Below are 72089 nucleotides of genomic sequence, written 5' to 3'. Positions count from 1 at the left end.
CCGTGGACCTCCGGTCCGACGTTGGCACCAAACCCGGAGCAGCCATGCGCAAAGCCATGGCGGAGACAGAGCTCGGAGATGATGTGTTTGCAGAGGACCCTACAGTTAATGGTTAGAGATTACTTTCCTCAATCTTATGTTATTTTAATTTCTGCCATACTGAAATAAGCTTTCTAATAGCTAATTCATCATTCATTCAAGTGTTGAAATATAAAGGTAACACACTAGTCAAAAGTTTAAAAGTTAAGTTTTCTTAAAATGATTTTTTTTAAACGTTTTTGGATCTACATAATTCAATTAAGTACACCAGTTCAACATGATTGAATCAAATGTTCTTAAAATGAAATAAATGTTACACAAGCAACTAACAGAGGTCTTAAGGTGTACATTCATGCATGCTAAAAAATGATGTTGAATTAACATGTTTAAAATAAGTAAACTGGACAAGGTGTATTAATGTATTATTTTGTATGTCTGAGCTTCTAGACGGAATCCCATTCTTTCAAAATGAAAACATTGAGACGAGTTAAGCCAAAAAGTTCTTGTAAAATCAAAATGAAACATTTAGGTAACACTTTACAATATGGTTGTATTTGATAACAATTAGTTAATGCATGAACTAACTTAGTTCTAGTTAATTTCGGCATTTATTTAAAAAAACTTATAAAATAAGGTAGGCTAAGCGTTGTAACGGTTAAGATTAATTAGTTCACCATGAACAAACATGAATAACTGTATTGACATTAACTAACATTAACAAGAATTAAAACATCCTGAAAAACTGTATTGTTCATTGTTTGTTCATGTTAGTTCATTCTTTTACTAATGTTTACAAATACAACATGTAAAGTGTTACCAAAATTGAAAATGAGTGTAAAAAAACAATTTGGAAATTTTCGATGCCACTTTTTAACTGTTGAAATGTGAATAAAAACTTGGCAACAAGAAGCCAGCACACATGGAAACTCATTCAGTGTTGTTTTAAACATCCCATGTTTGAAAAATATACAGTATGAACCTGCTAATCAAGTTGTTCGGGGCTACCTAAAGGACAGATGTCCTCCAGTAACGGGGTTGAAGAACCATGCTTATATATATACATATTGTAAAAATTTTGGATACATATTTTTGCCATTCTTTCTACAGATTTACAAAAAGAAGCTGCTGATATGTTTGGTATGGAGGCTGCTTTATTTGTCCCCTCAGGAACGATGGGTAATCTGATTGCAGGTATGATGCCCGAAGCTATTAATAAAACATAGGGATAATATGGGCTTATAACACTATTGTCGCTCTCTTAGCTATGGTGCACTGCCGAGAAAGGGGAGATGAGATGATATTAGGTGACCTCTCTTATAGTCACATCTCTGAACAGGGTGGAAGTGCACAGGTATATGGAGTCATACATTTTTCCTTTAACTTCTGTCTCTTCTCAGAAAAGATTATTTTTTTCAGCATTATTGTAATCTTATATCAATTTTACTTTTCATGACACCATTGACAGTATTCTTCTGTGTGATGCATGTACATACCGTGTTGAACCTTGTTTTGTAACAAATAAAAGAAAATAGTCAGTGAGTTCATTTTCAAAAAGTTCATCAAGTTCAAAAGCGCTTGTAGTTGATGAATCGCTTGTTATCTGTAAATGTGGTCTTGTCTTGGTAGCTGGCAGGTATCCATTCTGTAACAGTGACTACACTAGCCGATGGCACCTTTGATCTAGACCAGGTGATCTCTAAGATCCAACACGGTTACCCAGACATACACTTCCCACGCTCTCGCCTGGTGTGTATTGAAAACACGCACAATATTCAGGGAGGCCGAGTCCTTCCACTCTCGTTCCTGCAGGAGGTTAGTGACCAGAACATTGTTTCATCAATTGTGTAAGAGATAAAAATCCTAAGTGTTGTAACAACCCTTTCTGGTTACATTTGGTGTCCACCAAAGTGTTATTTCCTGAGGCAAGCAGACTTGGGAGGGTTACTTTTTAAATTCTGTTACAGTTACAAATTACTTCATAAAAAAGCATTCAGTAACTTAAAGGATAATTCCGGTATTTAACACTTTGAGTCTCATTTCTGGTTTGTTTTGGATGAACTACAGTGATGGACACTGAAATTTTGACAATGGGTCGTGTCTTGACTTTTTGACTTGTTTAGAAGCGTCTCTTGACTGCTTCAGAATGGAAGTCAATGACCATACACAAACATGTCATTAAAACAACAACGTTCATTTTCAAAATTGTGCTACTCACCGAGTGGTTCGTGGTGGTCGGACTACTCATGTTAAATTAAAGTATAAACCAATGAAGTGAATCAGAGGCCTCATGCCCATTCAAACTGAGGAGGCACGTGCACCCTCGGTTTTTTGAGCCAAATGGATTTTGCATGCAACCTCAAAATCAAAGAAGCGTCCATTAATCTGTTACTTGTCTTTTAATCTGTTTAATATGCGCAATATTATCAATTCTGTGCTGCATCCTTGTCACTTTTCAGAGATTTTTGCTATTTTGATAGTGTTTTGATCATGTTACATTACTTTATTTTGGTGGCAGGCGTTGCAGTCAGCGCAGCCGCCATCAGTGTCTTAGCGCGCTCAAAGCTTTGCTGTTGCTGCTGCATTTGGCTATCTGAGGAATTAAAACGTGTAAGAAACGCCCACAACATTTCCAAACCCCAGTACGGTAATGTGCAGTTAACCTCCTCTGTGTAGAAAATGTATGGTTTAAAATGTGCCCGTATCGACGTTAAATTAGTAGAGACTTCTAGATTCAACGCCAAAGTTCGCCAGAGTTCACAGGGGTGCGGAATTACACATGGTCACATATGAGGTAAAATTTAATGCAAAAATCCGTTCCTTTTAATAATTGGTTACACTTTATTTTGATAGTCCACTTTAGACATGCTACTAACTATAAATAACTTTGCAACTACATTTCAACTAACTTTCAATAATTTGCAACTATACCTCAACTAACTGTCATTAGACTGTAATGTTTGGGGTTAGGGAAGAGGTTTGGGTTAGTGGAATAAGTTGACATGCACCTGCAAAGATGCTTATAGACAGTTGAATGTCTGTTGAGATATCATCCCAATAAAGTGTTAGTAGATATTAAGCAGACAGTTTACTAATTCTCTAAAGATTGGTAGTTGATAAGTAGTTGCAAAGTTACTTATAATTAGTAAAATGTCTAAAGTGGACTATCGAAATAAAGTGTTACCTAATAATTTTATCTAAACATATTTTTTTTAAATCATGATTGAACATTAAAATCAATCACGTGGCTATAGCTTATGTCATTTTTGTTGTTTATATACTTTATGGATTTAAAATTACATTAATTTTATAGGATAAAGCAGTTGTTGTGCAAAATGCATATAATGACACAATTAAACAAGACATTAAACAAACATAAATAAACAAAAATGCCATTTCAGATGTAAATATAATGTCAATATGTCATTATTCCGATTGAATAGTATTTGATATAAAAGTTAGTCAACACTTTTATTTTGGAGGTTTTTGCATGAATGCAGGGGCGCTCAGATTGTTAGAAATGTAAGTGCCATGGAAAAGACTGAAAGCTCTAATATTTCGTTTGATGTATTTTTTGTATCCTGATTACATAATCCCGTTACATGTAATCCATTACTCCCCAAACCTGGAGGCAAGCATATTTTTTCTCCAAACGATGAATGCAGCCTGAATCTGATGTTAAAAGCAGGATGTTACAGTAAATGCATTAAAAAACCTAATGTGGTGCTTTGGAGTGATTGTATTTTAAGAGAGAAATGCGTCTTCTGCCCCTAAGTACAGTGAAGTATTTTGATCAAAATGCTACAAAGCGTTTCAAGAAACCTATCACCAAGAGTTCTCCTAAATTCAGACCTAACTGAAAATTTATGTTTCTCTTACTGAAAGCTTCGCTCTGTGGCTGATAAGTTTGATCTGGCAGTGCATATGGATGGAGCGAGGTTAATGAATGCAGCCGTTGCTCAGGGTGTTCATCCCTCTGTTATACTACAACATTGCCACTCCGTCAGTGTCTCTCTGTCCAAGGTAAGTGATATTTTTATATATAATTACAAAGTCAGTGGTTATATATTTAATAACATTAACACCACTTACAACAAAGAACAAAATACAATAAGAATCCAATTAGCCACAATAAGTCACTGAATTGAATATCTCATATCTCTTTATTGAAAATAAATAAATATGGCTCTTCTAACTTAAAGACTTACAAAATGAGAATTGAACAATAGTGTAATAAACATAACTCTAGTCATTGTATGCTGCAGTAATGTATGTTACAAAATTGCTACAAAATTGCCCTTGTGAAAAAAAATGTCAGGCTCACCTTTAAGTACAATACAGAGTAGTTAGGTTTTGTGTGAAGTGCTTTTCCAGTAATTTCATGTCAAGGAAATTCTTCTGTAGTTCGGTTCATCATACTGAAGGGCTGGGAACCATGGTTGCTTTAAAGAGCACATATCATGCTATTTGAAAGGTTCAACAATCACTCCTTGGCCAATAAAGCTACACATTATTATGGAAAGAAAGTTGGACATACTACTACTCACTGAAACCTGGCAATCACCTAATGACTTTATGGAGCTTAACCTGCTGACTACTCCTCCCAGGTGAAAAATATTTCTATTAAAAATATACTTTAAAAAAGTGTACTAAGTATATTTTCTACATTTTGTAAAATTTTTGTCAAATCCAAGTATAGTTAAGTGTATTCAATTATGTATTCACTTCAAATTTAAATCTGTTTCACTATACTTTAAGTGTAGATGCGAAGTTCGTCACAACATGTATGTAGCCCGTCATGTGTGTGTGGTTCCTTTTTTCAAAATATGTGTTCTGCGCATCGAGAGATCCTGTGGGCATCACATGTCTTGTCAAAATAAATGCCTGCTGCAGACGCATCTAAAGCATTTATGGTAAAAGAGCCCCTCGCGTTTGCTAGATACTCGCATAATCTCATGCGTAATCAGAGTTTACTGTTAAGGGAGTGTCTAGCGTGTATTTTGTGAACGTGAGCGTCTCTTTTATCATAAACGGTTTTAGCGTGTGCAGCACTTATTTTGACAAAACACGTGATGCCCATGGTTTACATGATGCAATAAACACATATTTTGAAAATGCAAGCAACACACATGACACTCCGAACACTTATTTTGAATTTACGCCTCTTGAATGAGCAATCACAAGTCTGCCCCACCCCTCGCATGGATTTGTCCAAGCTGACCTGACAAATATCGCGTTAATTATTCATCGTTTTCCGCGTGTAGATCCAGAAAGGTGTTTTCAACCATGATAAGGAAATTCCTAAAGTAGTCATTTTGTTCTTATAACCCGTTGTGTTTAAAGTGAAATTATACTGAAGCTCTCCCCTACTCATTAAATACTCTTTAAATAAAGCACAACAAGTAGAAGCATACTTGTTATACTTCATGTACTTCAATCATATTTTTATGATTGAACATATAAATAAAGCCTCAAAAGGAAAAAGTTGCTCAACACTTATGTTAGCGGACCGGGCCCACAGCTTGGTAGTGAACACCCAAACATATGTGTTAGCTGAATGGACGAAGATTACAGCTAAAGCACTGCAGTTTGTAAACAAACGTATTGCTCTGGTCTTTCATCGTGACTCCAAGTAATAAGAACGGCAGTCTCCATTAATTTATAGACAATAAGCTACATATTTAGCATGCTCAACAGAACCAAAAACCAACAATCTGGTCCAAATAAACCATTCATGGTTAAACCACTTTACAGGTTAGAGATGCAGTCATCAGTGACTAAGCACAGCAAAGGGTGGGATTATACTGCTGTGGTATCTTGGACAAATATTGGAAGTGAAAAAATTAAGCCTTATAGGCTGACCATACATGCCATTTTACTAAAACACGTCCTGGACAGGATTTAGGGTGCATCTTCTAGACGTGGTATTTGTCAACCGCATACGTCATTGAGGTTCTTACATTCATAGTTTAATTCTTACCTTAAAATGTAAGGATTGCTTTTATTTTTAAATAATAAACCTCGATGACATATGAGGTGTTTCTCAATGTCAAGGAAGGATCATCGGAAGCCAGAATTTCGAGGATGCTACGTTATCAACATCTATCGAAGGACCGTTCCAATGTCGAGAATCCTCAGAATTTCAACCAAGGTCTGATTCCTTCGTTCGAAAAATATCCCATATACAGGAAAGGATGTATATGTAGCCTTCATGCTCTCAAATCACCCACAATCCTATGCGCGCAGACCTTTTCACTAGGGATGCACCAATACCACTTTTTTGGAATATGAGTACGAGTACTTGCATTTCAGTACTTGCCGATACCGATACCGAGTACTTAATAAAAAACATGATTTAAATTTACAGGTAACAGCTTTAGTCATATAATTTAACAAAAAAACAAGAGACTAGTGTTTCAGTTTGTTGTAAACTCTGCCTCTTTGGACAACACAAGAGGCATTAACCCTTTACATGCCGCTCAAACATAGACATTTCTCAGACCGTGGTATCGATTCCTGGTATCGGGGGACTTTTAACGAGTACGAGTACTTTAGAAAATGTGGTATCGAGGCCGATACCCGATACCAGTATCGGTATCGGTGCATCCCTACTTTTCACTGACGCAATTATAGAGGAGCCTCACATAGCCTCTGAAGGAATTGACTTGGAAGGACCAGTCCTGCCAAGGAAGTATCCTTGACATTGAGAAACACCTATGCAGTTGACCAATGCGACCTCCAGCGGACACACCCGAAATCCTGGCTGGGAAGCATCTGGGAAAAAATCGCACATATGGTCACCCTAAATTAAGCAGATTCCCTTTCACGAGAGAGAGAGAGAGAGCACAGCACACAGCGTCTTCTCGACATGATGTTATCCACACGGTTCATGTATTCGAGGTAGAGACTACGTAGAACGTAGGCAGGCATTGTAAGTCATCACATAGCAAATTTACGGAAAAGGGATTCAGACTCTTTTAGCGACTCTGAGTCAACTCTTTTTTTTTTTGCCAAGCAATAACTTTGGTTGCTGTGCACTTTCAGCTTTGCAGCTTTTGAAGACTGTGCACATTCACTTACAACTACTTGACATACTGCATGAAAGGTAATTTTATAATCCCCTAAGATTGGCACTTTAAGTAGCCAGGGGCAGACCAAGAGGGCATATGACTGACACATAAAGCAACTTATTATGTTTCGGTTTGTGCCCTGTCATGTTTAGGGGAGTGGAGATTTCCCCACAATAACAGATCGGTGTGCAACCATCCTTCACATATTTCTCTAAAGTTTATCAGACTTGGATTAGATCCTGCACGCCTGGAAACGTCTCCTAGAAATCTTTTGTAATTTAATCAATCAAAGGACAGCTTTGAATTTCCTGAAGTGTATAGTGTTCTGTATGCATCAGACGTTCACCCAACTGTCTGAGACTATAGGTTACATCAGTCATTCTGAACACAAGCACAAATCTCAGTTCCTCATCTCAGGGTCGAAAAACATTGTGTAGAGTTTCCCACTGGAGAGTAGTTTAAGTGATGGAGTCAATGATAAATGACCTTGTTGAAGTCAGCACTCAATACTTCACCTGAACACTGAAGGTGTGAAGTCTCACACATCCGTACAATCAAGACTTATTTTTAGTCATAGGACCAAACGTGTAATCTTTTTCTCTGATGACACCCGTGTAATCATACCTGGAATTTGAAACGATACCCCTCATTATCACCACACAAACATAGTCGATTGAAGAAAAACTAATCATTCCCAACCCTCAACAAAATCCTCAGAGAAGATGTCAATAGGCGTATTTCCATTTAAATATGGCGCTTGTTTGGATTGTGACAGAAAGAAGCTCGCTTTCTGAGCAGAGTATTCATCTTTCACTCTCTCGCTGAAACACATTAAATGTAATTGTGGTTTATAGACAAATATGAGTATCAAACTGTCATTATAGACGTTATGGGAAAGACTTATCAGACAGTCCATCACTACTCCAGTTATTCATGCTTGAATACTAATATGTATGTATGCATATACATATACATATACATATACATACATATATACACATATACACATATATACATACACATACACACACACATATATATATATATATATACACAGATACACACACACACACACACACACACACACACACACACACACACACACACACACATATATGTATGTATATATGTATGTATGTGTATGTGTGTGTATATATATGTATATGTATATGTATATGTGTATGTGTATGTATGTATGTATGTATGTATGTATTTGATATGAATTGCTCTTTGGCAGGGGCTGGGGGCACCTGTAGGCTCCATGCTTGGTGGGTCCAAAGATTTCATAGAGAGAGCAGATCGTGCCCGCAAGGCACTTGGAGGAGGAATGCGCAAAATGGGTATTTTAGCAGCAGCTGGTAGGATCGCCCTGTCGGACATGATTGGTAGACTGGAAGAGGACCACAGGAACGCCAGACGCTTTGCTGAAGGTGACAGAAACCCACAGAGTTCCTTAAACCTTCAACATTGCATTAACTGTCAATGTGATGCACAGCTCCATTAGTTAACCTGGATATGGAGAGCTTTTATTAAATATTCTTAGATTATAATAATTATGAGACAATTATATGGACAATATTAGGCATATAAAAGACTCTTTTGCCAATAGCTGCAAATTATTGAATTATCAATTCCATCAGGATTGTGTTAGTCATCTAATTACTCTTAATTTCTTTTGGCAATAATGTTATTGAAAACTGGTAATGTATTTTTAGCAACAAGAGCTGTGAATAAATCTCTCCCGTTTTCTCTCCCTTGTAGCGCTTATACAGTGCCACCCTCCTTTCTACCAGCTGGACCTCGCCACCGTGGAAACAAACATTGTGAGGTTTCATCTTCAGGACCAGCGGATGAGCCTACATGAGTTCTGTGAGCGTATGGCAAGGGTTGATGAGCAGGAGGTGAAGGCTTTGGGTCAGGGGATCCGGGTCCTGATGTTCCCATACATGAGAGATGCAGTCAGGGCTGTGTGGCATCTGGGTATCCGTGAGAAAGATACTGAACTGGCTATAGAGAAGGCCCGGTTTGTGGCTCAACAGCACATATACAAGTCTGTCAGGACAGCACGAATACAATAACTCTCATTGAATCAGTTTTTGTCAACAGTTTAGATCAGTTTGTAAAATGGTTTTGGGAGGGGGCTCAAACTCGGGTCGCCAAAAGTGCGTCATATGTTGGAGCACTGCCCACTATGCCATCAGTTTGTACATTTTTTAACTAAAAAATAAAACTTAAAAGTCTAATTCTCAGGTTTGCAAACCCAACAAGACAATTTAGTGTTTTAATGTTTTTCTTTTTACATTAAACTGTGCAATGATTGACTGAATCTGACCCTGTTTAATTCCATACATTGAAACCAGAATAGTCTAAAGAGTTAAAAAAGGAAAGCAAACAACCTGTGACCTTTTTTTAGGTTTATTATTTTCAAGTGTTATATAAGAGCTTCCCATAATGATGCGACAGAGACATTGTCATGACGACAAAGCAGTGATTGCATTCACTGCAATGGACATTGAAAGGGGACCAGGCGTCTAGTCATAACAATATACCTTTAAAACATTTGGGTGGATGTTTATTCGGTTGCCTATTTCACTGCATCCGTCCAATTACTGTATCTTTACAACTGAGTTATATTTCCATTGATGTGTTGTGAATCCTGAAATGTATGTGTTAATTGCATTACAAGACAGAAAGCATGTTCTTACACCATGTGTAAATGAAACCCAACACCAGCATGAGTGATATTTGGATTTGGACCATTTGGATTTACTGCCAATAAAGTTTTTGAGGGAAAAGTGCATTTATAATTTACTATACTGTAGTGTACGTATTTAACTTATGATCAGTTGACTGTATCAGTAACACTGTCATCTCATTAGGATTAATTTATTGTTTAACATGGTGCCGGAAAGCATGTTGCATGTTTTAAAAAGCAGCCTCAATGGATAACATATACATTTTATTAATTATGGAGGATGACTAAGCAACAGAAAGGCTTCAACAGAAATTGTGTATTGAGGTTCTAAGTACATTGATTGGAGTAAGCGCTCTCAAAAGGTAGTACAACCAAACACAATGTCTTGGTTTTTGGGGTTTGTTTGTAAAAACTAAAATGTCCTAATACAATTAAGGCCTAGTCCTGTAAACCCGGTCCGAGAAACTGCTCCAACGTGTTGAGCTAGCACAAATGTACATATCTCTGCTGAGAAACAATCTTTGTCAGCTTTACACAGGGTTGATATTGCATGCATTACATTCAGTTGCCAAGCACTTACACTACATACACCAACAGCTTCCAGATAAACACTTGGGATCAGCTCCATGTCACGCTGTACTCAAATGCTGCCGCTCTGTCTTTTGCCACTCAGTGAGCGTAACCACGGTTCCTGTCGCCGACGGTGACGTCATGTGCATACCGTCTATTACGAACGCGCTCATTAAAATAACAAAAGCAATATTGCGCCATTGACTTTAGCCCAGGTTTTAGTTGGTCAGTGGCGTAGTCTATTTTAGTTGGCTTAAAATAGCAACGCGCCAACAATGCGCCTGAACACACCAGAAGACCAGAACGCCCATGGGCGCAAAATTGGGCGCAAATGCATTTGCTATTTAAACGTGGGGATAAACGGGAAAATTATCATTGCGCCAGGTTAAAACTAGCCAAAGACATTTGCGTCACGCATTGTGCTGCTTTGCGCCGGGTGTATGATAGAGCCCAGAGTGGTGGTTTTAGCAACATCATTAATAACTGAATTGGTTGTACCGACCCACAGACAGATCAGTCAAACGTTTGGACACATGCCAGGATTCGTTTTTATGACCTTAAATGTTTGAAGGTGGTTTACTTTTATTACGTATCAATTATTCGGAGCCTCATAGGCTATACGAATTTTGCATATTGCCATTAAATTTCTAGAACTGGTTAGGTCCCAACAAACATTTGGACGTGTGATGACCGTTGAAAAGACGTCCGTTCGTCACGTCCCGTCCGCGTTGAAAAATATATCCAAAATGAAAGTTGAGCCGACGTCTTTGACGTCATCTGGCCGTGAATTACACGTCTTTCCTGCACGTCCCTGGACGTCTAAATGCGCCGTCTTTTGGATGTTTAAATGTGTTCCTGCATAGTTTAAATATATGTTTTAAGCCCCCATATAGCAAACATTTGGACGTTTTATGACCGTTGAAAAGACGTCCATTCGTCACGTCCCATCACGGTTGAAAAATACCCTAAATTAAAGTTGAGCGGACGTCTTTGACGTCATTTGGCCGTGAATTACACGTCTTTTCTGCCCGTCCCTGGACGTCTAAATGTGCCGTCTTCTGGATGTTTAAATGTGTTGCTGCATTGTTTAAATGTATGCATATAAAATGAATATACACCCACTGTGTAACATCGTGAAAGGCAATCAATTGTATTGAGGTTTAACACATATTCACAAAGGTTCAAAATCGGTTTAAAATTGGTCCAGTCAGACCTGAACGTCCATAAAACGTTTTAACCACGTGTACTTCACAAACACATTAAAGAACACATTATTTGTCGCCATAACCAAAAAAGAAGCATGTTCTGATTTAGCACTTTTTATTTTTTAACCATTTAACTATAATAACAATTTCAAAACACTTTCTATAAAGGGATAGTTCACCTTAAAAATTAATATTTAGTCATTTATTCCCTCTCATGTTTCAAACCTGTATACCTTTCTATGTTCTGCTGAACACAAAGATATTTGAAAGAATGTTTTTAACAAAGCAGATCTCACAACCCATTACTACAATTGTAAAAAAAAAAAATATTGACAGTTAATGGGTTGTGAAGTTACAAACATTCTTTAATCTTTGTGTTCAGCAGAAAATAGAAAGGTATACAGGTTTGAAACATGTGGATAAGAAAATTATAACAATTTTCCTTTTTTGGTGAACTCTCTCTTTAACACATCACAGCTGTTAGGCTTTTTTGTATCCACCACCCCCAGCTCTTCCTGGAGCGTGCTTGAGGTGGTCTGCCATAGCTGCATCTATTTCCGATTCGGTGGCATTTGGGCTCCACCTCTTCACAGCATCTGAAGGAAGAGAATAATATGCTTCTTTTTAAAATAAATACAATTAAAATTTTGAGGTAAATGACATGCACTTACTTTCAAAATCTTTATGGTCTACAGCTAAAATGATATATTACTATTATATATATTATTGTACAAAATATGTTCTGCTTTAAATAAGTGTTAGATCAGTTGTGGGGGAAACAGCATTTGTCCCCTCCCTCTACAAAACCACTGTGGTGCCCTTGAGAAAGACCCTTAACTAGGTGTGTAACTGTCAAAAAATGAACAGGATATTTATGATAAAGACAGGTGAGGTGTGATGTCCTTCTGAATAGATCAAGCATAACAATAAAAATTACATCAATATAATTACATCAAAATAACATTCCCCAAATTACCTTGAATAACATAATACAAAGGTGTGCCTTTAAAAGACTTCTTTTCCAGATGTCCACCACCCTTCATATTGAACTTTGCCATAAGACAATTTCACATCATTCTGTGAAAGAACTGTAAGATTACTTCACCTTAGACAAATAACCTAAAAGGTCAATAAATCACAATTAACAGTAATGAGCAATTGCATACAATGTTCAAACATACACTATGTGTTAACACTTTACAACTTCACTTGTTTCATCTACCAACTTCACTTGTTTCATCTACCATGTAACAAGTGCTATGAACTATATCATCATCCATAAGTTTGGGTGACAAGTAACGGCTTACACTGAAATTATGTTTTGATTTCTTGTTTTCAGTATGGCTAACTGTTTAAGTCACTACGAACATTAAAACTTCTGAACAAGTGATGTGTGACGGATTAAATCCTGAATTGAAGTAATATAAATAGCTGGATTAATTATGGTGGTAATCAATATATATTCCTTAAATATTATGCAGGATTACACAATTCAAGGGAAATAAATACCTATTCATAACGTTGTCCACGGAGTCTCTGACAGAATATCCACCAACTCAGACAGTTGCTGGACCTAAATGTGAAAACAATGGAAATAATGTTATAGAAAGATAGATGGAAATATAAATACATATTCTTTATGTCACAACTTACGCAGGTCAACTTATCAACATCTTTGATGTATTCATAATGCAAAATACACAGTCATATAGCATTTCTTACTTCTTGCATTTGAAGCTGAGGCCATAGGTGAAGAATCAGGTAGTCTCCATCCGGTAATTTTTTCGTTGTGTTACCTCACCTGTACAAATAGAGTTAATGTTATGGTAGTGTAATATTTTAACAGTTAATAACTTCAAACCCAGAGAGCATCCATCTGAAACCAGTATACTGCAGTATACTGAATCCAGTAACTTCACAGTATACTGCATTAGTTATGAAATCAGCTGGCTGTACTTTTAGGTCTTTGTGGTTGCAATGACAGACATTATAAGCTCTGTATTTGTAACTATTAACTCAGATTCAGAGAAATGTAAATTTTTATCCTCCAAGCTGTGTTGCCACTAATGTAAAATCTTGTGATGCACGATAAATCGCATGTGATATCATGCGCATCTCGTCAGTAAAGCCGGTTCCTTGATTAGTAGTAAATCACCATCACCTGGTTTCAGATGGATGCTCTCTGGGATTGGGGTGCCCACTGGTACTGGATCGTCAATCCAGAATTTGGGGTTGTAGACAATACTATATAGACAATAAAAACAAAAGGTGTAAAAAATGATAAGTTATTTAAGGTAAGAAAGGACACATTAATGAATGAATAACACCATAACTGTACAATTACAAAAAATCCGCTTTAGGTGTATGACAATACACAAGAAAACAATACTATGCCTCTTTCGGTTGTCTGTAAGATGGCTGTTCATTATGTGACCCTGCGAAACAAATGACACCTTGCATGTAATTTCATTAAGTACAATAAACATACACATGCACAATGTATTTTAAAAAATACATAGTAGTGTAAAATATTAAAATAAATCACTTTTTATATCAAAGTTTGGGATATTATGTTGACATTTAGGCAAAACCCTGACTCATGGAATACATTTTTACCTATAAATGAGAATGACATTATAAAGATGGAACTGTATGCAATTTGGAGCCAAGCAATGTGTTTGTATAGTGTGGGAATGCACAAAAAAAAGCATCAGTAGCACGTACACAGCATCAGTGTCACAGCTTATTCTAGGGTATAGATCAATCACACCATCTTGATACCGATGTTTACTGTCATGATGTGTGCCATCACCTGTGTAAACAAAAAAAAAGTGTGTTGGACACAAAACTTGATCTTAAGAACAAACAAGGACATATGACAAATTAGAACATTAACAAATGTGTAGACTGTTTAAGCCATATCTACACAATTCATATCTACAGTTTGTCATACCTTCTTTTTTATTGTTTGTAGAATCTACAACATCTTCATTTGGTTTGTGTTGATCTTCAACTGTAAATAAAATGAAATTGTAATGATATTTACACCACAAATAACATCTCACATTTGTTTAAGTGTATTTTCAAATGGATTGTATTTTGAATGGTTATATTTTGGAGGAGGATCTGGGTAGGACACAGTCCTTTAAACAGCTTGTTTATTTTTATTTGGATTAGGTTCTGCTTTTCCTTTGTACAAAACAAAAGCAAAGGAAGTTAATCAAACACTTACACTGAGCTTTTAATACAGAACAGTATTTAACATTTTACATCTGCAATGTTAATCATTACCATCATGCCAAATGACTTTTCTCTTTCAGATAATTTACTTTCTGAAAGAAACTCTCAAAAGGCTACATAAATAAGTTTAAGTAATAACTTTGACTATCATTAAACATACTTTATGGCATACCATGTATAAGTTCAGAGTAACTTTAAGCCTACTAGCTAATTTTACGTGTGGACAATTCTGGCAACGTTTATTTCGGTTCCTTCGTCAACAAGTAAAACTTAAGCACGTTAATCAAATAATACAAAATGTAACGTTACTTACCCAATAGTAGGTTTTATATAATATATAGACACAACTCCTTCATAAATTCACCCTCTCCTCGTGGCTTGCTGGCTGCACACGACGTACTTCCGGGAGAACGTGTGACGTGACAACTATCTCGCGAGAAAATCTATCCTATCGCGCGATTTTGTAAAATATTTTGTTAAAACATTCTTGGCAGCGCAGTTTTGAAATTACATCCAACTCAGACCTAAATGGTAACCGGATATATACTTTCTTTACATTTATATGCATACATTTAATAATAAAGCAGGTTGAAATAATGATGTATTTTGGCTTTGCAATCACACTGGGCACTTTGTGATTATAATTTTTTTAAACAAGATAAAGTTAATATATTTACTTTGTATACAAATCGTGTATTTCATAAAGATAATTCTGTTTTTTTCCTACTAGTCTAGTCTAGACGTGTAAAAGACGTCAGTGGACGTCTATTCACAACCTCTTAAAAAAATACTTTTTGCACTTAAATTAATTATTACAGTATTAACCAAGGTGTAGGCACAGCATTTGCATATTTCACAATAAATTTATAGAAGGTTTATGATTTTTTATAGAGGGTCATGATGGACTATAAATGCACGTGTAAAAGACGTCACCTAGTGACGTCCTCTTACAACCGATTCACAACAGGGTATAAATATTGAAGCACACGTAGTAAAAGTCAAAGTAACAATTATACATGCAACCCCATAGAACTATAGACATGTACAAATGTATCTGAATGCATTTTTATGAAATGTTCTGTGTTACATATTTTCACCGATTTGTGCCGTCATACCGCGACTATTTTTGGCCAGGGACACGACGTTGCGGTCGGACCAATGTTTGCTGGGGTAGCTTACGTGCTTTTACACTAGGTCCAGCACACTAAAATGACTTCAGATCAATTTGATAGCAGAAACTGTTCAGCATATTTTTTACATTCAGAGCTCTGACTTCAGTAAAGCAAAGTTCACCAAAATCTTATTGTGGTATTTTGCGTAAGTGAAAAAAGAAGACATGACCTCCTTAACATTAACAACTAGTTTACTCCACCGCTGCTTAATTAACCATTGGCGTGTTTTCCGCGTGGATCCGGCTCGGTTGTATTATGGATTTCCGAAAGTGACTGGATCACCAGGTGTACACACCGTTGACCTCCGGTCCGACGTGGGTACCAAACCCGGAGCTGGCATGCGCAAAGCCATGGCGGAGACAGAGCACGGAGATGATGTGTTTGCAGAGGACCCTACAGTTAATGGTTAGAGATTACTTTCCTCAATCTAATGTGTTTATAATTACTGCCATACTGAAATAAGCTTTCTATTAACTAATTCATCATTTATATAAGTGTTAAAATATAAAGGTAACACACTAGTCAAGTTTAAACACACTATATTGATCTTAAAACTATACACTGAAATACTGGTTCCACATGATTGAATTAAGTTTTCTTAAAATTATTATTTTTTAAAACGTTTTTGGATCTACATAATTTTAACACCATTCAACATGATTGAATCAAGTTTTCTTACAATTAAATAACTGTTAATACAACTAACAGAGGTTTTAAAGTTTACATTCATGCATGATCCATTGGAAGCTAAGCTACATCATCCATACTTAACCCTTAAGAGTTCCTAGGGACATTTTGTGCCATTTTGATTTTGATTTTTAAACCATCTTGACTGTGATGGTTGAATATTGCCCAAACTTGCCAAAGGTTAATAATTTTTGATACATTTTAGAATTTTGGTTTCAGTTTTTTAAATTAGCTTAAAATGGCTAAGCTACGCAAAAACCGACTAATGTGTTCCTAAGGACAAAAACTGCCCCATTGACAACCATTATAACTACCATTTTTGACCCCCCATTTATCTTAACTTAAACTAATACAAACCTTTATGTCAATATATCATTTTAAACTACTGGCCTTGAAGTTTTAATTTTTATACTTGTCCACCAGGTGGCGCTACTTTTAACCATTTCATGCATTCATCAAAATGTCACAATTTTTGCTGTTTTCTGCGGACCGCATAGCTGCTGAAAAGATAAACCTTTAATGTTGAAAATTGGTGTGTGTGTAAAATAAGTGTGTCTGAGTGGTAAGGGGGTGGTGGTGATGTTGGGGTGGAGTCGGTATTGAGTGGGGCAGGGGGGCATATTCAACATATCCAAATTCTTCTCCCTTTTGAAGGGCACATTCTGCGTTATAAACTAATTCAGTAATAAAAACGATGAGAGGCCAGAACCAAACAAAATCAATGTTCATTTTGTTTCTCGCTCATGTTGTTTATGCAAGTACACTGCTATAAGTATGAACAGTATAGCAGAAGTAGTGAAAATGGCAAGGCATTACAGCACACATAAGGCTCCTGAAATAATCATGCACTTCAAGAGCGAGGATGGCTCCTCATCTTCCTCCGAGGATTCTGAGGTCTACACGGAGGCCTCAGAGGTGGAAGTAGACCAGCTGGAGTCTAATTCATTAGAGGGATCTTCAGAAGACTTGTCAGAAGGTGAGAGCGGAGAGGAGATGGATGAAGTGGCGGCAGGATGGACGTCAAATATGGAAAAATCTTCTGGTCTCCCACAAACATGGAGATGCTCCGCTACTTCCCAGCAGCCAGAGATTTGATCCCAGGGCTCACACACTATGCCACTGCCCGAATCAGTGCCCTGACTTCAAGCTTTTCATTGATGCTGATGCAGGAAATCCTGTAGCATATTGGGGCCATGACAAACCTACATGGGAGACAGTCATAGACTGGAGAGATCTAGAGACAGAGAAACTGCAGGCTTATGTGGGGCTTCTCATTCTGGCCGGTGTTTACAGATAAAAAATGAATCAGCCCTCAGTCTCTGGAGTGAGAAATCAGGACAGGTCACTATCTGGGCTACGATGTCCCACAAAAGGTTTCACGACTTCAGCCAAACACTGTGGTTCGATTAATGTTAACATATTGGCATTTAAAGAGTTAAAATTTCCAAAATTTTATTAATATTTCACATACATGTTTCAGGAAGAAGTAGTGTTAAAACATTTAATAGTTTAAAGTGGAAAAAATTATTGATGTATGATATTTTTAGAGCAGTTTTTGGGAAGGTGTCATTTTGGCCTTAGGATCATTTTGGCCTTAGGAAGTGTGAGTTTTGTATAAAATCTGACCCTGTTCAAAAAATAACAATGCATCAAAATCAATGTTGCTACCAATCTTTGACCCATCCTAGGGTCTAATAATAATTATAATCAAATGGTAGTTCAAATGTTTTTTTGGGGGAAAATATTTAGTTTTTTTGTTTTTTCTGTTAAAAAACATGGGTTAATGTAAACAAACTGGCATGTAAAGGGTAAAAATTTCCACAAATTATATTAATATTTCATATGTATGTTTCAGGCAGAAGTAGTTCTAAAAGACTGAATCGTTTAAAGTGGAAAAAAATATTGACATATGATATTTTAGAGCAATTTTTGGGAAGGTGTCATTTTGTGGCCTTAGGAACACTTAAGGAAGTTTTGTATAAAATCTGACCTTGTTCAAAAAATAACAATGCATGAAAATCAATGTTGCTACCAATCTTTGACCCATCTCAGGGTATAATAATAATAATAATCACATGGTGGTTCAAATGTATTTTTTGGAAAATATTTTGTTTTTTTGTTTTTTTCTGTAAAAAAACATGGGCTAATGTAAGCAAACAGGCATATAAAGGGTTAAAAATTCCACAAATTTAATTAATATTTGATATCTATGTTTCAAGCAGAAGTAGTTCTATAAGACTGCATCGTTTAAAATGAAAAAAAATATTGACGTATGATATTTTTAGAGCAATTTTTGGGAAGGTGTCATTTTGTGGCCTTAGGAACACTTAAGGAAGTTTTTTATAAAATCTGACCTTGTTCAAAAAATAACAATGCATGAAAATCAATGTTGCTACCAATCTTTGACCCATCTCAGGGTATAATAATAATAATAATCACATGGTGGTTCAAATGTGTTTTTTGGAAAATATTTAGTTTTTTTGTTTTTTCTGTTAAAAAAAACATGGGCTAATGTAAACAAACAGGCATATAAATGGTTAAAATTTCCACAAATTTAATCAATATTTGATATCTATGTTTCAGGCAGAAGTAGTTCTAAAAGACTGCATCGTTTAAAATGAAAAAAAATATCGACGTATGATATTTTTAGAGCAGTTTTTGTGAAGGTGTCATTTTGTGGCCTTAGGAACACTTAAGGAAGTTTTTTAAAGGAACTCTTGAGGGTTAAGTAGTAGTAGTTGAGACTTCAAAAAGTAGCTCTTTGGCTGAACATGATTAAATCACGGACAGTGGTTCCACATTTTTTCTAACCTGAAATGAACATTTAAGATATACTCAACTACTTCAAAGATAGAATATGACTGAATCAAGTTTACTTACAGTAATATGAAAAAACAAATATTACACCTTTTAATTTCTACATTTACATTATTCAGTTCCACGCGAAGCATGCTGGTGAATGGAAAGCTTCTATCTAAATAAATAAAAAATTATGTTGAATTAACATGTTTAAAATAAGTTAACTAGACAATAATGTTTTATTTTGAGTGTCTGAGCTTCGTGACTGAACTCTTTTCTTTTAAAATGTGAATAAAAACCTGGCAACAAGAAGTCAGCAAACATGTGAACTTGTTTAGCGTTGCAAAAACAAATTATAGATCCTTTGAAAAATATACAGTATGAATCTGCTAATCAAGTTGTTCAGAGCTACCTCAAAAATAGGCTGGAGTAGGGTTGGAACAGGACATGTGTCTAGGAACATGCAGTACTGCCACTCCCTATGCAGAGTACGCAGTTTGCGTAGGGCACCTACTCTCCCATGTTTGCTGGCAACAAGAAATCAGCAAACATGGGAACTTGTTAGTGTTGTAAAAAACAAATGATAGCTCCTTTGAAAAATATAGGCTACAATATGAACCTGCCACTCAAGTTGTTTACCTATAAAAAAAAATAGCCTGGAGTAGGGTTGGAACAAAAATATGCACAGGTGCCTTTTAGGAACATGCAGTACTGCCGCTCCCTATACGCAAGGTACGCCGTGCACCAACTCCCCCGAGTGGGCCCCATCTTGTTCATAAAAAAGTTTCATTATACTCTGCAAAAGTATTATGCCACCACCTCCAGACTTGCTGTTTCAGAAGTTTTAATGTCTATCCATATTTATTTTTCACTTTTACACTAAAAACTTGACACTTCAGTTCATACTTTTATACTGTTTTTAATACTACATACACATTTCCTGTAAGTTTTGGTTGTATTCTAATAAAAAGAATGAGAAATAATATATATGATCACTATAACATTGCAAAAACAACAAATCTAATAGTGGCATAGTGGCCATATACATATATATGGATAATTCTGGATGCCATTCTTTCTACAGAATTACAAAAAGAAGCTGCTGATATGTTTGGTATGGAGGCTGCTTTATTTGTCCCCACAGGAACGATGGGTAATCTGATTGCAGGTATGCTGATGCTCAGAGCTATTAATAAAACTTAGGAATAGTATGGGCATATAACACTATTCTCTCTCTTTTAGCTATGGTACACTGCAAAGAAAGGGGAGATGAGATGATATTAGGTGACCTCTCTTATAGTCACATCTCTGAACAGGGTGGAAGTGCACAGGTATGAACAATGGAGTCACACATCTTTCCTTTAACTTCTGTCTCTTCTCAGAAAAGATTATTTTATTTAGCATTTTTGTAATCTTATATCAATTTTAGTTTTTATGTGTGATGCATGTACATATCGTGTTGAACCTTGTTTTGTAACAAATGAAAAACAATAGTGTCTTGGAAGTCTGTATTGAGAGTTCATTTTCAAAAAATCAAGCGCTTGTAGTTGATTTATCGCTTGTTATCTGTAAATGTGGTCTTGTCTTGGTAGCTTGCAGGTATCCATTCCGTAACAGTGACTACACTAGCCGATGGCACCTTTGATCTAGACCAGGTGATCTCTAAGATCCGTCACGGTTACCCAGACATACACTACCCACGCTCTCGCCTGGTGTGTATTGAAAATACGCACAATATTCTGGGAGGGCGAGTCCTTCCACTCTCGTTCCTGCAGGAGGTTAGTGACCAGAACATTGTTTCACGTTGTAGCAACCTGTCTGGTAACATTTGGTGTCCATCAAAGTGTTTGAGGCAAGCATATTTTTTTCATTTTCTCCAAACGACGAATGCAGCCTGAATCTGATGTTAAAAGCAGGATGTTACAGTAAATGCATTAAAAAACCTAATGTGGTGCTTTGGAGTGATTGTATTTTAAGAAAGAATTGCGTCTTCTGCCCCTAAGTACAATTAAGTATTTTGATCAAAATGCTACAAAGCGCTTCTCCTAAATCTCCGACCTAACTGTAAATGTATGTTTTCTTACTGAAAGCTTCGCTCTGTGGCTGATACGTTCGGTCTGGCAGTGCATATGGATGGAGCGAGGTTAATGAATGCAGCCGTTGCTCAGGGTGTTCATCCCTCTGTTATACTACAACATTGCCACTCCGTCAGTGTGTCTCTGTCCAAGGTAAGAAATATTTTATATATAATTATGTAGGTCTGCTTTAGATACGTCTGACTTTATGTATTATGTTTAAGGCAAGTTAAGTTTTATATCCCCACTGCTCAAACCTGAATAACAAAGTCAGTGGTTATATCTTTAATAACATTAACACCACAATAAGAAATAAGAAACCAAGCCACAATAAGTCACTGAATTGAATATCTCAAATCTCTTTCAGTCAGAGGTCTTCTAACTTAAAGACACAAAATGTGAATTGAACAATAGTGTAATAAACATAACTCTATAGTCATTGTATGCTGCAGTAATGTATGATAAAAGCTACAAAATTTGAATTTGTGATAAAATGTCAGACTCGCCTTTAAGTACAACAGAGTAGTTAGGTTTTTTTGTGAAGTGCTTTCCAGTAATTTCATGTCAAGGAAAATCTTCTGAAGGGCTGGGAACCAGTTTAAAGAGCACAAATCATGCTATTTGAAAGGTTCGACTCCGAGTCAACTCTTTCTTTTAAAAGACAATAACTTTATGCACTTTCAGCTTTTGCAGACTGTGTACATTCACTTACAACTACATGGCACACTGCATGAAAGGGAATTTTCACAATTCCATACAATTGGCACTTATAGTAGCCAGGGACCGCCAAAGAGGGGATATGACTGACACGTAAAGCAACTAATCATGTTTCGTGCCGCATCATGTTTCGGGGAGTGGAGATGTCTCCACAATAACAGATCAGTGTGCAAGCATCATTCACATATGTCTCTAAAGTTTAGATCAGATCCTGCACGCCTGGACACATCTCCTAGAACTTAATCCCATGTCTCGTGTAATTCAACCAATCAATGGACGGCTTTTAAAGGCATTTATTTTTAAATGAAGAAAATGTTTGAGTATTGGAAATAAAGTGTCTAACAAGTGTTTATTGAGAATAAAGGCATATGTTAAGTAGGGGTTGGTATAGGGATGGCTTTTATTTATATATAAGTGAATGCAGTGTATACATTAATAAAATACAGTTTTGCATTCATATCACCTGCTTGCCTGATTTCATTAAGTGTGACTAAATGTGTAAAACTACATTGGGGGTAATCATTGCAAATGCATTGCATTTGCAGTGCATCTACATTTAAAATTTGAATGTGCAAAAGGACATATGAATGGCTCTTTATTATAAGACAGATACAAAATAAAATTGGATTGAAACATCCTTCACTTTTGTGTATGAATCATTTTTGTCGAGAAATGGCTGCTCACTCAAAAATCCTGACTGCCCCCCAGTCCAGCAAGCCTACCGGGCCTGTTCCCAACCCTCACAAAATCCTCAGAGAAGATGTCAAGAGTATTTCCATTTAAATATGGCGCTTGTTTGGATTGTGACAGAAAGAAGCTCGCTTTCTGAGCAGAGCATTAATTTTTCCTCTCGCTGAAACGCAAGCAAACAAATGTAATTGTGGCTTATAGACAAATATGAAAATCAAATCTGTCATTATAGACATAATGGGAAAGACTCACTCAAGTTATTCATGCTTGAATACTCATACATTTTAACGTGTTTGGTTGTAGCTCTTACATAATATCTTGAGTTATTATAATTGTTTGATTTACAATACACAGTTAAAGGCTTATTTGATCTGAATTGCTGTTTGGCAGGGGCTGGGGGCACCTGTAGGAACCATGCTTGGTGGGTCAAAAGATTTCATAGAGAGAGCAGATCGTGCCCGCAAGGCACTTGGAGGAGGAATGCGCAAAATGGGTATCTTAGCAGCAGCTGGTAGGATCGCCCTGTCGGACATGATTGGTAGACTGGAAGAGGACCACAGGAACGCCAGACAAAGCGTATGAAATCTTTTGACCCATGCTCTGAAGGTGACCGAAACCCTCAGAGTTCCTTAAACCTTCAACATTGCACAAACACTGTCAATGTGATGCACAGCTCCATTAGTTAAACTGTATATGGACAACTTTTATGAAATACTCTAATAATTATGAGAGAATTATATGGACAATAAAAAATATTGAAGTATCAATTCCATTAGGATTGTGTTAGTCATCTAATTACTCTTAATTTCTTTTGGCAATAATGTTACTTAAAACTGGAAATGTATTTTGATCAACAAGAGCTCTGAATAAATCTCTCCCGTTTTCTCTCCCTTCTAGCGCTTATACAGTGCCACCCTCCTTTCTACCAGCTGGACCTTGCCACCGTGGAAACGAACATTGTGAGGTTTCATCTTCAGGACGAGCGAATGAGCCTACATGAGTTCTGTGAGCGTATGGCAAGGGTTGATGAGCAGGAGGTGAAGGCTTTGGGTCAGGGGATCCGGGTGCTGATGTTCCCATACGTGAGGGGTGCAGTCAGGGCTGTGTGGCATCAGGGTATCAGTGAGGAAGATACTGAACTGGCTATAGAGAAGGCCCAGTTTGTGGCTCGACAGCACAGATGCAAGTCCGTCAGGACAGCACTAATACAATAACTGTTTTTGTCAACAGTTTAGATCAGTTTGTACATTTTTTGGGGGAGGAGGCATTTTCACAGTAGCGCCTCACTGCAGAACACAGGAAGATCCAGGGGGCGGGGTTGGATTCAGATCCAGGGGGCGGGGCTGGATCCAGGTCCAGAGATCTCATCCCACTGCATTTTGATTGGTCGGCAGTTTTATCACAAGACACGTCATATACTTGTTGTTGCGTTACCATTCCGCATTGAGACAAAATAACTAAATTAAGTTATTCTTTTGACAAACAAAACTTTACTTATGACTACAATAAAAGTAGTGCCTTTAAGGTGAAATGTAAGGTTTTTTGCTATAATGTTTTGGAGTAAAACATTTTGGGTACTACGAGTAATCTTACCACGCGTAGTTTAATACATATGTATGTATACAGTATAAATATGCATTTTAACATATAGCCTATGGCATGTTATTTAGAAATTCATTAATTGAATGTTTATCTTGTACAGACTTTGATTTTGTTTTAACGCGTCTTTGTTTATAGCAGGAAACAGGCCTCCCTTCGCAGAAGGTTTACTTTTCTTACAAATGTGCTAATAAAAGATATCAAATAAAATTGTGTTTTTATATTTACACGGAATAAGTATAATAAGTGGGATAATGTACACCCAACCGGGTCGCAAATAAATCCGTTCAGTGATCACCCTGTCGGGAACGTGTCCCTTACCTCCCTTACACCTAACTGTGATCATTACTTACTAAATTATAAATCTTTCTCAAATATATTATTAATCAAACGTACACTTAAATTTATAAGAGCAAACGTTGGCGACCACAGGTTGCAACAATGCAAATATACTGGTTCATTTGGCGGAGCAAATATAAAGTGTTTAATATGGTGTATGTACATATTTTCCCATACTTCAATCATAATGACAATTCAGTGTTTTAATGTTTTTTTTACAATAAATTGTGTGATGATTGATTGAATTTGACCCTGTTTAATTCCATACATTGAAACCAGAAGTAGTCTAAGGAGTTAAAGAAGGAAAGCAAACATCCTGTGACCTTTTTCTAGGTTTATTATTTTCAAGTGTTATACACTCACCTAAAGCATTATTAGGAACACCATACTTATATGTAACACGTGACCTTTCTATGTCACTACGCAATTACGTGAGGTCACGCTGGCGCATCACAGGACCGGAGATAGATGAGAAGTTGTGGTTTAAAAGTGCATATTTTTTATTTTTCTTGTCAGAAAATGCCAATCGTTTTGCTAGATAAGACCCTTATGCCTCGTTTGGGATCGTTTCGTTTTTGAAACTCCGTTGAAAAAAACTGTTAAGTGTTGAGGTCCATTAAAATGAGAAAAATCCTGGAATATTTTTCTTAAAAAAAAAAATTCTTCTCGACTGAACAAAGAAAGAAATCAACATTTTGGATAACATGATGGTTTAGTAAATTATGTGGATTTTTTTTAAGAAAATGTTCCAATCCTTTAACAATGTGCCGGAAAGCATGATTAAAAAAGCAGAGTCAATAGATTATACATTTGATTAATTATGAAGGATGACTAAGAAAAAGAAAGGCTTCAACAGAAATTCTGTATTGAGTTTCTAAGTGCATTGATTGGAGTATGAGCTCTCAAAAGGTAGTACAACGAAACACAATGTAGCATTTCTTTATAATACAATTATACATATACAGATGTTGAGAAGCAGTGGCCTGAAATGCGTCTCACTGTTTCTTCAAAGGAAATAGACTGTGATTTACACAAATCATATCACAGCAAATCAACGATCATCCATTTCAGTTTCGAAAGAAGCATTGATTCCTGTATTTTGCTTCTTTAAACAAAACAAGGCATTTTAATGATTTTATAAAAGCTCATTCACCAATTTTCTTTTCACACATGAAAATGAATGGTTTCTTGTCTCCACATGAGAAGCTTTGCTCAAGCAAAACCCCTGTCTATGGTCACTGTTATCCAATTTTTTAATAATTAAACCTACTGCAGGACTTTTATTAAACAGTACATTTGATTTATAAAATGTCTTGTGTGCCAAAATGACCCGAATTCACCTAAATCACTGCCAGTGTCTCTGTAATGGTACACTTGCACTGTATAATGCATCTGTGGTTCTGTATGTATAAAAAAATAAATATTATAGCTGTCCTTGCTGTTAATATTTGTCTTTGTTAAGGGAAATCCAGCTGTTTGAAATATAAATGAGATTTATCTAACATTTTTTACTAAACAAAGGTGCACAAAGATCACATCTGAAAGGTCACATTCACAATTATATTTTGAGATATCTGACTAAGAACGGTCTTTCCTGCTGTTGGCATGAATCAATATAATGAAAAACATGTGACACAAAATTTTTACAAACACTCTTTTTTACAAGATCTGACAGATGACAACAGATACCAATGAATTCAAAGTGCAGTGAAGTCCAGACTCAAAATAAAACCTATTTGAAATGATATAAAGAAAATGAGCTCAAAGCAAACTTATGTTAACAACAGAAGTATTCACAAAACCTCTCAACATCAGCTTCTCAGAGATTGTAGTAGTTATGTTGAAATTATAAATAAAACGTGGATAGTGAAGTGATAAACAAATACGATAAGATTTGATCCATCTTAGCACAAATTGCAGATACCCGGCAGCCACACATTTGAAAAAAAAACAACATGTGAAAAACACCAGTCACATTGCCAGACTACATCAAAGAGATACGAACTCAAAATAAAGCATTTGAAAATGCAGGGTTTCTGCATTTATTTTCTGAACATGCAGACATAAAACATCTACAGTATTAACATACGGTTAAGGCACTGCTTGTAATCATAACATGAATACGGTAATAACATGAAGAGTGCACAACCTTGAATACTTGAAAACAGAAATCCAGCAGAAAATATATAGAGACACACAAAGAGAGTTCATTTAGTAGTAATTACAGTAGCAATTATGTACAAAAGGTATGAAAATGAGCCAAGGATATTTACCTGCCCAATTAAATCATCTCATATGAAAGGAAACAAAAAATGTGAGTTCGACTGGGTAAAGAAAAACCTTTATTCTATACAACAGTGGAACGAGATCTATAGAAGTTTCACACATACTTAAATATGTACAGAAGTGACGTCTGAGCAGTGCGATCTTAAAGTTCCCACAAAGTGCAACACAAAACAAGAGCAAAATGAATCTGAATAACAATCCACAAGTCAAAATGGTAGGTTTGCTAGGTGATACCCATTGCTGATTGGGTGAATCATCTGTCAATCAATATATACAGTAAATAACCTTATGAATGCTTTATTCTAATTGGCTGAGAAATGAACCATGGGTGTTAATTATTTTTCTGTAATCCGCACACCTAACCTGACAAATGTCTTAAAAATAGGCACCATAGCAATGTTTGTGGCAACCGTGGTATAAGAGGAATAATTGACTCTGGTCCTTTAAATGAGTTGAAAATAATGCATACCCAAGGTGGCAATGCGTGTGCGGATGTGCTTTTTTTTTAATAATTCAAACGACTGGAGTCAATTATTCATTACGTGTTCACCTTGGAATTCAGTAACTGCAGTCTGGAAATCTCCGAATGGGGGTATAGGAAACTCCAATCACACTGTAAAAAATTCTTTGCTGCATTATATTTTTGTGGAATCAACTCAGATTTAAACTATTATTGATCTTGACTAGAGATAAATACATATATTTTGTTATAACTTGTAAAATATAGTTGAAGAAAACCTATTTCATTTTCTAAGTTGTAACTTTGGGTGGTGATGCGGCTCAGGATAAGACACTCATCTTTGATGTGAGAGACCCGGGTTTGAATCCACTGTGATCCACTGAGCAAGACACTTAACCCTTAGTTGCTCCAGAGGCGTGCGACCTCTGACATATATAGCAATTGTATGTTTCTTTGGATAAAAGCATCAGATAAATGTAAATGTAACTTATCTCTTGTCCAGATAAATAATAGTAAGTTGACATGACTTGTAAATCTGAATTGATTTAACAAAAAATGTAAGGCAGCAAAGATTTTTTTACAGTGCAGGACTTAAAATAATCTAGAAAATGTTTATATTTGACCCAACAATAATTTAAAACAACATAAATTACAACCCGATGGTTTGGGTTCATCGCTTTTTTTAAAATAACCCAGCATTTGTAAAGTGTGTCCTTAAAGGATTAGTCCATTCATTTTCTTAAAAAAATCCAGATAATTTACTCACCACCATGTCATCCAAAATGTTGATGTCTTTCTTTGTTCAGTCGAGAAGAATTTATGTTTTTTGAGGACAACATTCCAGGATTTTTTTCATTTTAATGGACTTTAATGGACCCCAACACTTAACACTTACATCAACACTTAACAGTTTTAAAGGACTCTAAACGATCCCAAAGGAGGCATAAGGGTCTTATCTAGCGAAACGATTGTCATTTTTGACAAGAAAAATAAAAAATATGCACTTTTAAACCACAACTTTTCGTCTTCCTCCAGTCCTGTGATGCGCCAGCACGACCTCACGCAATACATCATCAAGTCAAGAGGTCATGGATGATGTATGCGAAACTACGCCCCAGTGTTTACAAGTGTGGAGAAAGAGGACCGCTTCTACGTTGTTGTATGTAAAATGATACTAATTAATGTCTTTTTGTCAATTTATTGTTTAAAATTGTCCGCAAATGTGCGTTTCATATATGAAACACGTAACCTTGCTAAGTCCCTACGCAATTACGTGAGGTTGCGCCAGTGCGTCACAGGACCGGAGAAAGACGAGAAGTTGTGGTTTAAAACTGCATTAAAACTGTCAAGTGTTGGGGTCCATTAAAGTCCATTAAAAATCCTGGAATGTTTTCCTTAAAAAAAATCTTCTCTGCTGAACAAAGAAAGACATAAACATTTTAGATGACACGGTGGTGAGTAAATTAAATGGATTTTTTTTTTTTTTTTAAGAAAATTGACTAATCCTTCACCCCAAACCAGATTCATTTTAAAGGTACCATCTACTTTTGGAGTTCATGCACACATTTGGAAAGCGGCGGTCTGCAGTTACATCTACTTGAATTCATAATAACAGGTTACAGCATTCACTCTTCATGAGTATGAGCCACCAGAGTCAAATTGAAGAACCTTAATATAAACACTCCACTTAAACAGTATTTGTGAGATTTTATAAAGACTTTGTAAATACACATGCGTGGGTAGCACTGTGTTCCCTCACAGCAAGAAGGTCCCCAGTCAGATGTCAAATTTTCTCTCCCCCAACATGTGTATCAATTAACTTGTGTATGGATTAACCGGTTCTAGCAATGAATATATACATGCTGGAATGTATTCGTCTACTTTTTTGGCACAACAAACACTCAAACTCTTAAGCAAGAGATGTTTTCTTTGTAATAGCTTGAACACGTTTCGATTTGAAGTAAACTGTTTTATATGGGTGCGACAGAATCCTCATATTGGGTTACAGGCACCAACCTTGCAGCCAGCAGTAGGAGCAGCCCAGTTATCACCTCTAGAAGAAAAGAAAGCCAGGCCATGTCCATAGACCAGCCGAAAGATGTGTGTACCTGAGCCATCTGTTCACGCCCCATGCGCCTTTCTGTCTCCTCCAGAGCCGTCTGAGAATACCTGATGTACAGACTCACCCCAGAGAGAGTCAGAAGACCTGCCAATTCACATGCGGAAGCACGTATGAATCCATCCACACAACCAAAACCAATTAAGTCCAATCATTAAGACTACATCTTGTTTTAATCAGTGTTAATTGGAATATGGCAACAAGATGTTCTTTATTTAGTACTACACCGATGCATATAAAAAAGACATTTAACAATTAGTCTTGGATTGCTTACAATTAATTTAATTTAATTTGGCAGGTCTGACGTGACCACTTAAATGCCAATTAAGATCTTTATTGCACATACTAATAATTTTTTAAACAATTACAAGCAGCTGACAGTCCATTTACTAAGAATGCCTTGTATATAATGCATCCATATTTAGTTAAATTCTGTAAAACATGAATCATAAGAGCTATCCAGGCATGCAACCTTTTTGTGCATCATCTGGTAGAAAAACGAAACAATAGCTTGAGCTATTTGGTGAACACTTTTAAAAAAGCATCCTAAGAGGGTTATTATCAAGCCGCATGGTTCCATAAAGAAATTTTACATCAGCAGCACCTTTCCATTGCACAAAAGACCCTTTGTAGTAAAAAATGGCTGTGCGTAATATAAAAGGCGAGAAAGAATTGGTTCTTTTAAGAATCTGAAAGGATCTTTGGGGAACCAAAAATAGTTCATGACACTGAAGAAAAAACCTTTATAACCCATTTCAGAAATCAAACACACACATGAAAACAGAACCCCTGTGTGCCTGTCGATTCCAGGACTTGAGGCAATATTACCAAATCTTCATTAAAACTGAATGTGCTAATTTGGATCCACAGCAGCAGAAATCACATCTAATTAAACACTGACAAAATGAGAATGGATTTCTCCATTGGCCATTATGCGCACATAAAATTAAGAGCCAATAACTAGTGCGTGTGTGCGTGTGAGAGAGAGCGAGAGAGAGAGACCAGAGCGAGAGAGAGAGAGAGTCTACACAGTAAGAGAGTGACGTGTTTTTATCTCACATTTGCCGCTTCAATTAGAGTAAACAGCTTGTAGTATGCATAAACTGCAGATGAAGTTTCTTACAGAATCGCAAATGTCATCAAAAATCACAATCCAGAATAGAAAAGACTAGATCCTTTAACATTTTTGTAGTGAACAATATACAGTATTTGACCTACAGTAGTGATATCTGCATCTCATCTTCCATGACCCATCACTTTATAAAGATAGCCCATTTTAATACAACATAATTCTTCATATTTTCCTACAATCCAACTGTAAATATACAGTGGCAAGAAAAAGAAGGTGAACCTTTTGGAATTTCATGGTTTTCTAAATAAATTTGTCATAAAATGTTATTTGATTATAATTAGTCAAGGGTATTGACAAACACAATGTGTCTAAAAATAAGTAAGTGAACCCTTAGAATTAACAACTGGTTGACCCCCTTGGCAGCATCAACTTCAGTTTTTGTTTTTCTGGAGCCATTCTGTTGTGGACTTGCTCCTGTGTTTTGGGTCTTTGTCCTGTTGCATTAGGCACCTTCTACACAGTTTCAACTGACGTACAGACATTTTCACATTATGCTGAAGAATTGTCTGATATACTTGGGAATTTATCTTCCCCTTAATGATTGCAAGCTGGCCAGGCCATGATGCAGCAAAGCAGGCCCAAATCATGATGTTTCCTCCACCATACTTTACAGTTGAGATGATGATTTCATGATGATATACCATACCCTTTCTACGCCAGTAGCAGCGTTGGGTGTTTTTTCCAAGTAGTTCAATCTTATAATTATAATTCCTTACATTTATATAGCGCTTTTCAAAGCGTACTCAAAACGCTTTACTAATGAATGGGGGAATCTCCTCAACCACCACCAATGTGCAGCATCCACCTGGATGATGCGACGGCAGCCATATTGCGCCATAACACCCACCACACACCAGCTTATTAGTGGAGAGGAGATAGAGTGATATAGCCAATTAGTATGAGGGGATGATTAGTAGGCCAATGGGCAAGTATGGCCAGGATGCCGGGGCACACCCCTACTCTTTTTGAAGGACATCCTGGGATTTTTAATGACCACAGAGAGTCAGGACCTCAGTTTAACGTCTCATCCGAAAGACGGTGCTTTTTTTGACAGTATAGTGTCCCCATCACTATACTGGGGTTTTAGGACCCACACAGACCACAGGGTGAGCACCCCCTGCTGGTCTCACTAACACCATTACCAGCAGCAACCTGGTTTTCCCAGGTGGTCTCCCATCCAAGTACTGACCAGGCTCAGCCCTGCTTAGCTTCAATAGGCAAGCTTTCTTGGGCTACAGGGTGATATGGCTGCTAGATATGCTAGAATCTTAGTTTCATCGATCTACAAAAAAACATTTTGCCAGTACCAATATGGAGTGCCATTGTGCTCTTTTGCAAACTTCAGGCATGCAGCAATGTACTTTTTAGTAAGCAGTGCCTTCCTCCGTAGTGTGAAACAGAACATGCGTCTTAAACAACATTACTTTTTGCACATTAGGCTTCACAGAGGGTGTGCTAAGGACGTCGGCAATTCAGCAAATAGATTGTAAGATGTTTTAAACAACTTTTGTTAAAAATGTGGATGTTAACTTCAGGTGTGCTCGACTTTTAAGCAGCGTGTGTGTGTGGAAACGTCCGTAAACAGTGCGGGGGTAAACGCGTCATCTGTATCAAAACGTTATGAGTGGCCTGAAGCACTCAGCGTGGCCTGATGTTGTCAGTTCTAAATGCTGGTAATTTATATTTTTTTGTTCACACATGCTTACCAGTAAATTACTGGTAATCTTACAACCTCTCTTACTGGTTAATTGGCAGCACTGATTTACCAGAAAGGTTCTGTTCACACATGACCTGTTTACTGGTAATTTACAAACTTGCTTTACGGCAGACCTACAATCCAATCAGAGCCAGCTATGCCTCAGTATTTATGACAGTGGGTAATGGACAATTACGCTTCTAACCTGTAGGGGGAGCAAAGAGCCAAAACTCTTTGGTGTTGCTTTAACTCAAGGGTTTACATACTTTTTCCACAAGCACTATGAGGTTATTTGGTTGTTTTCAATAATGAAATGAAAGACCAGAATTTTTTGTGTTATTATTTTTAGACACATTATGTTTGTCAATACCTAGATGAGGATCAGACCACATTTTATGACAAATTTATTCAGAAAACTATTAAATTCTTGCCACTGTATTTGTCATTTTACTATTTACTATAATTTTTCTGTGTACTTAAATCAAAGGGAAGACCAATACCTTAATAGTAGTAAACACGGCAATAACAAGTAGGGAAGATTTCACTGATTCACATTGCAACCTTTACTGTATTATAAACACCTTTCGTGTGCTTCTTATTATCACAGTATTGACAGCAGGAGATCCTTGACAGACTCTTTTCTATTTAGCGTAAGCAAGCTTTTATTCAAGTTATAGCCTTCAGGATACCTAAAGAGAAGACTCAGCTGAAAGCTTTTACATGCTGTGTGCATTCAAGGTAAAGGGCAAGCCAGCTGTGTCTCAGTTCATACACAAGAAAACAAAGTCCGTGTGCATAAAGATAAAAGCAAACAACTTCTGTCTTTGATATTTATGTTGATTTGGGGTCACAGCAGATGAGGTCTGGTTGTGTTCAGCTAAAAGGATTCTTCTTCTATCAATATATTGCCTGCATGTTTGTTTCATGAAGAACAAAAGCAATAAAATAAGTCGCATTTAAATAAGAGTCTGATTCATGATTTATTTCTGAGCAAATCAGACTGGCTGGAGGCTGTATTATCATTCTCGTAAATCTTCCAAAACCTTTTTTGGTTAGTCGTCGCTTTCACCTTAAGATTGCCTATTTCAATCACTGAAATTGCTGGAGGGACGTTCTCCATTATCCTTTCTATTTCACAAGAGGAAAGCGATGAACCGCAATAACTTCAGTCCCATAAGGCTTTGACATAAGAATTGCTCAAGGTGAATCATGATTTTGGACCTTTATGCCCTTTATGACATTCACAGAACTGCACAGCCAAAAGTTTTAAGATGAGGTGTGGGGTAATTGTGCCAGTATAAGCACAGAATTACCACAATAATTGGATGTTATCGGACATGCCTCCCATCAACCTACAAATGGACGCATGTAAATGACATAATGAGAGACAAAAACTTTTGAAGAGTTCAAATGCAAAATCCTCTAAGTGCGTTTTCTTGAAAATTTGCATTTTTCTTTATCAGGGACTAATGTTAAAGGATTAGTCCATTTTCTTAAAAAAATCCAGATAATTTACTCACCACCATGTCATCCAAAATGTTGATGTCTTTCTTTGTTCAGTCGAGAAGAAATTATGTTTTTTGAGGAAAACATTGCAGGATTTTTCTCACTTTAATAGAGCCCAACACTTAATACTTAACTCAACACTTAACACTTTTTTTCAACAGAGTTTCAAAGGACTCTAAACGTTCCCAAACGAGGCATAAGGTCTTACCTAGTGAAACAATTGTCATTTTTGACAAGAAAAATATAAAATATGCACTTTTAAACCACAACTTCTCATCTAGGTCTGGTCCTGTGATGCGCCAGCGCGACCTCACGTAAATGTGTAGTGACGTAGAGAGGTCATGCGTTACATATATGAAACGCACATTTGCGGAACATTTTAAACAATAAACTGACACAAAGATATTGATTAGTATCATTCCACATACAACAACGTCAGAACGGTCCTCTTTCTCCACACTTGTAAACACTGGGGCGTAGTTTCGCGTTCGTCCTCTGTGACCTCTTGACGTCATGACGTATTGCGTGAGGTGGCGCTGGCGCATCACAGGACCGGACCTAGATGAGAAGTTGTGGTTTAAAAGTGCATATTTTTTCTTTTTTTTTCGTTTCGCTAGATAAGACCCTTATGCCTCGTTTGGGATCGTTTAGAGTCCTTTGAAACTCAGTTGAAAAAAAAACTGTTAAGTGTTGAGTTAAGTGTTAAGTGTTGGGCTCTATTAAAGTCCATTAAAATGAGAAAAATTCTGCAATGTTTTTCTCAAAAAACATAATTTCTTCTTGACTGAACAAAGAAAGACATCAACATTTTGGATGACATGTGGTGATGACATTTTTTTTTTTAAGAAAATGGACTAATCCTTTAAGGTTCAGTCATTTCACTTTAATGGGAATGAAAAGGTTATTAGTCAGTAACTAAATGCCTTATTTTCACAAATGTCACTTTAGTCCTTTCATTGGTAATAAACAAAATTGTCTTTAGCTGCAAAACCCTGCATACACTCTATGAAAGGATGTGTTAATTTTTTACACATATTTTTTTCTTATGCTTTTAACACATTATGTGTCATATTGTGTTGATTTTGTATTTAAATAAGACAATATTTTTAAAGTAACACAAAATATGTTGTTCCAATAATAACTCAGAGATGTGTGTGTTTTGGGACAAAGCATTTAGTGTGTTGTCTCTAAACTAAAACTAATTAACACATCCATTCTAAAAGTGTGCAAATGCATGCAAGCTTTTTTCCAAAAATCTAAAACAATTCTTTGGATAAGACCACTAATCTATATAAATGACTGGATTGCGCACAACGTCACAACCGTGAAACCACAGCGCCGCCATGTTGGTATACCCAAACATTCTATTAAATCTATGGACGTTATCAGATTTTAATGAAAAAACATCACTTTACAAGTTTTCGTTTTTATATCTGAAGTTACCCTGTACATTATTACAACGCAAACGTCCTAAGTATGTACATGGTTATTTATTGAAAGTTGTACATTTTGCCTTTTAATCAGTTATTATACATTCATCTTTATTACATTATCATATCAGCAGACAGACCGCAGCATATTTAGTATCAATGACAAACGTGCTCATTCTGAAATCTAAATGTATAATCATGCTTTGTACTGTATGGGCATGCAATAATTTGCCCGTTTTGTAATTATGTTATCTAAACTTAAGTTACCTAAAATTATTTAGAGAAATAACGCTGACCGTGTAGCTTAATGTCAAAAAAAATTATTTATACCCGTGCCATTAACACACTCACCTTAACGTTTTTTTTTTATAAATCCATTATCCTGCCCGATTAAAACATAAACATTGCAAATAACACCAGAATTAACAAATCATTTATGTACACATATCCTAAAAATTTATCTTGTGTGACTGATATGCTGTAAAGCAGATCAATTTAGATCATGATTTCAATTTTGAAGTCAATGACGCCCTCTGCCGGTTGGGTATACCAAGATGGCCGCTGTTATGTTAAGCGTTGTATGCGCAATCCAGTCATTTATATAGATCAGTGGACAAGACATAGTAAACAATTGCAAAATCACTAAAGATGCAACTATAAACATTGCAAATAATGAAAGTCAGAATGTAAAAATAAAGAAACCGAACCAGAAATTAGGGGGCGCTGTGATGCAGGTGGCTGCCACATTCTGGTTGTATTCAGGTCCAAGTACTCATAAGGGACCCAGGTTTGAATGTTATCTACATTTATTTTAAAGAACTTGTCGTGCAACAGAAAGATTCTCTGCATGTTAAAGATTCTTTATGGAACCATACAGCCTGACAAAAATCATTTTTGAGAAAATGTTATTTAGTGTCTTCATTTTTTTCTTATTCACACTTTATATTGACTATTGAATAGATAAAAACAATCGTCTACAAATACAGATGTCAATAAATATCAGCCAGACTTACTGCAGAGCAGGAAATATGAAGCAGATGCAATCAGCAGCGTGCGACTTCTGGCTAGAGAACTGACAAGGCTACAGATGCCTCCAAACACCAGCATCACAAGACTCAATGGTAGTAAAATGGCAATCACCCTGTGCATGACTAAAATAAAGCACTTAATGAGTACATTAGATGTTACACTACAAAGAAAATGCATAAAAAATCCACAATCTTTACCTTACTTGTTATGTACAAACCTATAGCTTTACAATTTGTTTCAGAGCATTAATTGGAAATAGTTATAATGGCTGTTGAGTTGCTGTAGCTACAACACTCACTCTCCATCTGCTTCTCAGATTCTGAATATCTTGAAGGGTCTTTTGTAAGACTTTGGTCATCTACAAAAGAAAAACAGCAAATAAGCACTGTAATTTTCTGCGTGCACACACAATAGCTTTCAGTGCCATCAACTGCTAATCAATCAGGGCTTCATCACGAAAAACAAGTTCGATTTTTAACCCGTTTTAGTTCTTTCGATGATGTTATGGAAATGAATAAAACCCTAGAGTGTCATGAAAAGTCTCTTTTTTCCTAGTTGAATTTTTTTATTTAGCGGAAGCTTTTATCCAAAGTGCCGTTTACAAAATCATGTTTACAAGTAGAGACTGTAGCTGCACTGTCAGAAAGATTTTCAAAAATGGTCCCTTAAATGTCCCCTTAATGTCACTATAGGGGAACACTTTTAAAAAGTACACAGCTCATACATCAAAGGTTCCTTTTGGAATTTAGAACCAAATAATTCATATACAAAGATACATTGTTACCAAATGTGTACAGGCTATCTGTACCCATTAGGTTGGTTCATATTAAGACTTTATAAAGGGTATTGCCCCAGTGACAGCTATGGGACAATTTTTAACCATATGTAAACCTGGACCACGAATCACAAGGGTAATTTTTTTTTAAATAGAGATTGACACATCTGAAACCGAATAAATAAGCTTTCCTTGATGTATATTTTGGCATTATTCTTTTTGGCAATGACAATATTTGGCCAAGTAAACAACTATGAAATCTGAAAAAAAGGAATGATTTTAGCATTAAATCCCGATTATTATGACCCATACAATGTATTTTAGCTGTACAAATATAGGCTAATTGTGCTACTAATGGTTTTGTGATCCAAGGTCACATTTGTTTCTAACAGTGTGTATACGGTGAATAACGGAGCGCACGGAAAGAGACACTTAAAGGTAGTGATGCTCATTTAAACAAAAACAAATTGACCATAAATTCAGATTTGCATCTTATCTTTATAAAATACATAAATAACCTTTCACACTGGGGACCGAAATTGTTTACTCAAAAGCTTTGTGATCCTTGCTCAATGATCCGCATGCCACAGGTTCCGTTTAAGATCAGTGCATCTGACTTCACGATTATAATCAGCAGTAACTTACAAGGCAAATGTAAAAGATTGAAAATCAGCATCATACCATCTGTAACTCCCCAAAGTCCAGAGTGCGTGTGCGGCGGGTCAGTGTGGTTTGTCCGTTTGTCTTCAATGATGTACCAATATTCACTTCCAATGGCGAGTGTCAGACAGCTGAAACTGAGCACACCCGTTAAACCCGCACCGACCACCACGTACCCGAAAGTCATTTTTATACGTATATACTGTTCCGATTGAGTGTGCCCCAAAATTAACCACAAAACGCCCCTGCGCGGCGATCGGACGGTGAAGAGTCCCAAAAGCAAACGCTTAGAAACCTTTTACTTTCCAACAGCTGGAATAAGTGATGTTGTTTGTCTGTCAAAAACGACGATTATAGGCAATATGTTGAATGAAAACTGCCAGTGCATCCAAAGATAGAAAGGTCTGCAGTCTGAACATTCAACCATGTGTGTGCATTCGGTACCCAACTCGTACTAGGCGCAAGATTACGCATGACTGATGGAGACATGACGTACAGTACATAACCAACACCCCTCATTACAGTATGCAGACATTTATCAATTTATCATTTTTTAAATAAATTATTAAACAGACATGGTGTGCATTACTCATCTATACATTTTTAATTATGAAATAAAATTGCCAATTCAAGATACAGGCACAAAGCAATTTTGCATCTATTTATGGCACATTTTTTCCAATTGAACAGCAATTCATTGTTTATTAAAATGTAACAAAACATTCTTGTTACAAAACGCATGCCATCGGAGAGTTGTTTCAGTAAGCTTTTAGTTGAAAATAAATACTATCAAGTATGAAAACATTTTTAAGATGATTAACATGGGTGATGTAGTTTACAGATTCCAGTATGGAACACATTTACAAAGAACAGACAATATGAGAAAGATTGAAAGATAAGTGAAATGGAAAAGCAAAAGCAGTCCTTTATTCTTCCTCCATCGCAGACTGGACGATCTGAGCTCTCTTGAGCTTCACCGCCTCTTCAAATTTATCAATGGCTTGGCCACACTTCTTTTTCTAAAAAAGCACATACCATCACTTAATCTATATTTACGTATATACGTGAAATATTAATAATAATATACATTATTGGGATATTAATATAACGTTAACTACAACTATTGACATATATTTACATAAACAATGAAAATCAGTTATTTCTGAGTTTCTACATAAAATCATCCTACATAATGTAAAGATGTTCTTAAAGTCGCAATGAAATTGAAATGAAAAACTATATATGTATTTTTAATAGTGTGGTATTATTAACAAATGACTTATCTGTGAGCTTCATTATTTTTTTAAAATTCGTGTGTGCTCATAATCTTTAATCAAAAATGCAAATCTCCTCCCCTCCTCAAAACGATCTCTCTTCACTTCCGGTCAAAAGTATGGCAGGTGGGCGGGGTCCGGGAGAAGATCGCAGTGATTAGCAATTAGCAACACGACCCAACTTCAAACGATCCAATCAGATCTCGATGGACAAATTCAAATCCAGCCCTGCCTTATTTCATCTCAAAAGCCGTTTCATTCGGATATACGTCACCACGGGGAAAATAAGGCAATCGCTACTTCCGTTTCATGGCGACTTTAAAGTCCGGTCCGGAGACCCCTGGTGGTCCTCAATACTTACTGTGCATTCACACCAAACGCAGAAGAGGCGGCAAAAACACGCTATTTGCGCGTAGTTGGACACTTGAACATTTTAGGTTTACGAGCTTCATTTGCGCATGAAATTCGAGACATCACGTGGAAATTTGCATCATGGTGGGGCTTATATAGCTCAAATTGAGTAAAATTACCAGACTGTTCCTCCTCCTCACTCTTCCTAACAAGGTCCTTTTAATTTAAAAGTACAAAGATGTCTTGTGTAGTGGGGATGATTGTTCTCCATTGTTGTTTTGTTTTTCTGCCTCCGCTCGCTTCTTGTAATCAATCGGCCAAAGTTCACATTTTTCTGCTCTTATCTTTGACTTAACATGTAAATCACTCGCGCTTGCCGCCTCTTCCGCATCTGGTGTGAATGCACCATTAGCCAGGGGGTCCATGAAATATTTTTATAAATTACATAATTGTTATTAAGGAGATATTTACATCTAAGAAACTATTTTGTCCTGCTACTGTTGATTTTATGAAAGCTTTTAAGATCATTTAAAAAGTGTAACTGTTTAGTCCAAATGTAATTTGAAGAAAACAACACTCTTTAAAAGCACATAAGATGAATCACTATGAAACAAGTTAAAAAAAATTAACTTTAGGTAGAAATATACTTAGTAACAGTTAGAATTTTAAGGGGTCCTTGGAAATGTTTTCCTCTGTAAAGGGGTCCCTGGCCACAAACATTTTTTTATAATATAACCTTGATATCTATAATATTGACTGAGTAAGGTCAAAAGATTGAAGGTCAGTAAGGTCAAAGACTGAAATCAAGAATTGAAATCAAACTTTAATGCTCCTTATCTCCTAACTAGATTATGAGACTGCATTCACATACAGGGTCATGTTATGTATGTGTGTCTGTCTGTGTGTGTATATATGTAGTGATGGTCGTTTTCGAAGCACTGCTTCATGAGGCTTCGAAACATTTACGAATCTTTTGTTTCGAATCAGTGGTTCGGAGCTTGTTTCAAACTGGCCAAAGTCACGTGATTTTAGCAAACGAGGCTTCATTACGTCATAACTGTTTCGAAACGTTTCGAAAATCCGATGGTTCACCACTAGGGGGAGTTGATCACATGACCAGTGTCTAATAAGTTTAGGTGAACTCGGGTCAGTTTTATTATGAAAGTTCATAAAACATTTATCCTTCTGACTAATAACACTGCCATGTTGTCTACTTTTAGTTTATAGACAGATTTAATGACAAAAATGTGCATAATTAAAAAGGTAGTTATTTTTATTCATTTGTTTGCCCTAAATAAAACTAAAAACACATAATACACTTTTAACTTTGTCTTAATTAAGTTAAATAATTTTTTAAAACATATTTTAATAAAAATCTTGCTATCAATTTGTAAAAAAAAGTTTAAAATGTGTGGACAGATCTGCTTTTACACTGTTTTGACCAGCAGGGGTCGCCAGCGTGTGTGGGTTTCGAACTGCTTCGAAAAACTGAATCAATTTTCGAAGCAATTGGTTCAATTGATTCGAAGCTTCGAAAAGCTTCGTTTCTCCCATCACTATATATATGTATGTATGTAAGTTTTGTACATGCTCATACTTACAATAATAAACTTCTGTTTCTCTTTCTGAAGTTTGAGAAACTCCTCCACTGTCAGGCTCTCCATTTCTTTCTTCAGTAAGATAAAATCACAGGTGGGTGAATGTGCTTTGTGCTCTTTCCTGAAAAACAAGCAACAGTACGTCACATCACACACAACAACTACTTGAAATTCACAGCGAGCTTACTTCATTTTATTAAAACACATGAGAGTAATAATGAAGACATGAGCTTACTCAGGGTCATCATCAGGTTCCCATCCTTCCAGCTCTTTCAAACAGAAAAAACACTGCGCTATATCTGGACTATTGTCTGACGGAGTGTGAATGAATCCAGCTTTGGCCATCTATAACACATGACGATATCCATGAAGCGAGAATCATCGCATTTAAGTACTTATAAGAGCCCCGTGGTGTTCACTATACTCACGTTTTCGGGAGTGCAAACGCAACCCTCTTCAAACGGCCATCCGACAAAAGTTTGCAGTCTGTTCTCATAAACGTACATTTTAGTTGGATCGTCATTTGTAGAATCCATTTTCTTTGAATGTGAGTTAATGTTAAAGTACAAAAAGAGAAGAGAAGCTGCCTGCTAGACTGTTTGTTGCTATCGATTCTTCCGGTTGGAGTTTCAAATTTAGAACGCACGTTTTGATTGGCTATCGGTGGCACGCATGCGCAGATCGAGCAACAACATACTCCGGACTCAAATTACTTTCCACTGAATGATTTTGTTTTAAAAAATGTTTGACATGTCACCCACAGAAATAGCTATTTCATTTGTCATTTCATGGGCTGTGGCGAAGGAGAAATTATAAATATCTATATTTATGCACTTGGCACAAGTCATGCTTTTATCCGAAGAGACTTGCATCCCCTGGTGGTTCGCGAGGAAGTTGCAGGGGTACGTCAGTTGATGAAAATAATAATGAATTAGCCAACCACAAAATTATATATAAAAAAAATGTATTAAAATGAAAGAAAATCTAAATTAAACACTTACTAAATATATATATTTTTTTTTATATATATAAGCAAAATATATATTTTATTAGTTAATCTGCATGTCATGTGACCCTTACACAACACCAGAGGTGTATACTACTTAAGTATTTTTACTTTCTAAATAAATTACATAAATTTCAAGTAAATTTTCAAGTATTCGTATTTTATTTGTGTTTTTCTATGGAAAACATACATTCCAAAGGATATTATCATAATTTTTACTCCACTACATTTCATAATTTCAAGTTTTTGGTTTATATTTAATATTTAATTAAACATCTAGTACATTTTTTTACTTTTACTTAAGTAAAAAGTTTGTTCGTATTTTACTCAAGAAAGTAAAAGTACACAAATTTTATGTAATTTGGTATTAAATCAATTTTAATATGCAATATAAAATGAATACACAGTATAATTTTATGCTTTAAAATGTAGTGAACATTTTTTAGTAAAGTCATTTTTTCCCAAAACAAACACTCTGATAAAGCACAGATGCTTGGAAAATGTAACTGAAATACTTTAATAGTATACACCTCTGCACAACACTACAATATATCAGAAACTGATAACTCATACAAAATAGAGAGATACGTTTTATGTACCAATAAAAGAAAATGATCAGATGAAGGTCCAATAATAATAACAAGTAATAATAAGGTCCAGCTACGAATAACAATAACTAAATCTAAAAAACTACCGATAAAACTATTGCTATTAAATTGTTTAAATATTTACTTTAAATATCAGTGGGTATACTTCAAGGAAAGTATTTAGGTCTGACAAAAAAAGTTTAAAAACCTCTGATTTTAGGTATGCATTGTTTTATATAATAAAGCCCATATACACATAATGTATATATTTTCACTGGAGTTTCAAACCCACTACCTTAGCACTGCTAGGCGGTACTGGAACATAATAATATTTTGTATTGGACTGTTGTTCTGAATTTCATTTAATATTGCAATTCAGTAAATTGCACCCTTCTCATTTAAAGCAACACTATGTAGTTTTTCAACCTTTAAATAATGTCTCTAAAATGATTTCAGTGATAGAACAACTCTTAACTGACAAATTCTACTGCTGCTGCAACCTGAGCAGCCTCCTAGCTGCTACAAGCACACTCTGAAAGCCAAGGTGGAGGGTAGAGCACACAGCTCCGCCCCTCCCCCTGCCTGCAGAAGAGTGTCTGATACCAGGCACTGTTGCGCTTTTCAACCACATGGGGGAGCCGTAAGTCAATTTTACATGGAAACTACATAGTGTTGCTTTAAATTTAGCAACCTGTTGGCTGATTTTTCTAATTCTGCTTTCAACATTCTCTCTCTCTCTCTCTCTCTCTCTCTCTCTCTCTCTCTCTCTCTCTCTCTCTCTCTCTCTCTCTCTCTCTCTCTCTCTCTCTCTCTCTCTCTCTCACCGATACAGTGGTTACTAAGGCTTATGATCCCAAAAATTGGAAATCTGAAGATCTTCTAACTGAATGGTGCAACCAGCAGACACTTTAAATTTGTCAAAGACGACACTTAAACCTTAACAAACAATGGTGTGCTCTCTCTGCTGGTAGCAATAAGTACACTGCTCCCACCTGTGGAGTACACATGGCAACAGCACACACTGCTGGGACACAATTCTGAAGCCAATTAAATTTAAAACAGAATCAATGAATTTAATTTAAAACCAGGTTAGAGTAAATGAGATTAATTCCCACAAAATTCAGAGACAGGGTTTTATTTGTAATCATTGTTAAATCTTTCCAGATGGATAAAAGGAGAAATAAAAGGAAATAAAATGGATTAATACTGATTCCTCTCATTAGGACAGAAAGAAGTAATTACTGTGTAGCCTGTTTTTGCCCTGTTGTTTCATTTCTGTCTAAGTTTATTTCTAGAGGAACACTTATATATAATGTATAGCCTATATGACCTTATGTCATTATAACAAACACAGCAGTCTGTCACCCCAGAGTACAAAATAAGCTTTTCCTGGAACTGACATACATTGACAAAAGGTAACAAATAATACAATTTAAAAGACAAAAAGACAATGGGTTATAAATAACATAAACAAAGATAAACAATACATATGAATTTCCATGTGTAATACATTAATGGTTCAGTTTAGATTCTCCACAAACATATAAGCATGTAATGTGTACATATACTGAAACTACATCAAAACGCTGACTGATGAGAAGACAGAGGTGTCCAAACTGTAAAACTCCATTTTACCAATGGGTTGCCCCACAACTGTACATCCAAAATGTGACACAGTAACAGTTCCTTAAATGTCCACATGGTGTCAGTATTCCCAGAGAGAAGAGCTGTCTGCAGTCTCCCCATCCCCTTTCAGGTTGCCACCTTGGTCTCCGCGGAGGTATTTGCCATTTTTAGCCCTTATCGCTATTCGTCCATGCTCTAGGAATTCAAAGCAAAAATCTTCTGGTGTGTCTCCATCAGAGCACACCAAGCTACTGTTGGACACATACCAGAACTTTCCACCAACACCTGTAGGAGAACAATGCTGGTTTTTAAGCAATAAAACATTAACTGTATTTCAGAAATCTATCTATTGCATGCACTTTTCTCCCACCTTTAATGTGATATGCACCGTCATTGAAGTCCAGGGTAAATATGTCATAAACCGAACGATTGGCGTCCAGTATATTTGAGTTCTTGTGGTTGCACACATAGCCGTTCTCTCCTCTAAGAATCAGCATGGGCCTATTGATCAGTTTAAGAACCAGTTGTTCATCTTCACCTGAAGAAAAAACAATACAATGCAAATTAAGAGACGCATGAGACTTTCAATGTCCAAAAGTACACGTTCATCAACATTTAATTTCAAAACCATTTGCATGAATTCCTCCCTTTGCTGCTATAATAGCTTCCACGTTACTGGGAAAATTTCTCCACTGGATGTTTGAACATGTCTGCTGGGATTTGAGAGCATCAGTGAGGTCAGGCATTGATGATGGGTGATGGCAGAATGCATTCGGCATTCCAATTCATCCCAAAAGAGTTCAGATGGGCTTTATGCAGGTCAGTCAAGGTGATTTCCACACAGGAATCACTCAATATTTACTTTGTACACGGAGGTATTTTTTTATGCATGGAAAGAAAAGGCTCTACCTCACAAGCTTGAAAGCACACAACTCTCAAGAATGTTATTGTATGTTTTAGCATTAAGATTTGTCTTCACTGGAATAACAGGAATAGTCAAAGCTGTTTTTAGAAAGGGGTGTCCACATACTTTGAGAAATGTATTGCGTGTTTCTGCAACTTAGCTTCAATAAACATTGAACTTTATTTCTTCTTTTATTTTGATACTGTTTTCATTCATAGGTGGCGGAGATCACAGCTACATACAGTATTATTGTACATTTTATAAACACCGCTATATCTGATTTATGGGTACAGTCGGGTTTGTACTCACCCACAGAGTCGCTGACTGCAGCAAGCTGGCCATTTTTCTTGGTGCAAATATATTTTCCATTGCTGGCTCGCAGTGCCACCCGTCGACCGAGCCACACTATGTCAAACATTGTGTTGGCACCTCTACACACAGATGGGGTAGAGAGATTGCGTTTATAAGTGTGAATAAAACATTGACATAGACCCACCCATACAGATATTGGTTGAGCGAATGTTGCTGTGTTGGGCTGCTTTAGCATTCAAAGTGTTTACACTTTTAGGAAAATCAACCTACAAATGACTTACTAAAAGTTATCTCTGTTTATTTAGCTGGGATACAAGAAGGTTGCATTTACCTAATTCATCACTGGTAGACACATATTAAGATTGTTTATGTTTCATTTAAAGGTCACCTAATATTGCAATTTTTCTAATAAAGGTCATTCTTAATATGGCAATTTAATATTAGTTTTAGGTGTCCCCAGAATGTGCCTTTGAAGTTTCAGGATCAAATATCCAATAGATCATTATGGGGTGGTTTCCGGGACAGGGGTTAGACTAAAATAAATGAAAGCGCTGTCCAAACTGAAATCTTGCACTGACATATCTTAAAATACATCGGTGCATTTTGTTTGCCCTTAAAATGCATATCAGTAATGTTTTTAGTAAGGCATGTTTGTTAAAACTAGTTATATTTCCTAATTAAGGCTAATCTCTGTCCAGGAGACCACCCCTTATTTTATCATGCTGAAAATGCCTATTTTTGTGTGTGCAGGAAAAAGTGCTGTTTTGTGTATGTCTCTTTAAATGCAAATAAGCTGCTGCTGCCACCCTGTGCACGGATATCTATATCAAAAACATGCACCATTTTTAAAGCAACACTATGTAGTTTTTTACCTTTAAATAATGTCTCTAAAATGATTTCAGTGATAGAACAACTTTTAACTGGACAAATTGTACTGTTGCTGCAACCTGAGCAGCCTCCTAGCTGCTACAAGCACACTCTGAAAGTGGCGGTGGAGGGTAGGAAACACAGCCCCGCCCCTCCCCCTGCCTGCAGAAGAGTGTCTGATACCAGGCACTGTTGCGCTTTTCAACCACATGGGGGAGCTGTAAGTCATTTTTACATGGAAACTATATAGTGTTGCTTTAAGTCTTTTCCCGCCAATGACGAGTAATGTCGTCAATTAAGAGAAAATGCTCACCTGCCAAAAGCCCAATTCGGACGAGATTAGTTTTACAGGGGAATCCTGCTTCTCAGGGTCCTCTGTGTTTTTAATCCCGTCCGAATTGCCATCTCTGTGTTTTTCTCTGACGACCCCCGTAAAAATTCCAGAGCAATTTACCTACTGTTTTTCGCCAAACTCAGAGGTCCTCTGAGAAATTTAATCCTGTCCGGATGCAAAGTCTATGTTTGCCCGCAATATCTTTTGAAAACGCGGTTCTTTTGAAAACGCGGTTCTTTCACTGTAATATCAGTATACGGTAAACTCAATCTTATTTTGTTCAACTTCGGAATGGTAATGTTAACTAATAAAGATAATAAATTGTTATTAATCATTATTTCTTTGGGTTTAATATAAGCAGCCAGATATATAAAACACGTAGGCTACTTTAGTAGGATTTGTAAAAGTTCTTTTGATTTGTTAAAATTAAATTAATAAATTCCATGTTCTGTAATAATTTTACATTTAAAGCAAAATATCAAACACTACAGTTATCCAGAGCACGTGATCTTCTGCAATGCCCAAACGCATGAAACAGACACTCCCATCTCTGGAATAGCCTGAGAATTTTTATCCCGTACGAATCGGTACATAAAAATCCCAGACGTCGTGGGGGACACGTTAAAACTTAAACGTCGTTTGGGAAACTAATACCGTCCGAATAGTACTAAAGACAAGTGTTTACGGTAATCCATATTTCCGCTATTATGCAGTAGGTGGCGCTCTTACCTACTTTATAAAACACCACAACTTATACAGATCCATAAGAAGTAAAAACTCTGTGTTTGTTTTGTTTCGTCCTGAATCTGATCTTTAACAAAAGTCCTTTACAAAAATGCAGTTACCCATATTTGAGAGGTGATAAAAAGAGAACAAATGAAGATAAAATTAAACTTTTTTGTTTAAAAGTTTGATATATTGTATGATTATATATTTAAAGAAGAACATTTCTGGAAGGCATTAAACTTTGTGAAAATCATAAAAAATGCTGCCTGGCAACTTTCTAAAAAAAATGCTGGCAGGGAAAGGGTTAATAAGACAATCACCTTACTTTATTGTTCATAATGAACGTGTGGTAGTAGAGGATTTAAAAAAGATATTAACTGTGGTCTTTGGAAAGTTGTGTCTTCAGGTTGTTTAGAAAACAGTAACAGCTCATTCCTTGAGATTGTTGAGGTTTAACAGGATTTAAAGAAAAGGAGTGGCCAAATTTGATCAATCATTATAGGGTGTTTGTGTACATAGTGAATTTCTCATATTAGGTGACCTTTAAAGTGTTTTTAGAGAAATTTAGGAGATTCTTACACTTCTGTGGCTGTTGACTGAATGCCTCCGTGAGCGACCAGCGTCCAATAATTTCCTTCGTTCGTTCTGAACGTGCACTTTTTCGAATCCTTGTCGATTTCCATTTGAAACGTCTCCATGTCGGTCTCATCGTCCTGATTGGCCAAGACGCTCACTCCTGCAGCATGCAGACAAACGCACATGACATAACGTTGCAAATCTATGTTTTTGATAAAAAAATATATTGCGTATGCATATACAAACAATAATGAAAACAATCATTCTCGTTACTGCGCTCGTACTACTGTGCACACTAACGCAATCCCACTGATTTTGATCATTAGAACAACGTGCATTTCTAAAACCACTTCAAATGGATCTGCTTAAACAAAACAGCATGTGTTTGTCCTGAACTTTTCCCCAGTTTGCAATCCTGGCTGGAGACAATGCAACATGATTAATTTCCCTGCCACACACAACAGGCACAAACCTGACTCTGAGCCCTGCTTTAGCGTTTTACAGAAGACGTGTTTATTTAAGACTCACTATCTTTAGTTAATGGAACCCAAACATGTCACTTTAGTCTGTTTACAAACATCCTTTATTTCAATTCAACCCTCAGTTCGACCATTGTTGTTTTAAAATGAGGCGTACTCAATAATCGTGATGACAGATTTATTCTGCACGGGATTATTTGTAACATTAACAACAATTACATAGGACGACAACTAGCTGCGGTCTAAACATTTATATATCCAAGCCATTAATCTTGATTAACCATTGCTTGTATAACATATGTAGACTCTTATAGACCGTGACAACCAGAGATTTTGTGTATTTTGGCCTATGTAGGTAAAGTATATTCATGCATTCATAGTAAAATGCTGCATTACAATTCAGTGCAGTAGGGCAAAGCTTCTTGCGATTAAACTTTATTCTTAGGGCACCAGTAAAACCCTGGCACAGACGTCCCGACCTTGGCTGGACAGAGGCCTTGTTGCACCCAACTGCATTTCCATGCCAATTAGTCCAGGGATTGTGTCATGGCCGTTCATTGGATTAAAATGCAATGCATGGCCACATTTAAAACATGTCTTGAAAACAGGTCATAAAAACTATAGTATAATACTAAAGAGTTCATATGTCAGCAGTAAATGTATAGTCAAATTCATGCTGTCTTTGTTCTGTGTTCATTCTTAAATTTTTCCTTTAAGTTTTGTTTGTGTTGAATGTTACTGTTTTAAAACATGACATTTACATCTTATATTTATGCATTTGGCAGACGCTTATATCCAAAGTGACTTACAGTGCATAACAGGTATACATTTAACAGTATACATTTTATCAATGAGATCAAACCCATGACCTTTTAGCTTAAAGCTACAGTAGATTAAAGCTCTGCACACACCTACGCTCCTGGCCACGTTGTTTGTAATTGTAGGCTACATATACTTGTGCAGTTTATTTAAAAGGTACAATGTGTACAATTTAGGAGAATATATTGACAGAAAATATAATATACATAACTATGTTTTCAGTGGTGTATAAATACCTTAAAGGAATAGTCTACTCATTTTCAATATTAAACTATGTTATTACCTTAACTAAGAAGAGTTGATACATCCCTCTATCATCTTAGTGCGTGCACGTAAGCGCTGGGGCGCGCTGCGACACTTCGATAGCATTTAGCTTAGCCCCATTCATTCAATGGTACCAATCAGAGATAAAATTATAAGTGACCAAACACATCAACGTTTTTTCTATTTAAGACGAGTAGTTATACGAGCACGTTTGGTGGTACAAAATAAAACGTAGCACTTTTGTAAGCGGATTTAAAAGAGGAACTATATTTTATGGCGGAATAGCACTTTTGGGAGTACTTCAACTCGCCTGAAAAGTCCGCTCCCCTTCTCCCGTTCATAATGTTAGAGGGAGAGTGTTACTGCGCCGAGTCGAAGTACTCCCATAAGTGCTATTACGCCATACAATATAGTTCCTCTTTGAAATCCGCTTACAAAAGCGCTACGTTTTATTTTGTACCACCAAACTTGCTCGTATAACTACTCGTCTTAAATAGAAAAAACGTTGATGTGTTTGGTCACTTCTAACTTTATCTCTGTTTGATACCATTGAATGAATTTTTATCCCTACGTGTCTCAGATGATAAGATGTTTGTCCTGAGGCGGCTACAGTAGCTTCACTATGCATTTTGAAAAGGACAGATGACCTTTAAGAGGGTCACACTGAAGCGCAGCTCAGCACCACGTCGAGTCATGTCTAGGACAATTCGGAGGTATCGTACACCAGAACGGCGCGACGCTGCACAGCGCTGCGTGTCCGGTGTGCGACCCCCTTTAGACTGAGGGCGCACTCACATTATCCAAACCAAACCAAACCATGCCCCAGCGTGATTGTCACCCCTCCCTACTCCCCCAGGTGCATGCACTCACGCTGTACTTTTTAGCGATCCGAGTCCGGGCGCACTTTCGTCATTAAGATGCAAATATTTTGAAAAAAAGGCGGAAGTAAGTTCTCTCTTAACACTGGAACCCTCCGTAATGATAAGTCTGTGTTTTTTATTCGGAGTCGTTTGGTGCGCGATTACAGACAGCCCTCTCACATGTCATCATATTGCTTAGTTGATCTGTCACGTGTGCAGCTCGGACATTCACGTAACCACGGAGCTCGCATCAAAAGGTTTTTACGGAGGCAGATGAAGGTGAGCGGTCGCGTAACTGACGTCTTCACCTTTTGAATCGCGCTCAGGCGCGATTGCGCTTACACCACAGCCTTCCGCGCCTGAGCCCAAGTGAACCGCGCTCTGGCCCACGCCTGCAACCCGGCCGCGGCGCGATTAACCGATCCGCGCCCGAGCGCGGTTTGGTTTGGATAGTGTGAGTGCGCCCTGAGTCGTTGGTTGCAATTCACAGTCTCACCGCTAGATGCTGCTAAAACTCCCTGATTGCACCTTTAATGTCGCCATTAAACAGATGTAACAATTGTCTTATTTTCCCCATCATGATCAGAGTGTAATGGATTCTGAAATGAACAAATGTAGGGTGGGACTTGAATTCGTCCATCGAGAACTGTCCTTTGAAATTGAGTCATGTTGCCAGGTGCCATAGCCCCTAACCGCAAGTAAAGAGAGGTAATTTTTTGAGGAGGGGAGGAGATTAACATTTTGATTAAAGAGAATGAGGGCACATTAATTTTTTTTAAATAATGAAGCTCACAGATAAGTAATTTGTAATAAATAACACATTATTCCCAAAAAATAATAGTATTAAATTTCAATTAAACTTCAGTTTTTAACTTTTTTCAGTGTTTAATTTAATTTTATTGTAACTTTAAATGTACAATTAACGGAAACACAACAGATTTCAAGAATGTACTGAAAGCATGAGCCTTCAGATCACATCTGTCCATATTTTTTGACAGGTAGTCAATAAACTAAAAACAAACACTAAGGGGTGGTTTCTCAGACAGGGATGAGTTTAAGCCAGGACTAGGCCTTAATTTAATTAGGAAATATAACTAATTTGAACAAACATGCCTTACTGTAAACATTACTGGCGTGCATTTTAAGGCAAAACAAAGGACACTGATGTATTTTAAGATATGTCAGTGAAAGTTGTTTTCAGTTTGGACAGCTCTTACATTTATTTTAGTCTAGGAATAGTCTAATCCCTGTCCGGGAAACCACCCCTATAAGATTACATACATTTTGATACAGTTGGTACAGTGTCAGGAAAAATGGTCCCAAGCTGCACTGGGGCAGAACCCTTTTAAAAGGTCATAATATGTGTCATTTAGGTACATATATGCATACATTTGGTACCAATATGTACCTTTGAGGTACTAATATGAACTCTTTTGCAAGAATATCACGCTAGGGAATTTTTTAACCATTTTTTCTGTTAGTATAGAGTATTGAACTAGCATCCCAAAAGTCATGGGTTTGATCCCAAGGGAACACACATACTAATAAAAAATGTGTAAATTGAATGCACTGCAAATCACTTTGGATAAAAGCATCTAGTGGCAAATTCATTAATAGAAATGGTAAATGGAAACCTAAAAGTCTAAAACTAAATGAATGAATGACAATCTTAAACAAAAGCAATGGTATCGTGCATCGGACAGATTGTAGTGTCTAAGACTCAAAGTGGATATGTCTCTGAAAATATCCCTTGATCGTTATCTTAATCCTCTAACAGGCGTGATCCTGCAGTCTTATTCCCTTCGACTCTGTCATCCTTCCTGCTCCTCCCGTCCCAGGCTGTGACCTCTCCTAATTCTCTGCATGCAAAAAGACACAAAGCTTCGTTGTAGGGCCCAGTAAGCAGCTTTTTTGAGCGCCTTATGTACAATCACTGCTGCCCAGAGAGGGGTAGAGTAAAAACAGTGGGGAGGCTGCAGTAATACCTCTGTTTCTACGGGCCGCCGTAGGGTGTCTGAGACACACTGGGGAAAAAATAACAAGACTATCAGCAGAATCTGCGGGCATTGATCACTCCAGCGTGGATTGCATTTTTTTTTTTTTTGCCGTGATTTAGTGCTGCATGCTAATATGATTCTTTAGTTTATTTTATTGTTTGTTTTTTAGCTAATCATTAGCTGGGTTTCCATCCAAACGTAATGTGAATCTTTTCAAAATTCCCAAAAAAAAGAAATGCGAATTAGGTGCGTTTCCATCAAGTTGGTTTGAGTGAATGACCTAGTAACCTACAGTAAACAAAACAATGGAAAATGGAGACAGGACTGCATGTAGTCACAATGGGGCAGTTTATTAATGTATTTGGCATGCAGCTTGCAATTGCTCTGCACAGAAGAAGAAATGCAGACTTTATGAAGGCACTAGAAGCCAGGACATTTCAAAAACGTAAAAAATAAATAAAATTACTTTTTACTTAAGTAAAAGTAAAAAAAAACCGAGATGTGATGTTTAAAGGGGCCATGGCATGAAAATCTGACTTTTTCATGTTTAAGTGCTATGATTGGGTCCCCAGTGCTTCTATCAACCTAGAAAATGTGAAAAAGATCAACCTAGTAACTTAATTTTGGTAAATCATTCTCTGCAAGCATGTGAAAAAATAGGTTGTTGAAATTTGGCTCTCCTTATGATGTCATATGAGCTCTTATTATAATAATACCACCCCTTAATCTGCACTATCCAACCACAGCACTGCCATTTATTGCAGAGAGGGAGAGACAGAGAAAATACTTCACAGCACAATTGAGTTTCAATTTCAACAAACCACCATCATTGTGATCAGTGTTTGCACTTCATTCGCTCACTTACATTTTAAAGGACACACCCAAAATGGCACATTTTTGCACACACCTACAAAGTGGCAATTTTAACATGCTATAATAAATTATTTACATGGTATTTTGAGCTAAAACTTCACATATGTGCTCTGGGGACACCAAAGATTTATTTGACATCTTAAAAAAGTCTTGTGACATGGCCCCTTTAATGTACTTAAATATTAAATATAAACCAAAAACTTGAAATTATGAAATGTAGTGGAGTAAAAATTTATTATGATAATATGCTTTGGAATGTATGTTTTCCAAAGAAAAACACGAATAAAATATGAATACTTACAAAATTACTGTTATGTAGAAAGTAAAAATAATTAAGTAGTGTCCGCCTCTGGATTTCCATCTACCATTTTTCGCATTTACTCTTTTTCGCATAAATCAAAAACCACCTAAAGCGAGCGTAAAAACTTTTTTGCGCATCAAGATTTTTTTTTTCGAAATTGGGCATTTCCATCACTCTTTTTCGATGCAATACTTAAAAATGCGCATTAAATCATGGTGATGGAAACATGGCTATTATGATCTTTAAATAGATTTCTGTGTTTGTAATCGGGTTGAAAAATTCTGGGAATTTTCAAAGCTGGAAACTTTACATGGAAATTAAAAGGAATTTATGGTAATTAACGGGAATATATGGGAATTAACGGGAATGTATGGGAATAAACTGGGAATTTTATTTCAGAGTTGCCTCTAACAGGGAACTTAAATGTAGTAAAAAAATCTTGCAGGATAGTTTTGTTTGCATTCTTCCATAACATGCACAGATAATTTATTGATAATTTCTTCTACATTCTGTTAGCCAGTTTTCTGTTATCATACAGAATTACTGTACCACCCAAAAGTTTAGACACATTAATATTTTTCATGTTTTTCAAATAAGTCTCTTATGCTTATCAAGCCTGCATTTATTTGATCAAATAAATCCAGGCTTAATGAATGCAAGTATCAGGATTCTTTAAGATTTGTATTACCTTGCATGCATGTCTGCTGTTATGACCAAACAAAATGTTTATTTATATTTTCATATGATATAGTTTATATACATTTCCAAATAATTCCCATTATTTCCATTTTGTGTGAACTATCCCTTTAAGACAATAATGAGAACACACATCTGCACACTCCCACAAGTTGAAAGGAGAAGCACAAATCTCAATTGTTTCTCTTAAATAGTAATGAAAACATCACAGATTTGAACTATGGTGTTTTAGGAAAGATCTCGGGAATGTCTCAAGCTGTGCTCAGTCAGATCAAAAGTCAGACTAGAGTCTGAAATCAAAAGCAGACATTATTTGAGCTATGCAACATACTTAGCTTTGTACTGTATAAAAAGTCTCATTTGTTTCTATTTTTATTCCTCAAATCTAGGAGAAATATAGGAGACTCAAACAGAGAATGCAAAAAATCTCCTGAGCTAAGAAAGAGCAACATCTAAGGCTCCAAAAACAAAGTCAGTTTTCTAATCAAGACAAAATCAGCGGATAAAAAAGAAACAGCCTTAGATGTTTTTTTTCCAGATCAAGCATCACTCTGCTGCAGTGGTTTTCATTTCTGTGGCCCGTTACACTTTATTTTCCAATTTCACGTCTGACTCTGCTTTGGTTTTGCACCAAAGATAGAAGAAGAGAGGCCAGCTGGGCCAGGACACTCTATCTCCTCTTCTGATCATTCCTCATCCACGGCATTGTGATTACTGAGCCCAATCCTGAACTCCTGAGAGTGACCTCACTCCCATCACAGGACGCTCCCTCTCAATTTACCAACCCATTTCTGTCTAATGTAACAGTACCCAGAGACATGGAGACAGAGAAAACTGGGGCATGTAGATCACTGCATGTGGACCTGGTCAAATACCTGCGGGAGTACACAAAACAACCCAAAAGCCGAAGTTTGGTGTAACCTAAACGAGTTTATGGGTCAAGATAAGAAGAAAACTGGTCAAATGAATTCTTCTCTGAAAGGTCATCATATTGTATTATTCAGACCAAAACTAAAGCGGTAGTATATAAATGTACAACGACAGTTACTTGGAGATTAATTTTTAATGGTAAAGTGATACCTCAATCCACTATCGCTTGTGGATCACTGTTCCCTTTCTTTTTCCTTGCCTTCTTTATTTTTTTCCTCTCATCTCCTTGTTACCTTCCTCCTGATCACAATTCTCTATGGAAGATTGTGGAGGTGATGAAGAACATGGTAACAGATACACCAATCCGACCGTATGCCATCTTTCTGACTTAAACTGCAACCATGCACACAATCTGTTGCAAGAAATCGTTACTTCACAGACACCAAAATCTGACCCAAACAAAAATAGTGAGTGAAAATCTACGATTTGGTGTCGCTACTCGCTCCTGATAAACAGATCATCTGTGTGGCACCCTTGGGTGAGGGCTTACTGAAGCTCAGACGTACAGAGCTGATTGGCAGACCTGTCTGAAGTCATCTCTTGTTCCCTTCATCATGAAGAGACTCCGAAAGAAATGAACTGCTTCATCCATTAGCAGAATTACTTTACCTAATTGCTTTTTGCACAAAATGAATGTGCAGTAGATGGAAAGAAATGCCGCTCGCTCATTAAGAACAACTGTTCCATCTGGTCTGTGTCATTTTGACTGTCTTTTTTACCCATAATGAAATGCCTAGGTTTTGGTAATATGTTGATCTATTACAGTCCTAATGTAATTCCATGTAATAGTTTGGGATTCAGTGCAGTTATATTTGTCACTTGAGATCTAAATTGTTCTTATTAAAATTGTGGATAAAAAATAATGGGTAAGATGTTTAAAATTACAGTGCAAAAATCACTTGCCTTATCTTTATTGATAAAAATTAGCTTCCGTATAAAAACAAATACATTTATGCATTTGGTAGATGCTTTTAAACAAAGCTACTTAAAATACATTCAAGCTATACTCTTTTATGTGTGTTCACGGGAATTAACAGTAACATGGCTGCAAGAGGTGCAATGATATTACGCAGCAGCTGAAAATAGTCCCCATAGTAACTTTCAATGGCAGGGGACCAGTGGCGGCGTTTCACGAAAACCTAGGGTATGGCAAAAATTCTTCATACAAGAAGGCCATTCAAATACTATGAAACCACATTATATCCATATGTGTACATACTCCACCAACCTGTATAAAATCATACTATTATTGCACGGATGTACACTTACTGACAACAATACGGAAGCAATACAAATGAAAAACAAAAATAGAAATCATGGTTGTTTAAAATGATTTTCAAATGTTGTCATTCTTAACTAAGTGCAACTCCAGCAACAGATAAACTAAAACAAGATAATATCAAAACATACTGTAACATCCCTTCACAAATCTTGTCATTACAGCCGCCAATAAACACTTATAAAAACACAATAAAGACTTTTAATGATGTGATAGAGCACACGTAGTTAACCCAGCCAACCAACTAAGACTAAAACACTAAATAAAACTTAGTAAAACAGGGCTAAATGCAAAAACAAGTCTTACCTTTTGTCGTCGTGCAGTTTTTATTCCACAAGTCGCCATATTCAAAAACGCGCGCAAATAATTAATACAATTCACTTCGACTGCGCTACACTTTCCCAGTGTAAGAGAACATGTTTATTTATCCACAGAGAACAAATCATTTTACTTCTGGAATAATGTATGCAATATGCATTGCGCGAGTGTGGGGGAGAACCATGAGTCTGTTTGAATGTTAAAAAAAAAAAGGAGTTTACTTGCGAAAATAAAGATTATAACAACAGCGTTCATTATGAGACCTCCTGCACAATTCAAGCTGCGCTGCAAGAACGACAGGCTGATGACATCAAAGTACCGCGAGGGTGAGGCGAGAAATCATCGGAAGAGTTTGCTTTCAAACCGCTCTCGCGGCACGTTGATGTCATCCACATGTCGGTTCCTATATTATAGCATGAAGTCGCGCACACGCGTAAATTATCCATATTAGTGATGTACCAATGTTCAGATATGTTCTACTGAAAATATTTAACATTATTTTTAATGAGCTTCATTATAGCCTGTTGATTTCTGGTGTTTTGTCTGAATGCTAGGGTATGGCAACTGCCATACCCTGCCATACGCAAACGCCGCCCCTGCAGGGGACTATTTTCGGGCGCTGCGTAATATCATTGCGCCTCCTGGAGCCATGTTACGGCAGCAAAGTCCTTGATTATTACGCCAGAATGAGAGTATAGTTCCTAGCCATATCTGACTAGAAAATCGCAACTTTTAATTTTCCGTCGGTCTTAGTACACGATGTTGTACTACAGAAGAGTTGAGTTTTAAACAGGAAAAATATAGAAACTCTTTGGTCATTTTTTTTGCGCGATGCTAATCGTCTAATAAGATTTAATTGATTGTGCTAAGCTATGCTAAATCAAATGTTTAACTCTAGGGGAGCCGAAAAATGGGCATACATTTTATAAATTCTATGTATCAGATTTTGTGAGCTTTATGCTTAAAAAATGCCAATGATAAGAAAAAGACACTAAACACAGGACATATAAGATGGGTATAATTGTCAAAGTTTTGCTTATCAATGAAATCTTTTTTAAAGATGTTTTAATCATTTTTGTTTTGTACTGTAGTGGCTATTCATTTAAGGTCAAATTTTTTATATAATAGCTTCCTTGTAACTAAATCATATTCTTTATGCTCTCAACTGGCTCCAGGCAACTGCTTTTGCTTTGAATGATCTAACTTTCTGCTGTTAAATGTCTTTATCCCATGGGTAAACTAAACACACCATACAACATCATGTCCTCCCAAGGGATCTGCAGCAAACCTCTATGATTTACGAACTTTTATCAGTGACAACTACAAAAAAGCTGTACCGTCCACCTGTCCACACCCATAATGCATTATGTCTCAGTTCATTGTGATATTGTATCTGATCATTCGTGTGCTCTTTTCTGGTTTACTTTCACATGCACTCTCCATTGTCTATTTTTCACCTTACTGGGTTTTGACCCATCAGCCTAAAACCCAACTGCTCCCTGATTTTGTGGCTTTCTGATTTTGCGTCCAGGTCCCAAGATAAAGAAAAGCAGCGGAAGGCTTGTGTTTCTGAAAGCAGACTCCTCCATCATTGAAATGCCCCACTCAATTATTTATCACACCTTGCCACCAGTGTGTGCGAGTCTTTGCATGTGTGTGTGTGTGTGTGTGTATATGTGCATATATCAGTGTTTGATGTTTTTTCTAAATAAGGCCAAAAGGAGAAAATTGTATTGGTCTGTGAAAATGTGAGATATGTTACTGAGCCAGCTTCCCTATTGTGGATATTCAAAGCCGTTCAGTTTTCCCAGTAATTTATGTATTGCAGGTGGCTTTAAATGCTTACCAAGAGTTCTGTTCTGGAGATAATGGATAACGTTACAGCATGCAAGATTTACATTTCTGAACTTAGCTGCCCAGTCAAGACAGGAAACTACAATTATGCAGTATGTTTGTTAGCCAGAGGATAAGATTCGGCTATGTGTGGCGGATTAATATTGGCTTACTCAGCTAAAGAGACAGCTGCCGTATATTATTTCTGTGAGGTCATGCTCATGGGCGTGACCCAGTGGTCACCTGCTCTCCACACTGGTTTCCATACATCTGACTATGTGTGCATAGTTTGCCATGCAGCTGCAATTTTGCATGCAAGTTATTTTCATGCCATAGTATGCTTACATACAAAAACACAAATGGGGAGTGAGATTGATAGGGGTTCAGTGAAGATTATGACCAGAATACAATAATCAAATTTATTATACGGTAAGACTATCAAGCAATTGAGATATATTCAAGCTGAAGATCATACTTGTCATCTTATCTTTACATTAAAGGGAAGCCATGGTGGAGCGCAGATGCATGCATATTTTTATTGATCCTACGTGCCTGCACACCATACTCTAGATTTCTAAATTTGGTTATCCAACAGGAATTAGGGATACTTAATAGGTGGAATGAGGTCTCTCATACATCTGTTACATAAGACGCCACAGGAGTGCAGAAAGAGAAAGGGACAACCCCTTAATGTTTTCAATGTGTTTCTACAATATTGCTGCTGTATCTGATTCTAGAACAGAAACATAATGTTAGCTCAAGTGGGGTGTCTGTAACCAGGGGCCTGTCTTTGCAAGGGAATGTCAAAAATGTCAACTTACCCTGTCGGATAGAGACAAATCTGTTGTTGGCAGACTGAAACACTACTTGTGGATGGCTCTCCTCAAGATCAAACAGTTCATCTTTGCCAGGTTTGGAGCAGCGTCCAGAACGCAGGGTTCCGGTGGGACCCATGGGTGTCAAGTATTTCCCCTCATAGTCCTTGAAGGCCAACTTGCCTGACTTGAGTTCCAAGGTGTAACCTGTCCCACGGCCGCTTTCGTTGGACAGTTTCCCATCATTGCTCAAGAATCGGCTGTCACTGGTCTTAAGACAGTATTTGCCATTCATGTACACAAGAGTAAGAAGAGCGTCCACACCCCATGGGATGTTGCTGTCCACAGCGATCTCTCCCTCAGGGGCCGCCAGATGGGCATAGCGTTTGCGGGCCACGCTGAGCAGATTGGCCTGGGGATGAAGGGCCAGGTGGACGGCCCACAGTTCTGCTTCACCAATGGTCTGAGCAAAGCAAGATAGGTAGTCATCTGAACCTCCAAAGAAACGCAGATATGGCTCGGACTGCAAGGCCCAACGTCCATCCGACTGTGCCACGATTAGAAAGCGGCAGTCGTTCTCTTTCGTCTCAGCCTCGCAGCTCACTTTTCCATCTTTGTCGGAGGCCAGGTAGCGACCTAGGTGACTACGCAGGAAAACCACCTGGCCGTCCCGCTCATCCTGCTCCAGGGTCCATATCTGCTTCTTCTTGAGACCTGAAGCTGAAGCATTTACTTTAAAGCCGAAGGCTTCGGCCGTTAAATAGCGATTCTCGTGGTTTATAAGCCCGAATTGCAGCTTGAGGGCTTTACTGCCATTGGAGGGCATCCTGGCTTAAAAACCCAGACCGAAGTCCCAAGAAGAAACGAATATATCAAAAGCCTGCAGACTTACAACGTTACACCTCTAATGTGTCCTGATTTATTTGCTTCGTGTTAGGGACGGCCAGAAAGAAGATAAAGTTAAGTCCTCTTCACTACAGTATAGACTCCTTGTCTGCTATCCGTAACTTTTTTAGATATAGGCCTAAAGTTTTCTTTAGACTCTTAAGTAACTCAGGTCCTTTCGGTTTTGTTGTCCTCTCTGTAAACGACTTCTTGCCCCTCGGGGAGTTTGCAAATGCTCTGGAGATTTTTTCCTCTGTTTCCTAATCAGCTCAGATTATAATCAGGAGGACTCAACGCCTCAATCCAGAGAGCCGTTGACGTCACCCTGATCCCAATGGTTCCACTTCCTCTGTGCCTCTTTCACCCCCTTCCTTTTTCTCATTCCCTGTGCTTCTCAATTTACCTTCGTTTCTATGTCTCTCGTCCTCTCCAGTGGCCGCCGTTGGGATTATGGGACTTCTGATCTCTTAAAGAGATGTTGCTTCCAGACCAAGCTGCTTCACGATGCCTCGTCTCGGCCCTCCTGTTTGACGTTTGATTAATTTGTCTCCTCCTTGTCCACTGCTAAGTCATTTCACTTCAGTCACATCTTGTGTCCTTTAGAACGGATGTCTGGCTTTATTTGTGTCTTTCAAATAGACACATCATTTAAATGGCTTTCCTTTGAGATCTCAAGGGGCAGTGACATGTCAGTGCCAAAAAAATGCCCAATAATACTCCAGGTTGGGATATGCAAACACCGCTATCTTCTTATCTTTCTTGTTATGTCTTCTCCCGTCTCTCTATAGTCTTATACTGTAGACTCTTTCTAGAGGCCCAGTAATCCACCCGCTCTATAGTCTTCCAGCTTTTGTCCTCCACCCAGTCTCTAACTCTTAGCTGATGCCGTTTTGACACAAAGCTGGGTAACCAGAGCCCTCCCCCAGCACCAGTCGTAGTGGCCTGAGAGGGGATCAGCTTTCTAGTGCACACTCAGTATACAGTTACATGACTTCTCTGATTGCAAGCTCTGTGGGTCATCTTTATTACGGCAATGTGTGCATAAGTGTGTGAGTGTATTTGAAGGTTATGTACACAAACAGATGCATGCACGACTTAACAATTTACAGTGACTGATGTCGTATGCTTAGCATTTCAATGGCTATATTGTTTAAATAAATGCATATCGACAATTTATTTCAAATCCTAGGGATGTCTGTCTCCTATATGGGCCTCTAATCTGCCTTTCAATTAACCAACTCTTTTATTAGACCAATCTAATCCATAGGAGCCCCCAAACCCCTCCTTCTCTCCTTGGGTGCGCCTTGGACGCAAAACCTTCCATCTGTTAGGGACTGACCAACACACACACACGCACACACACACACACACACACACACACACACACACACACACACACACACACACACACACACACACACACACACACACACACACACACACACACACACACATAGACTCGTCCTAAGCACAGGAACAATAAGACGTTCATTAACCGTTATTGGCTTTGGCAAATCTATTCTTTGTTTACTTTTGATCGAGATCCTCTAAGCAGAGATGTTAACCTTAGACATGCCCTATGACCTGCATAATTTTATTTACACTTTTATGTGCTTGGCAGGCAGATGCTTTCATAAAAAGCAACTTAGAAGAAAACGCATACATTAAATTTGATTGCTGCTGCTCAAAGCTTCAGACGAAACTGTAAAACGTAGCCATGCAGAACACAGTAGTCATGCTGTCAGTTAAGTGCTTGTAAATGCTTGCATATTCACCTTCCAGAAAACAAAATACAAAACACATCCACCAGAAATGATGTCCTATTAGGTGCAAAATAATCGCCAAATTAACATAGGGGTGATTAAAGTGATTCACATATAAGAATTTGTACAGAAATATATTTTCTGTAAAGTGACTTGGAAACTATTGCAAAAGTGCTAATTAAAAAACATCAAAGTAAAATAAAGGTGTTTGTAGATTATTCATTATTAAACCTATTTAGTGCCTGCATTAAAGGTGCCAAAGAATACACTCAAATAATTTGTTATATTGCTCTCTCATATCTACATAGAAGTGGCTTTATTAAGTGCAAAAATTATACAGAGATTGTTTTACATGTCCATTTTTAACCATAAGATTTGCCTTAAAGGGATGGTTCGGCCAAAAATGATATTAAACCCATGATTTACTCACCCCCAAGCTGTCCGAGTTGCATATGTCCATCTTTTTTTTCAGACAAACACATTTTCTGATATTTTAGAAAATGTTTTAGATCTTTCAGTTGATTAAATGTAATGTTACGGGGTCCACCCATAGTCCACGACCTTCAAGTACAAAAAAAGTGCGTCCATCCTTCACAAATTAAATCCAAATGACTCCAGGATGATAAACAAAGGTCTTCTGAGGGTAATCCGCGCGGTGTTGTTGTAGAAATATCCATATTTAAAACTTTATTAACGAAAATAAAGACCTTCCGGTAGAGCCGCCATCTTAGACTCCTCTGTATTCAGAAGAGAGTATTAGCGTAGTGTACGCACTTTTCTTAGTGACGTATGACAAATTCGGAGGGCGGGGGCACAGAGCAGCAGCAGAGTAACCTCCGTAGGCTGCGTAAGCTCTCATCCTGAATGTGGACGCGACTAAGATGGCGGCGCTATCGGAAGGTATTTATTTTCGTTATTACATTTAATCAACTGAAAGATCTAAAACATTTTCTAAAATATCTGAAAATGTGTTTGTCTGAAAAACGATGGACATATGCAACTCGGACAGCTTGGGGGTGAGTAAATCATGGGGTTAATATCATTTTTGGCCGAACTATCCCTTTAAGAATGAAATTACCTATTATTACCTTATTTGAAAGGTTCATGAATAATAATGTTGAGCTCTCCTCTGATTGGTTGTTTCACAGAGCAGCTCCTTTCAGTAGCTCTGTGTGTGTACAGACCTTATGTTTGAGCCTGTATCAGACGAATATATGAAATTTGAGGAATAATCAATTGTTTAGAGATTGTTTATGGACATTTCTCAGTGGTAAGTTTGTGGGGGTTTTTTCAGTATGGACCTGTAAAACGAAACTGTAGCTGTCAATAGTAGAACTACAACCTAAACGTTATATAAGCATATAGCATTAACTAGGATACAGCGCTAACTAAGTAGTCAAAACTTTAGCATTATTTAGCATTGTAACAACATTGTACTCAATTTAATGTTGGGGGCATACATCTTATGTTGAGATTTTCTTGTTTTCCATCGGCCTGAACAATGTTTACATAAGAAGGAGGAAACAATCATGTTTGAGGCTCCAGATATGTTATTACCATGTACTCGTATTATTCACCTATGCCTTGATAAACAGTACAGTTTTACATTCTATGGCACCTTTAATTAAGATACCCGTAGGAAGCATTAGAGCATTACAATAGTAGTGCATAGGCCATGCTGGATTTGATTCCCAGGGAGAACATATACCAACAAAATGTATAAGTTGAAAGCACTGTAAATCACTTTAGATAAAAGCATTTGCTTAATGCATAGCGGTAAATGTAAAAATCAGATCGCCTTTCTTTAGGTTCTCTTAAATGAGTTGAGAGCTTGTCAAAAGCAGATAATCCGTTCACAGCTTGACTGACAGTTCGGAGCTTTGCTCTTTCAAAGTGAAAAGCTAAAGTAACCTAGGAGACATAATTCTTCTGAATGCACGTACAGTGGGAGATACATACACCCATTTTTGTCTATACAGCTACATCAAGAATAAAAAGGTCTTCATATATAAGAACTTGTTTAGAACAGAAAGTGCAATAAAATTGAATGTTGAGTATTATGGCATAGCTGGTGCCCACCCCTGAGCAACTTTCTGAATAAAGGAATGTATGTGTTCCAGCAGAGGGCGGCAAAGTGACATGAACTGGGCAGAGAAACCCACAAAATATTGTGAGGAAAGTAAAGTATGATAAAATTGTATACAGTAATCTGGAAATATTTAGCACACAATATTCATTATCGCCACCCAAAGAACCAACTTGAAACATCAAAACCACATTAGATACAATGTTACAGATTATGGACACACAAAAACTGTGGTTTAATTTGAATTGCGGGAAATACAGTTAAGTCAGAACTACTATATAATATAAACAGGAGAAAATAACACATTGAGATCAAATATACATGCAAGTCTGCTTATTAATAACCTGATATCTTATGTTTGTCTGTCTATTCTTCAGTCCTTATTATAATTTACTGCTCAAAACAGCTACCCAAACCTCAATATTATTACCACTTTTTATTTGTGTTGGTATTCAGCACACAAGTTCATTCTCATGGTCCATTACCTAAGTCAGGCATAGCTCTATGCACTGAGCGTGTCCATGCATGAGTGTGCTTACGTGTGTGTAGTGTGTCTGGTGCAGTGGTACCTCTTGATAGGCAAGCAGATGTTTTTGGGAGGCCAGCGCTGCCAGGTTGACTCTGAAATGGTTCTTTAGAGACCATTACCCAGCTCTTCTGATGGCAGTCAAATAGCTATCATTACTACACAGCCTGGGGAGGGAACACGATTGTCAGAGAGAAAGATCGAGAGAGAGCGAGAATGGAGAGGGTGGAGGGAGTAAAGAAAAAGCTTGAGTTTAAAAATGAACATTTCGGATTTAACAGCCCCCCCCCAGCTTTTTCTACCCTATTAACTGCAATGCTGCTATTCCACTGCTCTGTTGGGAACAACCCTGCCACTCTTAATACCACTACTAACATATGTAACAGTCTCTCTTTCCACCTTTCCATCCTTCTTTTTCTATCTCTCACTCTTCATCATCCCTGCCATTCTTATCCTGTCTTCCACTCTCATCTTAATCCGTAATCTTCTCTGTCCCTCCTTTCTCAGTTTATCTCGCTTTCTTCTCCTCCTGCCCTTTCCACACCCACTGCTCAGTTTTTTTTGTTTTCTCATCTTCTTATTTCTGTGAATTCTGTCTTCTACAGTTTCAACCTTGTTATATCCTGTCATTTGCACAATAATATTGGGTTTTGGAATGATGTGGTAGTGTTGATGGATTAGTTTGCATGAACACCCATTTGGCTCTCCTTTTAAATGCTTAGTGAACATGCATATTCAGTCAAACATACATCCAGATTAAAACCTTTAAATTTTTTCTTACCCTGTATATGTCTAGTATTGTACTGTATATTTCTATATGAAATTTGGTATGACTGGTAGCACTTAACTGGCCATCTATCCAGGGTATTTCCTGCCTGTGGCCCAAGAGGCTGAGATAGGCTCCAGCCCTCCTGTGAACATGCAGACGATAAGTGGGTTTAGAGAATGAATGGCAGCAGTGCTGTTTTGGTAACATAGACAAATGACAGCTTAATCTGGTGCTTTTTCCAATGTGGGACCTAATGTTGTTTTTATAGTGGTGGTGCACATGTACCTGTATCTCTTTAGTTCATCTATAATGCAAAATAAATACCACATTTAATTTTGCATTTACATTTAAACACGTATTTAACTGAAAGGTCGGCATGTGATTTTGGACCGATATTGTGTTTTTTGCACATGTAAATTTTACTTATACAGCACTTATTTTACAATATTGCATTATTTTATATAGAACAGTATTTTGGAAATTTGATTGTATATTGTTGTGGATAAAAGCTAAATGACTGTATGTTGCAATGTCATTTGCTTTCTTTCTACCTAAGCAATCTAAACAAAGACATCACCTGAGCCTTAAAGTACAGCTGTGGTAGCCATGCGGCTGTGGGTGACCTCTGCGTCCACCATGGGAGCAGCTAAACTGTACGTCTGTTGCATAATTCATCGAGGGTAAACGGGAACGCGCACCTTCCGTCAAACGTAGTTCTTCATCTGACCTCTAGGTGTCAGTATCGCTTTACGCGTTGACTCGCAAGGACCACCAGAGTCCCTTTATAAGAAAATAAGAGATTAATGCTCGGTTTGTCAGACGTGGTGCCTCTGTGACTGTGTGCATGATGGGATTATACTCTCTTGACTATTTTTAATCTTTGTTTTACAGCCCCCCCTGCCCAAACGGGACTTTCCGGTTAAAGAAAGGTGCGAAACGGGAGTCCAAATGGTTGCAACATGTACCTAAATCATTAAAGCAATTAAAAGTCTTCAGTGTGGGCTACTAAATGACTCGGTCTTCTTTTAGATCCGCCGGTCATTTTCCCACGACTTTGCTGAATTTATGGTGAAAACGCTAGGGAGGAATGGCGCTAAATATTACCCTCAACAATTTGGCCTGTTATTATTACAACCTAGGAATAGACCCATGCTTCCCCCTCAATCGTGGGGTATTTTTAGACCGTACATCCGTCTATTCAATCAGTTTATTAAGAACATTTCATTTTGTGCGTGGGTTAATTCACACATCCGTAACAACAGGACTCTAGTTTTTTTTTTTTTAGCTCAAACCTCGAGCTCATGTAAATTTCATCCAAATGTAATCAAGCTAATGGTTTATGGCCTAATAGATGCTGATTATAAAAGAGAGGATGGATGTTTTATATACAATTTGCACCTAAACTTCGGGCCATTTATTTTGCTGACAAGAAAATGCCTCTCCCAAAAAGGGACGTGGATGAGGAATGTGAGCCAAAGTAAAAACGCGTGGTAGGAATGAGTTAACAACGGGATGAATAAAGAACTGTATGAAACTGCCAGCCAATCCGCGTTGAGATTAACACTTCGCACCCGCGTGATTGGACAGAACGGATGCGATGCATGTTCGTTGATAAGTACAACATTCTCGATCCACGTGGGCCGTGTGACCGTTGCGGAGCGGTCATTGGCTAGGATAGGTTCGCGAAACCCCTCCCCCTCGCTGTGATTGGTCGAACGTTCCAGCTCCGCGCTTCTCTCCCTCTCTTGTGCTCTGTCTACGGAAATACCCTTGCGCGAGCTGGGAGTCAGCGCGAGCGCCTTCGGCTCGTCGCTTCGCATCTATCAGAGAGCGCGTGAAACTAACACGGTTCTGACATTTGGTGCCGCACCTCTTAACAACCTTAATATGATTTCCTTTAAAAACATGATTATTAGATATGATATTTAACTCTGTATCCTTTCCGCCTTTGCCTGTCTGGAAAGCCCATACGTGTAGCCCGGGGTGTTTTATTTTAACCCGCAAGGAGTCTCTCATTCCTTTCGTTCTTGGCCAGTTGCTTCTTATATTTTCTATACAACATACAAATTAAATCGGACACCATTGAATGCATCACCGTGCGTGCATATCAACGTTAGACAGTCGTTTAGATTTAACTACATATTGAAAACACTCATCCCACGTCATCCATCTGCTCATTTATCCAACCAGTTGCTGGACAGCACTGCTTATTCAATGCTTTGTACACCGGAGAAACCCCATTGGTTGTTGCTTGGGGTCAATAACCCGGGCCGGCCGGGTATCAGACTCGGTCAGTCCTAATAAATGATGCTGTTCTGTCCGTCATGCCTGTCAGCTGTAAGGCCTATTCCAGGTCTCATACCATGACAGTATTATAGTGCTGGTGGGATGCACGGCCCAAGGTCTACAATGTACAGTATATTTGCTGTGATGGTTGCCGTGGTGATCATGTTCATTTTTTCCAGTGTCCACTGGGAAGCAGGGTTTACATCATGTCCTACCAGTGGCGATGGTCCTTGCAGAAGATTTTAAACAATAAATATTGCTCTTTCTCTTTTAAATCGGATCATTCTGCATTGCTTTTTTCGCATTTGAATTCCCTGCACCTTCTTCTCAGTTAATCCAATGTCCTAAGCATGTATGCATTCAATAAGGAATCATTTTATGACCTATCACAGTAAAAATCCTCAGCCAGTATATATATATATATATATATATATATATATATATATATATATATATATATATATATACTGTGACTTACTATATAATATTGATGAGAAAACACTCATATTTACATAAACATCTATTCAGAGGTACACATGATAGTCTGCCTCATTATGAAACACACAACACACATAGTATCTGCCCATGCATTATCCATATCTTGGCTTAGACACTCATATACAGTACACACATATGTGCACACTCCCAGATGCTGCCCTGCTGTGATGCCTGAAGCTAAGCAAGCCCGCAAGATTAATAACGACCCCTGCCTCCCGAAAGGCAGGGCAAAAAATACACTGTTTGCTGAGGGTCGAGGAGAGAGAGAGAGAGAGAAAAGAGAGAGACTCTTTTTGTTGGCAGGTTAGTGCCATTCACTACCTCTAACACTCACAGATCCCCACACCCCCTACCTCCCCGGGGGCCGTCGACATGGATTAATGTGTTTAGTACAATTATTTCATTTATTACTGTCTGGGGCTTTTTTCAGATAAGAACATTTTTCAGGTTGCTAACCATTATTACCTCTAGGACTTGCCAAGCGCAGGGGCTCGCGGTCAGAAGCTCGGCTCTTTTGTTAATGCTTCTCGCCAGCATCTGTTTCACAGCTTCATTAAAAGATCGAGAGGACGAGAGCTCCATCTTTCTTTCTCGTCTTTTTCCAAAATGTTTAGGGGTTTGCTTTTAGGGTACGTCGAGCTGAACGAAATTCGAGTTTGTTGTACGTGCTGCACAATTATTAGAGCGACAAACTCTTTCTGCTCTTTATGCTTTCTCCAGTTTCAGTAGTGTAGTGTAGATTATGATTATTTGGAGCAGCTGTATTACTGCGGGAATCTCAGCAGGTAGCACTATAGCGCCCGCCGTACGACTGCCACTCTGAATGATGATACCTGCTTCAGAGAGTGGCACAGTGCTTAATCTATCACCCTATCTAGCCAGCAAATGTTCTCCTCCTCCCGCTTGTGTCTGTGTGTGTTTTCTGCCTCAAACCATTTCCAGTATTTGGCCGTGACTCTACTTGAAGTACTATGTTGCTTGTTTGGTTCTTATAATATTAATTTATATTCACCCGAGCGAAAAGTTTACCGTCTATCGGCATCTGACCGTCAAATCAACCGTCCCATTACGCTGCCTGACTAAGATTGGTGATGACATCTGAGAAAGTCTCTGGCCCTCAACCCTTCCCCCTTCATTCAACCTCTCTTTATCAACATTCATTCTTTTCATCTGCCCCTTCTCCTCATCTTTTTTGTCTCGGAATGATATTCGGAAAGAGCAGTCTGAGCTCCTTAAGGGGGATTTCAATGAACTTTTTGAAACACTTACAAGACTGAAAGTTCAATTTTTCATCAGTGGACCTCTTCCAGCCCGAGGAACAAATATGTTTTCTCGTCTACTAAGCTTAAATTCATGGCTGCAAAAAACCTGCACCATGAGAGGACTGAATTACATTGACAATTTCAATATCTTCTGGAGTCAAAGGCAACTTTTTAACACAGATGGTATCCACCCAAACAAACTAGGTGCTAGGTTGCTTAAAGACAATATCTTTTTCTCCATGCATCATCCATCAGCTGAGTGTGCCAGTCCACTACTGAACAGTGGAAATGACCACAGGATTTTACACCAGCACCTGGATGGACATTCAGATGACAAGGATAAAACTCTGCAGTCACAACTACTGTTCACAGACACAGCTCAGGCTGAGCCCTGCCCACAGAACTCGCTACAGCTGGATTGTGAATCAACACCCAAGGACGTTTCTGTTGATAATGACCAGAGGAATGATAACACTCCCTCCCAGCCTTCAGGAACACCAGAATCACAGCTGATGTCGTCACACTCTCTCTCCCTCTCTCCAACATCACCACTTCTGGGCTTTTCAGAGAAAATGGAGAAACTGGTATCTGCTGGAACAAAGCTCTCCCACTCTATTGCTGCGAGTCCCCAAATATCAACCAAGAAACGGCGGGCTCCTCAACCACCAAAGCCTTCGGGCCCAGCCCGCCCTCCCCCTCCATCTCAGAGAGCACTCCGACCTCTGCCTCAACGTCAGGGATCACACCAGCCCTCATCTGCAAACAGCACTGGTAACTGATGTGTGTTGGGTTCCCGCTACGTCAGCAGTAACAATCATAAATATTTTAAGAACAAGCGGGCGCCCGATGTCCCTTTAGCTTTCCCTATCTCTGTCCTGACATGTGATAGAAAGATGAAGGCCGTCTCCAGCCGCACAGCAATTCTATCTAATCTACTGCCTATTATACGTCATTCTGAGATTGATACAGTTCCAAAACCAGTTACTGTTAAGTTAGCACTTCTGAACATCCGTTCACTAAAGAACAAATCTTTTTTAGTTAATGATCTTATCACCACTAACAACCTGGACTTTATGTTTCTTAATGAAACTTGGTTAGATGACAGCTGCAGTGCTACAGTCCTCAATGAATCAGCCCCACCCAACTTTACCTTTATAAATGTCTGTAGAGCTGTTAGAAGGGGTGGAGGAATAGCTGCTTTATTCAAAGATGCCTTTCAATGCAAGCAAGTGTTACTTGGTGATTACCAGTCTTTTGAATATTTGTGTATTGCTCTAAAAGGTACACCACGCATTCTGTTTACAATTATTTATAGACCTCCCAAATACACCTCAGCATTTGTTGATGAATTCACAGAACTTTTGTCAACAATCTCCTCTGAATTTGATTATTTTGTTATTGCTGGAGATTTCAATATTCATATAGACAATTCAGAAAACAATACTGCGATTGAACTGTTAAATGTTTTAAACACTTTTGATCTGACCCAGCACGTGCAAGGTCCTACACACAATCGGGGACACACTCTTGATCTGCTCATTAGCAAGGGTCTAAACATTTCATCCACTGTAATCAAGGATGAAGCGCTATCTGACCATTTCTGTGTTTACTTTGATTTATTGATCTGTCCTGCCACTGATGCTAGATCTGTCTATATCAAAAAAAGGTTCATAAATGAGAACACCAGTGAGGTATTTATGAATGCTATGTCAATGTTGCCAAACATATCCGCAGACTCTGTTGATGTTCTCCTTGAAAACTTTAACATAAAAGTTAAAGATGCTATTGATGATATAGCTCCAGTAAAGGTCAGGATGATCACTGGCAGACGTAAAGCACCCTGGAGAAACACAACAGCAGTACAGCACATGAAAAGAACATGCAGAAAAGCTGAACGTATGTGGCGGAAAACAAAACTTGAAGTACATTATAGCATCTATAAGGACAGTCTTCGTGCTTTCAATGTAGAACTAGGCACAGCTAGACAGACCTTCTTCTCCAATATTATAAATAACAACATAAACCACACTCGCACTCTTTTTGCTACTGTAGAGAGACTAACAAACCCCCCAAATCAAGTTCCTAGTGAAATGCTCTCTGACAACAAATGCAATGAGTTTGCCAAGTTTTTCTCTGAGAAGATCAGTAATATCAGAATGGCAATCAATACGACCTCAAATTGTACTGTGGTCAGTCAGATATCATTGCAACAACCTCAGAAATTAGCCATTCTCTCAGAATTTGACATAATTGATATAAAAACCTTGGAAGAAACAGTACAACATCTTAAAGCATCAACTTGCAGCCTTGACACTCTCCCCACATCTTTTCTCAAAAAGGTGCTTAACTGCTTAGAAACTGACCTCTTAAAAATAGTAAATACCTCTCTGATCACAGGCACT

General features: G+C 37.5%; 5 protein-coding genes and 1 long non-coding RNA gene across 9 annotated transcripts; 2 read left to right on the top strand and 4 right to left on the bottom strand.

Moving 5' to 3' along the window:
• Nucleotides 1–1305: 1305 nt before the first annotated feature.
• LOC135744461 (uncharacterized) lies at nt 1306–9887 on the top strand. Its single transcript, XM_065262608.2, has 5 exons — nt 1306–1390; nt 1666–1851; nt 3922–4059; nt 8344–8536; nt 8868–9887. Exons 1-5 carry the CDS (start codon nt 1334–1336, stop codon nt 9182–9184), a joined length of 891 nt encoding a protein of 296 aa, XP_065118680.2. The 5' UTR covers nt 1306–1333; the 3' UTR covers nt 9185–9887.
• Nucleotides 9888–11674: 1787 nt separating this feature from the next.
• Nucleotides 11675–15260, bottom strand: LOC141282382 (uncharacterized). Of its 3 annotated transcripts, none has more exons than XR_012336982.1 (9): nt 15130–15260; nt 14530–14589; nt 14301–14388; nt 13971–14011; nt 13738–13820; nt 13299–13377; nt 13086–13149; nt 12553–12695; nt 11675–12172 (listed from the first exon to the last, which is right to left on the bottom strand). It is a non-coding gene; the product is annotated as an uncharacterized lncRNA (long non-coding RNA). The 3 variants fall into 3 exon arrangements; XR_012336983.1 differs by having other exon boundaries at nt 12553–12664; XR_012336981.1 differs by having other exon boundaries at nt 12553–12653; nt 15130–15259.
• An 892-nt stretch (nt 15261–16152) lies between these two features.
• On the top strand, nt 16153–24196 carry LOC135744460 (uncharacterized). The gene is made up of 7 exons (XM_073814396.1): nt 16153–16393; nt 20559–20642; nt 20717–20805; nt 21067–21252; nt 21565–21702; nt 23347–23528; nt 23843–24196. The coding sequence occupies exons 1-7, from the start codon at nt 16153–16155 to the stop codon at nt 24168–24170; spliced, it is 1248 nt and encodes a 415-aa protein (XP_073670497.1). The 3' UTR covers nt 24171–24196.
• Nucleotides 24197–29156: 4960 nt separating this feature from the next.
• Nucleotides 29157–38421, bottom strand: tmem235b (transmembrane protein 235b). Its single transcript, XM_065262885.2, has 4 exons — nt 38009–38421; nt 36851–36910; nt 36537–36674; nt 29157–29846 (listed from the first exon to the last, which is right to left on the bottom strand). The coding sequence occupies exons 1-4, from the start codon at nt 38172–38174 to the stop codon at nt 29611–29613; spliced, it is 600 nt and encodes a 199-aa protein (XP_065118957.1). The 5' UTR covers nt 38175–38421; the 3' UTR covers nt 29157–29610.
• A 370-nt stretch (nt 38422–38791) lies between these two features.
• On the bottom strand, nt 38792–41845 carry birc5a (baculoviral IAP repeat containing 5a). Its single transcript, XM_065262714.2, has 4 exons — nt 41639–41845; nt 41446–41555; nt 41214–41331; nt 38792–39006 (listed from the first exon to the last, which is right to left on the bottom strand). Exons 1-4 carry the CDS (start codon nt 41744–41746, stop codon nt 38914–38916), a joined length of 429 nt encoding a protein of 142 aa, XP_065118786.1. The 5' UTR covers nt 41747–41845; the 3' UTR covers nt 38792–38913.
• A 1755-nt stretch (nt 41846–43600) lies between these two features.
• fscn2b (fascin actin-bundling protein 2b, retinal) lies at nt 43601–60438 on the bottom strand. Of its 2 annotated transcripts, none has more exons than XM_073816232.1 (5): nt 59619–60438; nt 48152–48308; nt 45602–45764; nt 44800–45010; nt 43601–44714 (listed from the first exon to the last, which is right to left on the bottom strand). In XM_073816232.1, exons 1-5 carry the CDS (start codon nt 60436–60438, stop codon nt 44509–44511), a joined length of 1557 nt encoding a protein of 518 aa, XP_073672333.1. In that variant the 3' UTR covers nt 43601–44508. The 2 variants fall into 2 exon arrangements, with proteins under 2 accessions (XP_073672333.1, XP_065118699.2); XM_065262627.2 differs by having other exon boundaries at nt 44800–44967; nt 45643–45764.
• Nucleotides 60439–72089: the final 11651 nt, after the last annotated feature.

Source organism: Paramisgurnus dabryanus, chromosome 1 (genome assembly GCF_030506205.2).
Source record: "Paramisgurnus dabryanus chromosome 1, PD_genome_1.1, whole genome shotgun sequence".
Taxonomy (NCBI): Eukaryota; Metazoa; Chordata; class Actinopteri; order Cypriniformes; family Cobitidae; genus Paramisgurnus; species Paramisgurnus dabryanus.
Note: the sequence above shows the minus strand (reverse complement) of the source record. Positions and strands in the feature narration are given on the sequence as shown.

Bases quoted from the DNA above. Each gene is read 5' to 3' on its own strand.
- tmem235b (XM_065262885.2), bottom strand. From the start codon at position 38,174: ATGACTTTCGGGTACGTGGTGGTCGGTGCGGGTTTAACGGGTGTGCTC. The intron at 36,911-38,008 runs GTATGATGCTGA...TTTCTTTTGTAG, and splicing joins ACTTTGGGGAGTTACAGATG to ATGACCAAAGTCTTACAAAA. The intron at 29,847-36,536 runs GTAAGTCTGGCT...GTGAATTGGCAG, and splicing joins TTCATATTTCCTGCTCTGCA to GTCTTCTGACTCTCTCTGGG.
- LOC135744460 (XM_073814396.1), top strand. From the start codon at position 16,153: ATGACCTCCTTAACATTAACAACTAGTTTACTCCACCGCTGCTTAATT. The intron at 16,394-20,558 runs GTTAGAGATTAC...TTCTTTCTACAG, and splicing joins AGAGGACCCTACAGTTAATG to AATTACAAAAAGAAGCTGCT. The intron at 21,253-21,564 runs GTTAGTGACCAG...TCTTACTGAAAG, and splicing joins CACTCTCGTTCCTGCAGGAG to CTTCGCTCTGTGGCTGATAC.
- birc5a (XM_065262714.2), bottom strand. From the start codon at position 41,746: ATGGATTCTACAAATGACGATCCAACTAAAATGTACGTTTATGAGAAC. The intron at 41,556-41,638 runs GTGAGTATAGTG...CATGTGTTATAG, and splicing joins GCGTTTGCACTCCCGAAAAC to ATGGCCAAAGCTGGATTCAT. The intron at 39,007-41,213 runs GTAAGTATGAGC...GTGCTTTTTTAG, and splicing joins AGAAACAGAAGTTTATTATT to AAAAAGAAGTGTGGCCAAGC.
- LOC135744461 (XM_065262608.2), top strand. From the start codon at position 1,334: ATGATATTAGGTGACCTCTCTTATAGTCACATCTCTGAACAGGGTGGA. The intron at 4,060-8,343 runs GTAAGTGATATT...GCTCTTTGGCAG, and splicing joins TCAGTGTCTCTCTGTCCAAG to GGGCTGGGGGCACCTGTAGG. The intron at 8,537-8,867 runs GTGACAGAAACC...TCTCCCTTGTAG, and splicing joins CGCCAGACGCTTTGCTGAAG to CGCTTATACAGTGCCACCCT.
- fscn2b (XM_073816232.1), bottom strand. From the start codon at position 60,438: ATGCCCTCCAATGGCAGTAAAGCCCTCAAGCTGCAATTCGGGCTTATA. The intron at 45,765-48,151 runs GTAAGAATCTCC...ATCTGTGTGTAG, and splicing joins CAGTCAACAGCCACAGAAGT to AGGTGCCAACACAATGTTTG. The intron at 44,715-44,799 runs GTGGGAGAAAAG...GTTCTCCTACAG, and splicing joins CGGTGCATATCACATTAAAG to GTGTTGGTGGAAAGTTCTGG.